The 72089-nt window shown below is 46.2% G+C and overlaps 1 protein-coding gene and 1 long non-coding RNA gene across 4 annotated transcripts in view; one reads left to right on the top strand and one right to left on the bottom strand.

The window, feature by feature from the left end:
• LOC109732057 (uncharacterized) overlaps window positions 1-17143 on the top strand; it is a 23805-nt gene extending 6662 nt beyond the window's left edge. For all 3 annotated transcript variants that reach the window (XR_012204613.1, XR_012204610.1, XR_012204611.1), the window contains exons 6-11: window positions 15228-15361; window positions 15474-15667; window positions 15768-15817; window positions 15982-16090; window positions 16475-16580; window positions 16664-17143. This is a non-coding gene — a long non-coding RNA (uncharacterized lncRNA). The remainder of the gene's footprint in view (window positions 1-15227; window positions 15362-15473; window positions 15668-15767; window positions 15818-15981; window positions 16091-16474; window positions 16581-16663) is intronic.
• Window positions 17144-42848: 25705 nt separating this feature from the next.
• Window positions 42849-44081, bottom strand: LOC109732039 (mediator of RNA polymerase II transcription subunit 32). Its single transcript, XM_073510228.1, has 2 exons — window positions 43508-44081; window positions 42849-43062 (listed from the first exon to the last, which is right to left on the bottom strand). Exon 1 carries the CDS (start codon window positions 44029-44031, stop codon window positions 43513-43515), a length of 519 nt encoding a protein of 172 aa, XP_073366329.1. The 5' UTR covers window positions 44032-44081; the 3' UTR covers window positions 42849-43062; window positions 43508-43512.
• Between the last annotated feature and the right edge of the window lie 28008 nt (window positions 44082-72089).

Genomic DNA, 72089 nt, shown 5'->3' with positions numbered 1-72089 from the left:
TCGCTATTTGTGCTTCATCGAGCTGATCATGTCGCCATGCTTCTCTTGTATGTTGACGATATTGTCATCACCGCCTCTCGCGCGGAACTACTTCGCGACATCATCGGTCGTCTTGGTTCTGAGTTTCGGCTGAAGGACTTGGGCGCATTGCACTTCTTCCTCGGCATTAATGTGCGACGTGATGCCTCCGGATTCTTTCTTCATCAAGGACAGTATGCTCTTGATCTCCTGGATCGTGCTGGTATGACCGACTGCAAGCCTGCTGCCACTCCTGCCGAGGCCAAACCGAAGCTTTCTGCTACTGCTGGGCAACCTGCCACTGATGCCGCTCTCTACCGCAGTATTGTTGGTGCTCTTCAGTACCTCACGCTCACCAGACCAGACATTCAGTTTGCGGTGCAGCAAGTTTGCTTGCATATGCACTCGCCCCGTGATGTTCACTGGTCTCTGGTCAAGCGCATTCTTCGGTATATTTGTGGCACACCGACCTTTGGACTTCGTCTTCGCGCCTCCGCCTCCGCCTCCACCGAGCTGCTTGCTTACACTGATGCGGATTGGGCCGGTTGTCCTGACACTCGACGCTCCACGTCGGGATATTCTGTCTTCTTCGGTGACTCTCTCATCTCTTGGTCCTCTAAGCAGCAGCCCACCGTCTCCCGCTCGAGTGCTGAGGCCGAGTACCGTGCCGTCGCCAATGTTGTTGCCGAGACATGTTGGCTCCGTCAGCTACTTGGTGAACTTCGGGTTCCAATCCCGAAAGCTACGGTGGTTTTTTGTGATAATGTTTCGGCCACCTACCTCGTGGCCAATCCAGTGCAGCACAAGCGCACCAAGCATATTGAACTTGATGTTCACTTCGTCCGCGAGAAGGTACAGTTGGGTCAGCTTCGTGTTCTTCATGTACCGACCACCCAGCAATTTGCCGACATTATGACCAAGGGGCTTCCAACCGCTGCATTCCAGAAGTTTCATTCCAGTCTTTGCATCACCTACACCGACGCTTCGACTGCGTGGGGGTGTTGAACGTGACATATCTTGTATTGCTATTCCAATCTTCTCTAGCCTTGTATAGCTGACTTCTAGAGATATGGTAGGATTAGTTTCCTTGTCACGCAAGACATCCTGTGCATATATTGTAACCTACTCCATGGAATACAATGAGTTGCATCCTACACCTTTCTACATTTAGTACTATTTTATTATTTTAAGAAAATAGGAGCAATGTGATATTTTCTCTAGAGACTGAAATTGAATATTGAATAGTTAGGTTCTTTGGGCACTGTCCTATTACCGAAAAAGGCTTTCGCCCCGCTTTATATATAAAGCAACGATCAACAACAACCCAATACAAACACACGTCACCACCACACACGCACACACCCATGACAGGATACATAGGCGCTAATCGCAGCAACACCACCCCTAGCACTACAAGAGTAATCGGGGGGCTCAACAAAGAAATGAAGCCGCATAAGACGAACCGTGGGCTTCAAGGCAGCGCCTTCAGAAAGGATACGGTATCGGAGCGCCGCCACCACCCAATCCAAGGATCAGAGTTTTCCCTAGAGCCGCACAGCGAGCAGTGAGAGCCGCGACGACGCCTTCAAGAAGGGAACGAGATTCGCCGCCGCCGGTCCGTCCGAAGATAGAGCAGGTTTTCACCCCGCCTAACACTCACCGCCACCGAACGCCACACCCCGGCTGCCACGCCGCCCACACGGCCACGACCACCGGGCAGCACCAAGCCATGTGCTCTGCCCATGAGCACCGCGCAACCACCACCAGGGCTGCCGCCCTGGCATCCAAGACCTTGACACCACCTCACCCGAGATCCGCCGCTACCCAAACCAAAGAGACGAGCGGGAAGGACTCGCCTTTCACGCCCCTGGGCAGCCCCCAACGCCGAGACCCAATAAGCCAGCCAAAACTGACCTCCATCAACCCATCCTGCAGCACCGGGCGCGAGACGAGCTAGGTCCTACGGCACAGTGTGTGAGACGAGGTCGGTCCTGCTGCACCGGGCGCGAGACGAGCTCGGTCTTGCTACACCGTGCGAAAGACGAGATCGGTCCTGCCGCACCGGGTGCGAGATGAGCGATGGACCATAGCTGAGAGAAGGCCAGCCCTTCGACAAAAGTAGCGCCAGGACGACGAGGAGACAAATCGAAGGCCGACACAGGTCACCTACGAGCGAGCTGACGCCGGAACAAGCCAGCCGCCGCCGCAACCAACCTGCCACCTCGCGAGCCGCTCAACGACAGGTCGACGCCGGAGAAGACCGGCGGCTGCCATGAAACGGCCCGGACCACCGCCATGAGCCACCACCACGCCGTGTCAGCCCACCTCCAGACCAGGACCCCGATGGACAGCCCCAAGCCGCCCGCCGGTGGCCATGGGTCAGATCCGAGCCGATCTGGCCGGCAACCCCCGCCACGAGCAGTCGCAGCTGGCGCGCCGCCGTGGTCCACGGCCATCGCCACGACCCCACCAGGTCGCAGCCCGCCCTCTCGCAACCTGACGTCCACACGCCCGCCAGACCGTATCGGATCTGGACGGGGCCGCCGCCGCCAAGTGCGCACCACCGCCCAGGTAACCAACCGCCAGCCGGCCAAACCAGCCGAGGCCTCACCGCTGCCACGGACGACCACCGCCGCACCACAACCAGGGCGCCGTCCGCCGCCCTTGCCGCCCGCAGCCCGCGTCGCCATGGGGCCAGATCTAGCGAAACTGCACTGCACCAGCCCCACCCGCCGCCCCCGTCCACCCAGCATGCTCCGCCACCACGACGCCCGTCGCGCAGCCAGCAAGCTGTCGTCGCTGCACAGCTCCGGCGCCCCGCCACGCTGCAGCGCCCGCCGCCAGCGCCGCACCCTAGCCCGGCCATCCCGTCCCGCCCAGGGCCCCGTGCGAGAGGACGAAGACTCCCCGCCGGCGCCGGCGCCAGCCGCGCTTCGCCCGGCTGCGCCCCTGGCTGCGTGTGACGCCCCCGATTTGACCGTACACTAATCATGCACGCAAATGTGTACGATCAAGATCAGGGACTCACGGGAAGATATCACAACACAACTCTAAAACATAAATAAGCCTTACAAGCATCATAATACAAGCCAGGGGCCTCGAGGGCTCGAATACAAGTGCTCGATCATAGACGAGTCAGCGGAAGCAACAATATCTGAGTACAGACATAAGTTAAACAAGTTTGCCTTAAGAAGGCTAGCACAAAAGTAGCCACGATCGAAAAGGCAAAGCCTCCTGCCTGGGACCTCCTAACTACTCCTCGAAGCCGAACTCCATGTAGAATCATCCTCGGGATCTCTAGCTCCTGGACTCCAGCATCTGGTTGCGACAATCAGGTATAGAAAGGGGAAAAGAGGGAGAAAAGCAACCGTGAGTACTCATCCAAAGTACTTGCAAGCAAGGAGCTACACTACATATGCATGTGTATATGTGTAAAGGGGCATATCAGTGGACTGAACTGCAGAATGCCAGAATAAGAGGGGGATAGCTAATCCTGTCGAAGACTACGCTTCTGGACATCTCCATCTTGCAGCATGTAGAAGAGAGTAGATTGAAGTCCTCCAAGTAGCATCGCATAGCATAATCCTACCCGGCGATCCCCTCCTCGTCGCCCTGTTAGAGAGCGATCACCGGGTTGTATCTGGCACTTGGAAGGGTGTATTTTATTCAGTATCCGGTTCTAGTTGTCATAAGGTCAAGGTACAACTCCGGGTCGTCCTTTTACCGAGGGACACGGCTATTCGAATAGATAAACTTCCCTGCAGGGGTGCACCACATAACCCAACACGCTCGATCCCATTCGGCCGGACACACTTTTCTGGGTCATGCCCGGCCACGTAAGATCAACGCGTCGCAGCCCCACCTAAGCACAACAGAGAGGTCAGCACGCCGGTCTAACCCTATGCGCGCAGGGGTCTGGGCCCATCGCCCTATGCACACCTGCACGTTGCGTACGCGGCCGGAAGCAGACCTAGCCTAGTGGCGTTCTAGTCCAATCCGGCGCGCGCCACTCAGTCGCTGATGTCAAGAAGGCTTCGGCTGATACCACGACGTCGGGATACCCATAACTACTCCCGCGTAGATGGTTAGTGCGTATAGACCAAATGGCCAGACTCAGATCAAATACCAAGAACTCGTTAAGCGTGTTATGTATCCGCGAACGCCGACCAGGGCCAGGCCCACCTCTCTCCTAGGTGGTCTCAACCAGCCCTGTCGCTCCGCCATAAAGTAACAGTCGGGGGCCGTCAGGAACCCAGGCCCACCTCTACCGGGGTGGAGCCACCTGTCCTTTCAGCCCCCCTCATCAGAATCACTTGCGGGTACTCAACGAGCCGACCCGACTTTAGTCACACATGTGTCATGTATAATGTATATAGTATATACCCATGATCACCTCCCAAGGTGATGACGGCCCAGTAGTATAGCATGGCAGACGGACAAGAGTGTAGGGCCACTGATGGAACACTAGCATCCTATACTAAGCAGTAGGATAGCAGGTAAGGGTAACAACTGTAGCAACAATGACAGGCTATGCATCAGGATAGGATTAACGGAAAGCTGTAACATGCTACACTACTCGAATGCAAGCAGTATAGAGAAGAATAGGCGATATCTGGTGATCAAGGAGGGGCTTGCCTGGTTGCTCTGGCAAGAAGGAGGGGTCATCTTCGGTGTAGTCGAACACACGGACATCGGCACCGGTCTTAGAGTCTACCGAAAAAAATAACGAAGGGGAACACAATAAATAACAGAGCAATCAAAGCATCACAAAGTGTAACATGGCATTACACGGTGCTAGAGGTGACCTAACGTAGTAGTAGGTGCTACTGACGAAGGGGGAAAACATCCGGGAAAGTATTCCCGGTGTTTGACGTTTTCGGACAGACGAACCGGAGGGGGATTGTTGCACGTTTGCTATGCTAGGGATATGTGGTGGATGAACGGGCTGCGTATCCGGCTTCGTCTCGTCGTTCTGAGCAACTTTCATGTAGAAAGTATTTTCATCTGAGCTACGGTTTAAAAGATATGATTTTCTAAAGATTTACTAATTTCTGGAATTTAATTAATCATTTAATTTAATTCGAAATTGTATTTACGACATCAGCATGATGTCATGCTGACATCAGCAGTCAGCAGGGGTTGACTAAGTCAAACTGACATGTGGGTCCAGTGGGACCCACTGTCATTCACTGTTTAGGTTAATTAGGGTTTAGCTAAATAATAATTATTTAATTAAATTAAACAGGATTAATTAACTTAATTAATTTAGTTAATTAATTAATTAATTAATTAATTAAAATTATTTTTATTTTTATTTTCTTTAATTATTTAATTATTAATTTTTATTAATTAATTTATTATTATTATTATTAATTTATTTTATTTCTATTACTTTTTATTTATTATTTTTATATTATTTTAAAAACCGTTCTGGGGCGCTGGGGCCCGTTTGTCATTGGGCCAGGGGGTCGGGCCCAGTGGTCAGTGGCTCAGGTGGGGCGAGGCCCACCTGGCAGTGGCCCAGAGGGGCGAGGCCCACTAGGCAGTGGCCCATAGGCCAAGGTGGTTCGGGCGCAACGGGCGCCGGGCGTCGGGCGTCCGCCCGAACGGGACGGGCGAGGGGGCGCGGCGGACGAAGGCCGTCGGGGCGCGGCGAGGCGAGGCTCGCCGGCCGGCCGCGGCAGGCGGAGGCGGGGGGGAGTGACGGCGTGCGGCGGCTTGGCCGGAGCAGAGCCGCAGCAGGGGACGGGCAGCGGCGGCCACGCGCGGCCACGGGCGTGTACGGGGGCGAGGGTGTGGGGCGAAGCCAGAGGCCAACGCTGGTGGGGGGGCGACGGCGGTGCGGTGCGCGCGCGCGGAGGAGAGACGAGGAGAGGGGGCGGGCGACGGAGGCCGGTGGCCTCACCGTGGGTTGCAGGGTCACGGCAGTGGGGTCGAGGGGGATGGCGAGGACGGCGGTGTAGGGGAGGCAGTCCGGCGGGGGAGAGCGCTCCGGCGAGGCGCGACGAGGCGGAGGAGCTCCGGTCGTGGAGGAGGACGAAGACGGGCGGCGAGGCGCCGTAGACGGAGTGCGCGCGGAGCTCGGGGAAGACGACGCAGTGAACGAGGGAGAGGAAGGAGGCCGGGAGGTGCGACGCCGGCGAGGTGGCGCCGCGGTGGAGGACCGAGGCGCGGTGGGGCGGCGATGCACGTCGAGGCGATGGGGGTCGGGGCGCCGTTTTCCTGATCCAGATCGGGGGAGGGAGAGGGGGATCGAGGGGGGAGCGAGAGAGAGAGGGGATCGGGGAGAGGTTAGGGTTTACTGGTGGGGGCCTAGTAGGCCAGGGGCGCGGGGGGGGGGGGGGGGGTTGGGCCGGTAAGCCGCTCGGCCACACGGCCAACTGGGCCAAGGCCCAGTCAGGGGGGGGGGGGGGGGGCAGTTGTTTTTCTTCCTTTTTTTTGTTTGTTTTAGTTTTAGTTCTTTTTCCTTTTCTGTTTTATTTTAGTTACACTTTATTCTTAGTTTAGTAAAATATGACAATAGCTCCAAATTAGTGTTCCAAAACAACCCACTACCCTAAAAAGTTTTACCTCAAGATAAAATAGTTTATGATTTTATAAAATATCAAAGGCATTTATTTAATAGTTTTACCTACTGTTTTAATCATTTAAGTGCATTTAAACTTTTTATAAAAATGTTGTTTCTTCCCCATAACTACCTACGCAATATTTGTCACGATCCGAAAATTTTAGTTTTAACATCTGAAAACTTTTGTTGTTTGCTTTTATTTAAATTTTGAATTTGAATTGGTTTTTTGAACTAACGAAAGGGATTAACTACAGTGTCAGAGGTGACGTGGCATCAATAGCAGGGAATTACTGTAGTCTAATTATCCGGGCGTCACAATTCTCCTCCACTACAAGAAATCTCGTCCCGAGATTTAAGAGGGAAGTAAAGGGGGAAGGTTCGGGTTATGAAATTCTAGGGAGCGTTCTTGGTCTTGGTTGTTCTTCTTGAAGAGGTTGATCCATTACATTGATGTCTTCATTCTGCCGTTTCAGGTCATCATGATAAAGTTGTCGTCCTCTCTTCGGGAACTCCACCGTACTTACGACAGAGTAAGGGGGGTATTCTGGAAGAACGGACTTCTGCAGGGTTTACTATCTGGTCAATATCATCGGGGAAGGTGGCGGAAAGTATCTCTCGAACTAAACCTTAAGAAAAGCCGAGAGCAAGTAAGAAAGTACCATGAGAAGTTTCAAACGGGTAGGCAATCGTTTGAAGCCTGAAACAAAGTGTGAAAGGGGTTCAAAGCACTCGGAATAAGTATTATGTCTGATGCCGGTATAGATCAGTAGGACGATGGTCCGTGAATTACATACGAGGCCACGCGCGATGAATAAATTTGGGAACAGGGGGTGCACAGGAGAGTCAGGTTTCGATCCTGTGGAACTGTGGGTTATGGGCCCACCATGTGGGTTAAAAGTAGGAAGGGCGGTGACATCTTGCACGATCATGATAGCAAGTCATGGCAGAGGGTAGCCTGTCAGTTATATGTCAGCAACATCGTCGGTACCAAGGGCGAGGGACGAAGAGAACCCTTTTCCTGCTCGTTGAAACGAGGCGGACCATTAGGCAAAGTTCTGGTCCATCGGTGGTTACCGAAATGTCACCAACAATAATAACAGGGTCTTACTGACAGAGTTGTACCCCGAGGTGTTTACATAAGCAGGAGAATATTACTGCTTAGATCATATAGTTCACCAGAAAGGTTAAACCACACAATGGAAAGGAAAATATGATTATCAGATTAAACAGAAGAATGGAAAGGAAAATGTGTTTAAACACATATTTCAAGGTTATATCCTTCCCAAGGACAAGCTGAGCATGATATTCATGACAGGATATAATGTAGAAAACTCTTTAGGTAAGGGAGAGAAATTTCATGACATTACCCATACAATGGTGTTTGGATAATTGAGCAGGAAACATTTAACATTGGGCTTCAAATGTTCCCGTTGAAAATCGGAGTACCATAGACATGCTTCGAGATATCATTGACATGGTCAACAGGTGAAGATCAGACTCTGGAAACAAAAAGGATCCATCAGGAACAACTTATAGAACAAGTCTTACGATTTCCTCCTGGAAGAATAGCTAACCTTGCTGAAGAGGAATCTATAACAATAGGGCCTCCGGCCAGGTGCGCTGGGTATCATCACCTTACCGGGTCATAAATAGGCCAATGTTATTACTCTTGGAAATATGTTCCAACCATTATATCTGACCGAGATTCAGGTCTGATTGGTGTCAGGATAACTCAGACTCAGGATGCCTGAGAAGAAAGGTGCAACACAAATTGTCGAAACGACATCGAAGATTCTCGGGAGATGAACTATGGAAGCGAGTTCCGAACAAGGGTTCATCATTACATCAAGGAGAGGTGAGGAGGTGACTGATTGACTCAGCGACAATCCATTGAGATTTCCAAAAGATGGATTTCCATCACTATGTGAACAAGGAGATAACATTAGCTAGATCGAATGACTTAATGATGTATGCTCGAGGAAAACATACACAGTTAAACATTGGTTGAAATGTGCACTCGAAATATGGGCTAGGTAGCACAATCAATGTCCGAATGATGATTCATTAAGCCATAGACGTAGAATGAAACTATAGACCAATAACTTCAAAGCAATAGGGTTGCTAGAAGTTTAGAATTTACACATCACAGACCATTGGTCGGTATTCCTTTTAGAAACAACACGGGGACCAAGAAAGAATGGTGATGGGGAGAAGTATTACTGTACCAAGATGTCATACGAGGTGGTGAAATTCTTACGACATACTTGGCATAAAAGATGGTAATACTCCAAGGTAGAACATATCATAAGCTAGATAGCAAGGAAATTAAGGTACAACACAAAACACGAACAAGTTTGTGTTGAATGGAAGGCGATAAAATGGTCGATGATAAAAGAAATCATCGAGGTCAAGGATGGTATTTCTCATCCAGAATTCGATAGATATCTTGGAAGAGCTCAGAATGTTGATGATGTTCACGACACATTTGTAGCGAGAATTTATGAAGAGGTAATCGATCGGTGATGACATCAAGTCAAAGGAATGATGAAGCGAAAAGTTATTGGAACCAGGGGTACGACACAAACTCGAAATCAAGCTTGTTGTCCAAGGCGAAATGATATGACGAGGAAAATCGACGTAAGCTTAGCTCAGCGTCGAAGGTGGTGCTCCGGGAATAAAGACCAGGTAGCACAGTTAAAATCAGCACGATAATAACATAGCCGAGCAGGCTAGGGATGACGTGATCGAGTACGAACTCGTAAACAAGGGAGATTATTAAGAGTTGTTTAACCATGATGCGGACTCGATTCAGTTATCGATGTCCTTGAGTGTTTAATAACTCCGAGCCCGTGAAAAATTGGAATCGATGAGAATGTAATACTTGATGGAGAACTCATAAGAAGTTATGCAGTTCCGTGATAATCTCGAGATACCAGGGGGTAATACTCGACGACAAACCAAAGTAGAGGTTGGACTGGTGTATTGCTCTTACAGAAGACAAGTGCTTAAACTTGTACGAGAAATGGTATTTAAAAGAGAACATGGTCGGAACCACGATTGCAAAAGGCCAGATCCCAGATATAAGATGAACTTATACCAAGGGAATAATTAATTTAAGAAAAGCTTTAATGATAAGATCTACATCGTGTCCATGGGCATGAACGCAAAGTTCAAGGTCGACTCCCACTCCTTCAATGCGTAACCTTTCATTCACTTCTCGCGTTTGATGAAGTTGCAGTGTTGAAAATTTGTATCTGGCAAAATACCAGAAGAGTATGACTCATGAAAACTTTCGAGTTCACACATATTATGAAAGGCATAGGTTCAACCCATCAAGGCATCTTAGGAACATATACCACAAACTTCGGACTAAATATTACAAGCTCGAAGGAAGAGCATTGTTCAAAACCAGATGATACAATTTACCAAAGGCATTATATACCCATGGAAAGGCTCACAAGGTTATTCAATAGGAAGGACACTGTCGGATAAAATCCAACAAAGGAACCGATGGTCTACAAGGGATCTGATGTGAGCATCGGTACTCAACCAGAGGAAGAAGAATGCCAGGAGATCTGATTATAGAAACAACTGACTAACTCAAAGTTCAAATGCAAAAGAATTATGATTTCCAACTCAGGGGGGGTCAGAAGCAACGCTTTGATCAAGGATGGATAAGTTGAGTAGGCTTAGGGGTACAATCGATGGCAATTTGATAGGTCGAGATCCAGCTCACGTTTAACATGACGTCTGAGCCGGAAGAATGAATTCTAGGATATGATTGAGGATTGCGAGCATTCGCAACAAATTGAATCAACGGACTCAAAATGATAATGACAAGAGATGCCAATAAGATTACGAGACTTATGGGATTAACCATAATGCAAGCAAACAAGAATTTCAAGAGCAATAGGCTCCTGAGGATTTTTGGAAGATCGAATAGTATTTTGAAGACTATTGTGGAATACTTGAATCAACTGGGGACGACCGGATACTCGGTAAGTGCGAGAATTATCCGTAGGGGTATTCAGGTGACAAAGAACAGCAAGGCAGTAAGCTCAAAGGATTCTCGGAACAACAGAGAGAATTTCGGGGTATCTTGTAATAACAAGATCAACTGGGAAACATTGTATGAGTTGCGAGTATACGTGGCTATCCATAGGAGTTCATCGATGAAAGGGAATTCTAAAAGCGATGAACACAAGTTCTCGGGTTATCATCGGAGAGTATCTTCAGGGTCTTCACGTGCAACAGACGATCATCAGTAATAAGGGCTCTTCGGGTGAAAGCGATAACGAGATCCTAATGTTAGATTTAGCAAAACTCACTTAACCCGAATAGAAGAGAGATCAGAGTCCCAGAGCATAGACAAGGAGTAAAAGATCCTAATACCACCCAATGGTGACGTGGGCCCGTAAGCCACACAGTCATGTTATTAAAAGTTTTTCAATGACTAGACTCGACTTCGGCCAAGGAGTTCGAAAGGGGGATTCCTACAGGCAGTCGGCTCTGATACCAACTTGTGACGCCCCCGATTTGACCGTACACTAATCATGCACGCAAATGTGTACGATCAAGATCAGGGACTCACGGGAAGATATCACAACACAACTCTAAAACATAAATAAGCCTTACAAGCATCATAATACAAGCCAGGGGCCTCGAGGGCTCGAATACAAGTGCTCGATCATAGACGAGTCAGCGGAAGCAACAATATCTGAGTACAGACATAAGTTAAACAAGTTTGCCTTAAGAAGGCTAGCACAAAAGTAGCCACGATCGAAAAGGCAAAGCCTCCTGCCTGGGACCTCCTAACTACTCCTCGAAGCCGAACTCCATGTAGAATCATCCTCGGGATCTCTAGCTCCTGGACTCCAGCATCTGGTTGCGACAATCAGGTATAGAAAGGGGAAAAGAGGGAGAAAAGCAACCGTGAGTACTCATCCAAAGTACTCGCAAGCAAGGAGCTACACTACATATGCATGTGTATATGTGTAAAGGGGCATATCAGTGGACTGAACTGCAGAATGCCAGAATAAGAGGGGGATAGCTAATCCTGTCGAAGACTACGCTTCTGGACATCTCCATCTTGCAGCATGTAGAAGAGAGTAGATTGAAGTCCTCTAAGTAGCATCGCATAGCATAATCCTACCCGGCGATCCCCTCCTCGTCGCCCTGTTAGAGAGCGATCACCGGGTTGTATCTGGCACTTGGAAGGGTGTATTTTATTCAGTATCCAGTTCTAGTTGTCATAAGGTCAAGGTACAACTCCGGGTCGTCCTTTTACCGAGGGACACGGCTATTCGAATAGATAAACTTCCCTGCAGGGGTGCACCACATAACCCAACACGCTCGATCCCATTCGGCCGGACACACTTTTCTGGGTCATGCCCGGCCTCGTAAGATCAACGCGTCGCAGCCCCACCTAAGCACAACAGAGAGGTCAGCACGCCGGTCTAACCCTATGCGCGCAGGGGTCTGGGCCCATCGCCCTATGCACACCTGCACGTTGCGTACGCGGCCGGAAGCAGACCTAGCCTAGTGGCGTTCCAGTCCAATCCGGCGCGCGCCACTCAGTCGCTGACGTCAAGAAGGCTTCGGCTGATACCACGACGCCGGGATACCCATAACTACTCCCGCGTAGATGGTTAGTGCGTATAGACCAAATGGCCAGACTCAGATCAAATACCAAGAACTCGTTAAGCGTGTTATGTATCCGCGAACGCCGACCAGGGCCAGGCCCACCTCTCTCCTAGGTGGTCTCAACCTGCCCTGTCGCTCCGCCATAAAGTAACAGTCGGGGGCCGTCAGGAACCCAGGCCCACCTCTACCGGGGTGGAGCCACCTGTCCTTTCAGCCCCCCCTCATCAGAATCACTTGCGGGTACTCAACGAGCCAACCCGACTTTAGTCACACATGTGTCATGTATAATGTATATAGTATACACCCGTGATCACCTCCCAAGGTGATGACGGCCCAGTAGTATAGCATGGCAGACGGACAAGAGTGTAGGGCCACTGATGGAACACTAGCATCCTATACTAAGCAGTAGGATAGCAGGTAAGGGTAACAACTGTAGCAACAATGACAGGCTATGCATCAGGATAGGATTAACGGAAAGCTGTAACATGCTACACTACTCGAATGCAAGCAGTATAGAGAAGAATAGGCGATATCTGGTGATCAAGGAGGGGCTTGCCTGGTTGCTCTGGCAAGAAGGAGGGGTCATCTTCGGTGTAGTCGAACACACGGACATCGGCACCGGTCTTAGAGTCTACCGAAAAAAATAACGAAGGGGAACACAATAAATAACAGAGCAATCAAAGCATCACAAAGTGTAACATGGCATTACACGGTGCTAGAGGTGACCTAACGTAGTAGTAGGTGCTACTGACGAAGGGGGAAAACATCCGGGAAAGTATTCCCGGTGTTTGACGTTTTCGGACAGACGAACCGGAGGGGGATTGTTGCACGTTTGCTATGCTAGGGATATGTGGTGGATGAACGGGCTGCGTATCCGGCTTCGTCTCGTCGTTCTGAGCAACTTTCATGTAGAAAGTATTTTCATCTGAGCTACGGTTTAAAAGATATGATTTTCTAAAGATTTACTAATTTCTGGAATTTAATTAATCATTTAATTTAATTCGAAATTGTATTTACGACATCAGCATGATTTCATGCTGACATCAGCAGTCAGCAGGGGTTGACTAAGTCAAACTGACATGTGGGTCCAGTGGGACCCACTGTCATTCACTGTTTAGGTTAATTAGGGTTTAGCTAAATAATTATTATTTAATTAAATTAAACAGGATTAATTAACTTAATTAATTTAGTTAATTAATTAATTAATTAATTAATTAAAATTATTTTTATTTTTATTTTCTTTAATTATTTATTTATTAATTTTTATTAATTAATTTATTATTATTATTATTATTAATTTATTTTATTTATATTACTTTTTATTTATTATTTTTATTTTATTTTAAAAACCGTTCTGGGGCACTGGGGCCCGTTTGTCATTGGGCCAGGGGGTCGGGCCCAGTGGTCAGTGGCTCAGGTGGGGCGAGGCCCACCTGGCAGTGGCCCATAGGCCAAGGTGGTTCGGGCGCAACGGGCGCCGGGCGTCGGGCGTCCGCCCGAACGGGACGGGCGAGGGGGCGCGGCGGACGAAGGCCGTCGGGGCGCGGCGAGGCGAGGCTCGCCGGCCGGCCGCGGCAGGCGGAGGCGGGGGGGAGCGACGGCGTGCGGCGGCTTGGCCGGAGCAGAGCCGCAGCAGGGGACGGGCAGCGGCGTCCACGTGCGGCCACGGGCGTGTACGGGGGCGAGGGTGTGGGGCGAAGCCAGAGGCCAACGCCGGTGGGGGGGCGACGGCGGTGCGGTGCGGTGCGCGCGCGCGGAGGAGAGAGGAGGAGAGGGGGCGGGCGACGGAGGCCGGTGGCCTCACCGTGGGTTGCAGGGTCACGACAGTGGGGTCGAGGGGGATGGCGAGGACGGCGGTGTAGGGGAGGCAGTCCGGCGGGGGAGAGCGCTCCGGCGAGGCGCGACGAGGCGGAGGAGCTCCGGTCGTGGAGGAGGACGAAGACGGGCGGCGAGGCGCCGTGGACGGAGTGCGCGCGGAGCTCGGGGAAGACGACGCGGTGAACGAGGGAGAGGAAGGAGGCCGGGAGGTGCGACGCCGGCGAGGTGGCGCCGCGGTGGAGGACCGAGGCGCGGTGGGGCGGCGATGCACGTCGAGGCGATGGGGGTCGGGGCGCCGTTTTCCCGATCCAGATCGGGGGAGGGAGAGGGGGATCGAGGGGGGAGCGAGAGAGAGAGAGGGGATCGGGGAGAGGTTAGGGTTTACTGGTGGGGCCCTAGTAGGCCAGGGGCGCGGGGGGGGGGGGGGGGTTGGGCCGGTAAGCCGCTCGGCCACACGGCCAACTGGGCCAAGGCCCAGTCGGGGGGGGGGGGGGGCAGTTGTTTTTCTTCCTTTTTTTTGTTTGTTTTAGTTTTAGTTCTTTTTCCTTTTCTGTTTTATTTTAGTTACACTTTATTCTTAGTTTAGTAAAATATGACAATAGCTCCAAATTAGTGTTCCAAAACAACCCACTACCCTAAAAAGTTTTACCTCAAGATAAAATAGTTTATGATTTTATAAAATACCAAAGGCATTTATTTAATAGTTTTACCTACTGTTTTAATCATTTAAGTGCATTTAAACTTTTTATAAAAATGTTGTTTCTTCCCCATAACTACCTACACAATATTTGTCACGATCCGAACATTTTAGTTTTAACATCTGAAAACTTTTGTTGTTTGCTTTTATTTAAATTTTGAATTTGAATTGGTTTTTTGAACTAACGAAAGGGATTAACTACAGTGTCAGAGGTGACGTGGCATCAATAGCAGGGAATTACTGTAGTCTAATTATCCGGGCGTCACACTGCGGCGAGGAAGGGACGAGAAGAGGAGGGGGAGCCCCGGCGGCGGCGGCGGCTAGGGTTCCCTCCTTATCATTTGTGGCTAACAGATGCATCCGTTCTGACTAGGCATTATCATGTATTGCACCGTAGTATCACTTTTGCATAGGATAAATACCTACTTTTGCTGAAGGTTACTTCATAAAATTTAATTCATGATGTCGTTTTGCCTGTTGTAGTACCTTCAACATAGAAGTAGTAGTGGTCTGCTCGCCCAAGATCTATAACTCGTGGATGTGCATAGGGAGCAGATGAAATGGGAATAAGAGGATCCCCGGCGCATGCACAAATTCTTGCTACCTGACTGCTGACGGTGAGGATGAGCACCGAGTTGCAAACGTGTGTCCCTTCCCCGCAAACTACATTTCCTTTCAGTTAACCAAATCAGCATCTTGTTTTTTTCCTACTTTTCTCTTATTTCTTAGATACCTCTGACCTATCTCGAGAAGGTCCGGGCCATAGGATGGCGTGTACAACGCACAACCAATTACTCCGACAACGTAGTTGTTGTACTGGTAACAGCGGCCACAACTTTCTACACAATCGTCACTAGCTGCGACCGTCGATGTACCTGATGCCGTGTATGCCTCTCCGTCGCTTTAGTATGCTTGGTTATTCGGTTAGTACAATATAATATCGTCTATTAATCCTTTTGGTTATTTATTACAATCTTCTGCAGTCACCTGATAGAATTTCATGATTGTTTTGTCATGAAATAGGTTCTGCCGGAGCCAAGGTTCAACGCATTTTAGTTTTGTGTGATAGACATGTTAGTTCAAATTCCTAAAGGGTTTGATGCTGAATTGTTCATATAATCTTGCATCTATTTTTGTAGTCAAATAATGGTTTTTCAATTGCATTAGTTAAGAACACTGATTTTTCTGGAAAGCTTTATCATGACATCGATCTTGGTTTCACCTTACTGCCATGTAGAGGTTGGATGGATCGTCGACGACTTCAGGCTTTTGGTGCCCATAGGTAGCAGGATAGCAGGATGAGTTAGATGTGTTCTTGAGAGACCAGGTGATGTCGTTGCTCAAAGGTACATGAAGTACACACTACACACTTCTAAACTTAGTCATTTATTTATCCTCATATCTGGTTTCCCTTAATACTTTATCTTAGAGACATAATCAAAGTGGTAGTATATTATGCATGCCCTATTGATCTGTTCATGTCATTGACAGAAGTATCTGATTCAACTGACCTAATGCAAGTCAACTTGACTACCATGGTATATAAACATTCACTTACAAATCCTACTCCAAATGGACAACAATAGTAGTACGCGGGCGGTGTAAAATGCATTTGTGTTTGTTGAGTGAAATTAGAGATCAGCCTGATGGTACTTCATTTTTTATTCCATAGCTTGATCTGATCTGCCTGATGGAAGGACACCTTTCGGTATTTGGGGTCTATGTTGCAGGAGGATGGGGATGAAGATGTGAACCATCGAATCAAAGCCGGATGCATGAAGTGGCGCCAAGCTTCTGGCATTCTCTGTAACAAGAGAGTGCCACAAAAGCTAAAAGGCAAGTTCTACAGGACGGCGGTTCGACCCGCAATGTTGTATGGCACGGAGTGTTGGCCGACTAAAAGGCAACATGTTCAACAGTTAGGTGTGGCGAAGATGCGTATGTTGAGATGGATGTGTGGCCACACGAGGAAGGATCGAGTCCGGAATGATGATATACGAGATAGAGTTGGGGTAGCACCAATTGAGGAGAAGCTTGTCCAACATCGTCTGAGATGGTTTCAACATATTCAACGCAGGCCTCCAGAAGCTCCAGTGCATAGCGGACGGCTAAAGCGTGCGGAGAATGTCAAGAAAGGGCGGGGTAGATCGAATTTGACATGGGAGGAGTCTGTTAAGAGAGACCTGAAGAATTGGAGTATCACCAAAGAGCTAGCTATGGACAGGGGTGCGTGGAAGCTTGCTATCTATGTGCCAGAGCCATGAGTTGGTTGCGAGATCTTATGGGTTTCACCTCTAGCCTACCCCAACTTGTTTGGGACTAAAGGCTTTGTTGTTGTTGTTGTTGTTAGCTTGATCTACAAAATGCCATTAAGGAAATGAAGTTTCTTTCTCGATCAAGTTATGAGTCCTTATTGTGTGTATACTTCCTAATCAACACCTGAATAATCTACACTGTAAATCTTCCAACACTTGCTTACAATGTCTTACTTTCGGTCATCAATCTGCCGTCATGAAAAATCCCAACAAAAGTGCTTCTGGGTGCAACATCTTAGCTACAATTTACTCAACACAAGGCAAGGCCTGTTGGTCTCGACTGTTCAATTCTATCCATCTCAGCACCAACTAAACAATGGACGTGCAAACTAATCAATATCCATCTATGTCTACGAAAAACTGGAATAGGCTGAAGATCGGCCGGCAAACGAAGAGTTGTGAGGTCACCAAGCTGTGCCATTGCTGCTTGTGCCATCACTGCCTTAAGAGCTGATCGTATATATAGTTTTTCGTACACATGAGTCATATAGACATGCTTCTATTTATATGACGCATGTGCCATCGATGGCCCTGATCTAAAGGGCAACATGTCTTAGTTACCATCACCTTGGTGACAAAAACAATATATATGATGTATCTCTGCTTATGTAGCTTTGTTTATCATGAACTGGTCTCAAGCCTGTTAGACTAAGTATATAGTAGATATACATGTTGTAACATAACCTGTATTTATATGGTTCTCTCTTAAAAATATATGACAGCCGTACCCACCAAGGGTATCGAGCATTGTTCCAAACCCTAATATGTCTAACATGGTATCGGGCGACGCGTTCGATCCGCGCCGCGCTTCCGCCTCCTCTGCTGCCGCCGCGTCGGTCTCCGCCGCCGCGCCGCCTCTCTCCACCCTGGCGATGGAGTCGCCGTTCCTGGCATCGCCGCCACTCGCCTGGGCCCGATCTTCTGCGTCAGGTTCGCGCCCTCCCGCGCAGTCTCAATCGCCCGCCATGCACCCGATCGCGCCTGGCACCCCGATCCCGGCGCATGGCGCGCCTCCACCGCTGCCGTCCTACGGCGGCCATCCTGCCCCGGCCCAGTACCCCGATGCGCCGCTGGTCTCGGGGCCCTATGGCCCTCACGTGCAGGCGCCCTATGGCGGCCCATACCCCGCACGTACATCGCGCCGTCGACGGCGACCTACGCGCCGTATGGTGCGCCCTACGCCGCCGCCCCTGCGTCCTACGCCGCGCCTCCTACACTCCCTTATGGTGTGCCCCCTTCGGCGCCCTACGGTCATCACCAACAATCCCGTGTGCCTCCGTCGCCCGATGCACTGGTTCCGTACAGTGTCGTCCCGCCGCATGATCCGCAGCTCTCAGCGTCGACGGCCGATCCAGGGTCGTTCCACTTTGCTCACCTTGTGACGGTGAAGCTCTCTACTGATAACTACCTCTCGTGGCGCGCTCAAGTGTTGCCGCTGATGCATAGCCACTACCTTGAGGGATATGTTGATGGCTCGCTGTCGTGCGCTCCGGCCGTGGTTCCGATGCCCTCGTCCCATGGTGGCTCCGTCATGGTCCCCAACCCTGCCCATTGCAGGTGGATCGCTCAGGATCAAGCCATCCTGGGGGCTATTCAGTCTTTGCTCACTCCGTCCATGGCCGGCCTGGTAGTCTTTGCCGCGACGTCGCGGGATGCATGGACCGCTCTCGACTCCAGCTTCTCCTCGCGGTCGCTGGCACGTTCGTCTGCCATTTGTAATCAGGTGGGTGAGGTCAAGAAGAATGATCTCTCTGTCACAGCCTTCTTCAACAAAGTCAAAAATTTGGCTGACACACTGTCCTGAATTGGGAAGCCTCTCCGTGATGAGGAGTTTACTTCATTCATCCTCAATGGCCTTGATGAGGACTATGACTCTCTTGTTGAAAACGTCAATGGACGTGACACGCCGATGCCGCCTCGTGACCTCTACGCACGCCTCCTCAACACGGAACAACGGCTCGCTGCTCGCCGCTCCGTCGGAGTTTACACGGAGGGCCCTTCTGCGAACGCTCCTCTCCGCGGGGGTGCCCGTGGTGCGAAGCAGAAACCGCCGCCGTCCACGGGCAACCAGCCCCGTCCCCCCGCTCCAGCTCCTCCAACGGCTGGCCGCAAGCGGCTCCACTGCGAGGCGTGTGGTGGTGGGGTTGAGTGTCAACTCTGCGGCATTGAGGGGCACTTGGCGTCTCGGTGCCATCGTCGTTTTAAACGTGATTTCATTGGCATTGGGAACAATGGGAAGGGTAACGAGAAGCAAGCTGCTCTCGCTACACAGGAGCCTGGGTTCACTCCTTCATATTCTGTGGATCCTGCCTGGTACATGGACACAGGTGCGACAGATCATTTGACGAGCCAGCTTGACAAGTTGCCACTCGCCAGCCCTACACCGGTCATGATCAGGTTCACACTGCCAATGGATCAGGTATGCCCATCTCACATGTTGGTCAGGCATCTCTTCTTTCGCGTACCACTAAAACTTTGCGTCTTCTTGATGTCCTTCGTGTTCCTTCAGTCACACGTAGTTTACTCTTGGTTCCTAAATTAACTCGTGACAACAATGTGTTTGTTGAGTTTCACCCTTTCCATTTTTTTGTTAAGGACCGGGACACGAGGGACGTTCTACTTAGTGGTCGAGCTTGCGACGGCTTATATGCGCTTGATGTGCCATGAGCGCATGATGTGCCACGAGTATCTCAAGTTTTCAGTGGTGTTCGGGTGTCGTCGTCGCAGTGGCATTCTCGCCTTGGCCACCCTGCCACTCCCATTGTGCGCCATGTGCTTCATGGCCATCATCTTCCTGTTGAGTCAAGTAATAAGGAGTTTCTAGTGTGTGATGCCTGTCAACAAGGCAAGAGTCATCAGTTGCCTTTTTCTGTATCAAGTCGTGTTGTCAAGGCTCCTCTCGAACTTGTGTTTTCCGATGTGTGGGGCTATGCCCAAACTTCTGTCGGTGGTCACAACTATTATGTCAATTTCATCGATGCTTTCAGTCGCTTTACTTGGATTTATCTTATTAAGCGCAAATCTGATGTGTTTCATGTCTTTATGCAATTTCAAGCACATGTTGAGCGGTTGCTTAAGCACAAAATTATCCATGTTCAGTCCGACTGGGGGGGGGGGTGAATATCGCAATCTTAACACCTTCTTTCGGAAGCTTGGCATCCACACCATGTGTCTTGTCCTCATACACATCAGCAGAACGGTGTAGCTGAGCGCAAGCACCGTCATATAGTTGAAACTAGTCTAACACTTCTTGCACATGCCTTTGTCCCGTTTCGGTTCTGGAGCGATGCCTTTGTTACTGCTTGTTTTTGATAAACAGGATTCCCACAAGACTTCTTCACATTAAGTCTCCTCTAGAAGTGTTGCTTCATGAAACTCCAGATTACTCCTTTCTCAAAGTGTTCGGTTGTGCGTGTTGGCCGCATCTTCGTCCGTACAATAAGCATAAACTTGAGTATCGATCAAATCCACAAAGGTTACAAGTGTCTCCACATTCCAACGAATCGTGTTTACATTTCCCGTGATGTTGTGTTTGATGAGACTGTCTTCCCTTTTTCCATGCTCACATCACCCACTGATACTCCCGTCACCGAGTTGCACTCTTTTCCGGTCTTGCCTGATTAATTTGTGGATGCTGCATATTCTCCTCTGTTGTTGCCTAACCATGGTGCAGGGACTGGACGAGGTGCCCGACTTGAGCTTCTTGATGATGATGACGAGGCCTCAACTGTGACAGCTGTCGCTACGCCGGCTGCCCCCGCTGCTACGCCGGCTGCCCCCGACGCTGATCGCACGTGCATGCCCATGCACGTGGATCCGATGGAGCGCCCGCGTCGCCTGGGCGGGCGGCCTCGCCGTTGCCTGGGCTGGCTGACCCCGTGGCGCCCATGTCGCCTGGGCTGGAGGCCTCGCGGTCGCTGGGTCGGCTGACCCCGCGGCTCCGTCACCTGGGCTGACGGCCTCATCTGTTGGTGCTTCGGGTCGGCCTTCATCGCCTGGCCCGTCGTCGCCGACCACGCCTGGCCTGTCTTCGCCGACCTTGACCGTGTCACCGGCTGCGATCATTGACTCGCCCACAGGCGCATCTTCCTCGCCGCTGATGGACAGTGGCTCTCCTGTGGTGGCAGCTTCACCGCCACCTCCGCCTGTCATCCTGCGTCCTCATACTCGCAGCAAGAGTGGCATCTTCCAACCGAAGAAGCGCACTGACGGCACTGTCGCGTGGCTTGCGGCCTGTGTGGCGCATGCTGAAGCCGATCCTACGACTGAACCACGGCATTTTCAGGCAGCACTTGGCATTCCACACTGCCGTGCTGCGATGGAGCAGGAGATCCATGCTCCTCAACGCAACAACACTTGGCGTCTTGTTCCACCTCCATCGGGTGTCGATGTCATTGACTCTAAATGGGTCTTTAAGGTGAAGAAACATGCTGATGGTGTTGGGAATCGTAGCATAATTTTAAAAATTTCCTACGCTCACCAAGATGCATCTATGGAGTATACTAGCAACGAGGGGAAAGGAGTGCATCTACATACCCTTGTAGATCGCGAGCGGAAGCGTTCCAATGAACGTGGATGACGGAGTCGTACTCGCCGTGATCCAAATCACCGATGACCGAGTGCCGAACGGATGGCACCTCCGCGTTCAACACACGTACGGTGCAGCGACGTCTCCTCCTTCTTGATCCAGCAAGGGGGAAGGAGAGGTTGATGGAGATCCAGCAGCACGACGGCGTGGTGGTGGATGTAGCGGGTCTCGGCAGGGCTTCGCCGAGCTTTTGCGAGAGGGAGAGGTGTAGCAGGGGAGGAGGGAGGCGCCCAAGGCTGTGATGTTGCTGCCCTCCCTCCCCCCCTTTATATAGGCCCCCTTGGGAGGGGGGGCGCCGGCCAAACCCATCTAGGGTGGGGGCGGCGGCCAAGGGGGGTGCCTTGCCCCCCAAGGCAAGTGGGAAGCCCCCCACCCTAGGGTTTGCAACCCTAGGCGCATGGGGGGAGGCCCATGGGGGGGCGCCCAGCCCACTAGGGGCTGGTTCCCTTCCCACTTCAGCCCACGGGGCCCTCCGGGATAGGTGGCCCCCACCCGGTGGACCCCCGGGACCCTTCCGGTGGTCCCGGTACAATACCGGTAACCCCCGAAACTTTCTCGGTGGCCGAAACTTGACTTCCTATATATAATTCTTCACCTCCGGACCATTCCGGAACCTCTCGTGACGTCCGGGATCTCATCCGGGACTCCGAACAACTTTCGGGTTTCCGCATACACATATCTCTACAACCCTAGCGTCACCGAACCTTAAGTGTGTAGACCCTACGGGTTCGGGAGACATGCAGACATGACCGAGACGCCTCTCCGGTCAATAACCAACAGCGGGATCTGGATACCCATGTTGGCTCCCACATGTTCCACGATGATCTCATCGGATGAACCACGGTGTCGAGGATTCAATCAATCCCGTATGCAATTCCCTTTGTCAATCGGTATGTCACTTGCCCGAGATTCAATCGTCGGTATCCCAATACCTTGTTCAATCTCGTTACTGGCAAGTCTCTTTACTCGTACCGCAATGCATGATCCCGTGACTAACGCCTTAGTCACATAGAGCTCATTATGATGATGCATTACCGAGTGGGCCCAGAGATACCTCTCCGTCACACGGAGTGACAAATCCCAGTCTCGATCCGTGCCAACCCAACAGACACTTTCGGAGATACCCGTAGTGCACCTTTATAGTCACCCAGTTACGTTGTGACGTTTGGCACACCCAAAGCACTCCTACGGTATCCGGGAGTTGCACGATCTCATGGTCTAAGGAAAAGATACTTGACATTGGAAAAGCTCTAGCAAACGAAACTACACGATCTTTTATGCTATGCTTAGGATTGGGTCTTGTCCATCACATCATTCTCCTAATGATGTGATCCCGTTATCAACGACATCCCATGTCCATAGTCAGGAAACCATGACTATCTGTTGATCAACGAGCTAGTCAACTAGAGGCTTACTAGGGACACGTTGTGGTCTATGTATTCACACATGTATTACGATTTCCGGACAATACAATTATAGCATGAATAATAGACAATTACCATGAACAAAGAAATATAATAACCATTTATTATTGCCTCTAGGGCATATTTCCAACAGTCTCCCACTTGCACTAGAGTCAATAATCTAGTTACATTGTGATGAATCGAACACCCATTGCGTTCTGGTGTTGATCATGTTTTGCTCTAGGGAGAGGTTTAGTCAACGGATCTGCTACATTCAGGTCCGTATGTACTTTACAAATATCTATGTCTCCATTTTGAACACTTTCACGAATGGAGTTGAAGCGACGCTTGATATGCCTGGTCTTCCTGTGAAACCTGGGCTCCTTCGCAAGGGCAATGGCTCCGGTGTTTTCATAGAAGAGAGTCATCGGGCCCGACGCATTGGGAATCACCCCTAGGTCGGTAATGAACTCCTTCATCCAGACTGCTTCCTGTGCTGCCTCCAAGGCTGCCATGTACTCCGCTTCACATGTAGATCCCGCCACGACGCTTTGCTTGCAACTGCACCAGCTTACTGCTCCTCCATTCAAAATATACACGTATCCGGTTTGTGACTTCGAGTCATCCAGATCTGTGTCGAAGCTAGCGTCGACGTAACCCTTTACGACGAGCTCTTTGTCACCTCCATAAACGAGAAACATATCCTTAGTCCTCTTCAGGTACTTCAGGATATTCTTGACCGCTGTCCAGTGTTCCATGCCGGGATTACTTTGGTACCTTCCTACCAAACTTACGGCAAGGTTTACATCAGGTCTGGTACACAGCATGGCATACATAATAGACCCTATGGCCGAGGCATAGGGGATGACACTCATCTTTTCTATATCTTCTGCCGTGGTCGGGCATTGAGCCGTGCTCAATTGCACACCTTGCAATACAGGCAAGAACCCCTTCTTGGACTGATCCATATTGAACTTCTTCAATATCTTGTCAAGGTATGTACTCTGTGAAAGACCAATGAGGCGTCTTGATCTATCTCTATAGATCTTGATGCCTAATATATAAGCAGCTTCTCCAAGGTCCTTCATTGAAAAACACTTATTCAAATAGGCCTTTATACTTTCCAAGAATTCTATATCATTTCCCATCAATAATATGTCATCCACATATAATATGAGAAATGCTACAGAGCTCCCACTCACTTTCTTGTAAACACAGGCTTCTCCATAAGTCTGTGTAAACCCAAACGCTTTGATCATCTCATCAAAGCGAATGTTCCAACTCCGAGATGCTTGCACCAGCCCATAGATTGAGCGCTGGAGCTTGCATACTTTGTTAGCATTCTTAGGATCGACAAAACCTTCCGGCTGCATCATATACAACTCTTCCTTAAGGAAGCCGTTAAGGAATGCCGTTTTGACGTCCATCTGCCATATCTCATAATCATAGTATGCGGCAATTGCTAACATGATTCGGACGGACTTCAGCTTCGCTACGGGTGAGAAAGTCTCATCGTAGTCAACCCCTTGAACTTGTCGATAACCCTTAGCGACAAGTCGAGCCTTATAGATGGTCACATTACCATCCGCGTCCGTCTTCTTCTTAAAGATCCATTTGTTTTCTATGGCTCGCCGATCATCGGGCAAGTCAGTCAAAGTCCATACTTCATTTTCATACATGGATTCTATCTCGGATTTCATGGCTTCTAGCCATTTGTCGGAATCCGGGCCCGCCATCGCTTCTTCATAGTTCGAAGGTTCACCGTTGTCTAACAACATGATTTCCAGGACAGGGTTGCCGTACCACTCTGGTGCGGAACGTGTCCTTGTGGACCTACGAAGTTCAGTAACTTGATCCGAAGCTTCATGATCATCATCATTAACTTCCTCCCCAGTCGGTGTAGGCACCACAGGAACATTTTCCCGCGCTGCCCTACTTTCCGGTACGGAAGGGGTGACTATCACCTCATCAAGTTCCACTTTCCTCCCACTCAATTCTTTCGAGAGAAACTCCTTTTCTAGAAAGGTCCCGTTCTTGGCAACGAAGATCTTGCCTTCGGATCTGAGGTAGAAGGTATACCCAATAGTTTCCATAGGGTATCCTATGAAGACGCATTTCTCCGACTTGGGTTCGAGCTTTTCAGGTTGAAGTTTCTTGACATAAGCATCGCATCCCCAAATTTTTAGAAACGACAGCTTAGGTTTCTTCCCAAACCATAATTCATACGGTGTCATTTCAACGGATTTAGACGGAGCCCTATTTAAAGTGAATGCGGTAGTCTCTAAAGCATAGCCCCAAAATGAAAGCGGTAAATCGGTAAGAGACATCATAGATCGCACCATATCCAATAGAGTGCGATTACGACGTTCGGACACACCATTTCTCTGAGGTGTTCCAGGCGGCGTGAGTTGTGAAACTATTCCACATTTCCTTAAGTGTGTACCAAATTCGTGACTTAAATATTCTCCACCACGATCTGATCGTAAGAATTTTATTTTCCTGTCACGTTGATTCTCAACTTCACTCTGAAATTCCTTGAACTTTTCAAAGGTTTCAGACTTGTGTTTCATTAGGTAGACATACCCATATCTACTTAAATCATCAGTGAGAGTGAGAACATAACGATATCCTCCGCGAGCCTCAACACTCATTGGGCCGCACACATCGGTATGTATGATTTCCAATAAGTTGGTTGCTCGCTCCATTGTTCCGGAGAACGGAGTCTTGGTCATCTTACCCATGAGGCATGGTTCGCACGTGTCAAATGATTCGTAATCAAGAGACTCCAAAAGTCCATCTGCATGGAGCTTCTTCATGCGCTTGACACCAATGTGACCAAGGCGGCAGTGCCACAAGTATGTGGGACTATCGTTATCAACTTTACATCTTTTGGTATTCATACTATGAACATGTGTAACATCACGTTCGAGATTCATCAAAAATAAACCATTGACCAGCGGGGCATGACCATAAAACATATCTCTCAAATAAATAGAACAACCATTATTCTCGGATTTAAATGAGTAGCCATCTCGAATTAAACGAGATCCAGATACAATGTTCATGCTCAAAGCTGGCACTAAATAACAATTATTGAGGTTCAAAACTAATCCCGTGGGTAGATGCAGAGGTAGCGTGCCGACGGCGATCACATCGACCTTGGAACCATTCCCGACGCGCATCGTCACCTCGTCCTTCGCCAGTCTCCGTTTATTCCGTAGTTCCTGTTTTGAGTTACAAATATGAGCAACCGCACCGGTATCAAATACCCAGGAGCTACTACGAGTACTGGTAAGGTACACATCAATTACATGTATATCACATATACCTTTGGTGTTGCTGGCCTTCTTGTCCGCTAAGTATTTGGGGCAATTCCGCTTCCAGTGACCACTTCCCTTGCAATAAAAGCACTCAGTCTCGGGCTTGGGTCCATTCTTCGACTTCTTCCCGGCAACTGGCTTACCGGGCGCGGCAACTCCCTTGCCGTCCTTCTTGAAGTTCTTTTACCCTTGCCCTTCTTGAACTTAGTGGTTTTATTCACCATCAACACTTGATGTTCTTTTCTGATTTCCACCTCCGCTGATTTCAGCATTGAATATATCTCAGGAATGGTCTTTTCCATCCCCTGCATATTGAAGTTCATCACAAAGCTCTCGTAGCTTGGTGGAAGCGACTGAAGGATTCTGTCAATGACCGCGTCATCCGGGAGATTAACTCCCAGCTGAGTCAAGCGGTTGTGCAACCCAGACATTCTGAGTATGTGCTCACTTACAGAACTATTTTCCTCCATTTTACAGCTGAAGAACTTGTCGGAGACTTCATATCTCTCGACCCGGGCATAAGCTTGGAAAACCAATTTCAGCTCCTCGAACATCTCATATGCTCCATGTTTCTCAAAACGCTTTTGGAGACCCGGTTCTAAGCTGTAAAGCATGCCGCACTGAACGAGGGAGTAATCATGAGCACGCTGCTGCCAAGCGTTCATAACGTCTTGGTTTTCTGGGATTGGTGCTTCACCTAGCGGTGCTTCTAAGACATAATCTTTCTTGGCTACTATGAGGATGATCCTCAGGTTCCGGACCCAGTCCGTATAGTTGCTGCCATCATCTTTCAGCTTGGTTTTCTCTAGGAACGCGTTGAAATTGAGGACAACGTTCGCCATTTGATCTACAAGACATAGTGTAAAGATTTTAGACTAAGTTCATGATAATTAAGTTCATCTAATCAAATTATTTAATGAACTCCCACTCAGATAGACATCCCTCTCGTCATCTAAGTGATACATGATCCGAATTTAACTAGGCCGTGTCCGATCATCACGTGAGACGGACTAGTCAAGATCGGTGAACATCTCCATGTTGATCGTATCTTCTATACGACTCATGCTCGACCTTTCGGTCCTCCGTGTTCCGAGGCCATGTCTGTACATGCTAGGCTCGTCAAGTCAACCTAAGTGTATTGCGTGTGTTCCGAGGCCATGTCTGTACATGCTAGGCTCGTCAACACCCGTTGTATTCGAACGTTAGAATCTATCACACCCGATCATCACGTGGTGCTTCGAAACAACGAACCTTCGCAACGGTGCACAGTTAGGGTGAACACTTTCTTGAAATTATTATAAGGGATCATCTTACTTACTACCGTCGTTCTAAGCAAATAAGATGCAAAAACATGATAAACATCACATGCAATCAAATAGTGACATGATATGGCCAATATCATTATGCTCCTTTGATCTCCATCTTCGGGGCACCATGATCATCTTCGTCACCGGCATGACACCATGATCTCCATCATTGTGTCTTCATGAAGTCGTCACGCCAATGATTACTTCTACTTCTATGGCTAACGCGTTTAGCAACAAAGTGACACGCAGGTCATGCAAAATAATAAAGACAACTCCTATGGCTCCTGCCGGTTGTCATACTCATCGACATGCAAGTCGTGATTCCTATTATAAGAATATGATCAATCTCATACATCACATATATCATTCATCACATCTTCTGGCCATATCGCATCACATAACACTGTTGGTGAACGTAGCAGAAATTCAAAATTTTCTACGCATCACCAAGATCAATCTATGGAGTTCACTAGCAACGAGAGGGAAGGAGTGCATCTACATACCCTTGTAGATCGCGAGCGGAAGCGTTCAAGAGAACGGGGTTGATGGAGTCGTACTCGTCGTGATCCAAATCACCGATGATCCTAGCGCCGAACGGACGGCACCTCCGCGTTCAACACACGTACGGAGCAGCGACGTCTCCTCCTTCTTGATCCAGCAAGGGGGAGGAGAGGTTGATGGAGATCCAGCAGCACGACGGCGTGGTGGTGGAAGTAGCGGGATCCCGGCAGGGCTTCGCCAAGCGCAAGCGGGGAGGAAGAGGTGTTACGGGAGGGAGAGGGAGGCGCCAGGGGCTAGGGTATTGCTGCCCTCCCTCCCCCCACTATATATAGGGCCAAGGGAGAGGGGGGGCGCAGCCTTGGCCCTTCCTCCAAGGAAGGGTGCGGACAGGGAGGAGTCCTTCCTCCCCAAGGCACCTCGGAGGTGCCTTCCCCCTTTAGGACCCTCCCTTTTTTCTTATCTCTTGGCGCATGGGCCTCTTGGGGCTGGTGGCCTTGGCCCATATAGGCCAAGGCGCACCCCCTACAGCCCATGTGGCCCCCCGGGGCTGGTGGACCCCCTTGGTGGACCCCCGGACCCCTTTCGGCACTCCCGGTACAATACCGATAAAGTGCGAAACTTTTCCGATGACCAAAATAAGACTTCCCATATATAAATCTTTACCTCCGGACCATTCCGGAACTCCTCGTGACGTCCGGGATCTCATCCGGGACTCCGAACAACTTTCGGGTTACCGCATACTAATATCTCTATAACCCTAGCGTCACCGAACCTTAAGTGTGTAGACCCTACGGGTTCGGGAGACACGCAGACATGACCGAGACGACTCTCCGGTCAGTAACCAACAGCGGGATCTGGATACCCATGTTGGCTCCCACATGCTCTTCGATGATCTCATCGGATGAACCACGATGTCGAGGATTCAATCAATCCCGTATACAATTCCCTTTGTCTACCGGTATGTTACTTGCCCGAGATTCGATCGTCGGTATCCCTATACCTTGTTCAATCTCGTTACCGGCAAGTCTCTTTACTCGTTCTGTAACTCACATCATCCCGTGATCAACTCCTTGGTCACATTGTGCACATTATGATGATGTCCTACCGAGTGGGCCCAGAGATACCTCTCCGTTTACACGGAGTGACAAATCCCAGTCTCGATTCGTGCCAACCCAACAGACACTTTCGGAGATACCTGTAGTGCACCTTTATAGCCACCCAGTTACGTTGTGACGTTTGGTACACCCAAAGCATTCCTACGTTATCCGGGAGTTGCACAATCTCATGGTCTAAGGAAATGATACTTGACATTAGAAAAGCTCTGAGCAAACGAACTACACGATCTTGTGCTAGGCTTAGGATTGGGTCTTGTCCATCACATCATTCTCCTAATGATGTGATCCCGTTATCAACGACATCCAATGTCCATGGTCAGGAAACCGTAACCATCTATTGATCAACGAGCTAGTCAACTAGAGGCTTACTAGGGACATGGTGTTGTCTATGTATCCACACATGTATCTGAGTTTCCTATCAATACAATTCTAGCATGGATAATAAACGATTATCATGAACAAGGAAATATAATAATAACCTATTTATTATTGCCTCTAGGGCATATTTCCAACAGTCTCCCACTTGCACTAGAGTCAATAATCTAGTTCACATCACCATGTGATTAACACTGACAGGTCACATCACCATGTGACCAACATCCAAAGAGTTTACTAGAGTCAACAATCTAGTTCACATCATTATGTGATTAACACTCAATGAGTTCTGGTTTGATCATGTTATGCTTGTGAGAGAGGTTATTAGTCAACGGGTCTGAACCTTTCAGATCCGTGTGTGCTTTACGAATATCTATGTCATCTTGTGGATGCTACCACACGCTACTTGGAGCCATTTCAAATAACTGCTCTACTATACGAATCCGGTTTACTACTCAGAGTCATCCGGATTAGTGTCAAAGTTCGCATCGACGTAACCCTTTACGACGAACTCCTTTTCACCTCCATAATCGAGAAAATTTCTTAGTCCACTAGATACTAAGGATAAGTTCGACCGCTGTCATGTGATCCTTTCCCGGATCGCTATTGTACCCCTTGACCAACTCATGGCAAGGCACACTTCATGTGCGGTACACAGCATAGCATACTGTAGAGCCTACGTCTGAAGCATAGGGGACGACCTTCGTCCTTTCTCTCTCTTCTGCTGTGGTCAGGTCTTGAGTCTTACTCAATACTCACACCTTGTAACACAGCCAAGAACTCCTTCTTTGCTGATCTATTTTGAACTCTTTCAAAATCATGTCAAGGTGTGCGTTCTTTGAAAGTATCATCAGGCGTCTTGATCTATCTCTATAGATCTTGACGCCCAATACGTAAGCAGCTTTATCCAGGTCTTCCTTTGAAAACTCCTTTCAAACAACCCTTTATGCATTCCAGAAATTTCACATCATTTCGGATCAACAATATGTCATTCACATATACTTATCAGAAATGTTGTAGCGCTCCCACTCACTTTATTGTAAATACAAGTTTCTAACAAACTTTGTATAAACCCAAAAACTTTGATCACTCCATCAAAGCGTATATTCTGACTCCGAGATGCTTGCTCTAGTCCATGGAAGGATCGCTGGAGCTAGCATACCTATTAGCATCCTTAGGATCGACAAAACCTTTCTGATTGTATCACATACAACCTTTCCTTACAAAAAACTGGTAAGGAAACTTGTTTTGACATCCATCTGCCAGATTTCATAAATGCAGCTAATGCTAACATGATTCCAACGGACTTAAGCATCGCTACGGATGAGAAAATCTCATCGTAGTCAACTCCTTGAACTTGTGGAAATACTCTTTGCCACAAGTCGAGCTTCATAGACGGTAACATTACCGTCCATGTCCGTCTTCTTCTTAAAGATCCATTTATCTCAATGGCTTGCCGATCATCGGGCAAGTTCACCAAAGTCCATGCTTTGTTCTGATACATGGATCCTATCTCGGATTTCATGGCTTCTAACCATTTGTCGGAATATGGGCCCACCATCGCTTCTCCATAGCTCGTAGGTTCAGTATTGTCCAACAACATGATATCTCAGACAGGATCACGTACCACTCTGAAGTAGCACGCATCCTCGTCGTCCTACGAGGTTTGGTAGTGACTTGATCCGAAGTTTCATGATCACTATCATAAGCTTCCACTTCAATTGGTGTAGGTGCCACAGGAACAACTTCCTGTTTCCTGCTACACACTAGTTGAAGTGATGGTTCAATAACCTTATCAAGTCTCCACCATCCTCCCACTCAATTCTTTCGAGAGAAACATTTCCTCGAGAAAGGACTCGTTTCTAGAAGCAATTACTTTTGCTTCCAGATCTGAAATAGGAGGTATACCCAACTGTTTTGGGTATTCTATGAAGATGCATTTATCCGCTTTGGGTTCGAGCTTATCAGCCTGAAACTTTTTCACATAAGCGTCGCAGCCCCAAACTTTTAAGAAACGACAACTTAGGTTTCTCTAAACGGTGTCGTCTCAACGGAATTGCGTGGTGCCCCTTTTAAAGTGAATGCGGTTATCTCTAATGCCTAACCCATAAACGATAGTGGTAATTCGATAACAGACATCATGGTATGCACCATATCCAATAGGGTGCAGTTATGATGTTCGGACACACCATCACACTATGGTGTTCCAGGCGGTATTAATTGTGAAACACTTTCCACAATGTCTTAATTGTGTGCTAAACTCGTAACTCAGATATCTCTATGATCATATCATAGACATTTTATCCTCTTGTCACGACGATCTTCAACTTCACTCTGAAATTACTTGAACCTTTCAATAATTCAGACTTGTGTTTCATCAAGTAAATATTCTCAGCATCTACTCAAATCATCTGTGAAGTAAGAACATAACGATATCCACTGCATGCCTCAGCATTCATTGGACTGCATACATCAAAATGTATTACTTCCAATAAATTGCTCTCTTGTTCCATCTTACTGAAAACGAGGCCTTTCAGTCATCTTGCCCATGTGGTATGATTTGCATGTCTCAAGTGATTCAAAATCAAGTGAGTCCAAACGATCCATCTGCATGGAGTTTCTTCATGCATATATACCAATAGACATGGTTCACATGTCTCAATCTTTTCAAAAACGACTGAGTCCAAAGATCCATCTACATGGAGCTTCTTCATGCGTTCTATACCAATATGACTCAAATGGCAGTGCCACAAGTATGTGGTACTATCATTACTATTTTATATCTTTTGGCACGAACATGTGTATCACTGCGATCGAGATTCATTTTAGGTGCAAGACCATTGAAGGTATTATTCAAATAAACAGAGTAACCATTATTCTCCTTAAATGAATAACCGTATTGCGATAAACATAATCCAATCATGTTTATGCTCAACGCAAACACCAATCTCGATGGTAGAGGGAGCATGCGATGCTTGATCACATCAACCTTGGAAACACTTCCAACACATATCGTCATCTCACCTTTAGCTAGTCTCCGTTTATTCCGCAGCTTTTATTTCGAGTTACTAACACTTAGCAACCGAACCGGTATCTAATACCCTGGTGCTACTAGGAGTACTAGTAAAGTACACATTCATATAATGTATATCCAATATACTTCTGTCGACCTTGCCTGCCTTCTCATCTACCAAGTATCTAGGGTAGTTCTGCTTCAGTGACCGTTCCCCTCATTACAGGAGCACTTAGTCTCGGGTTTGGGTTTAACCTTGGGATTCTTCACTAGAGCAGCAAATGATTTGCTGTTTCATGAAGTATCCCTTTTTGCCCTTGCCCTTCTTGAAACTAGTGGTTTTACTAACCATCAACAATTGATGCTCCTTCTTCATTTCTACTTTCCCGGTGTCAAACATCGCGAATGGCTCAAGGATCATCATATCTATCCCTGATATGTTATAGTTCATCACGAAGCTCTAATAGCTTGGTGGCAGTGACTATGGAGAACCATCACTATCTCATCTGGAAGATTAACTCCCACTCGATTCAAGCGATTGTGGCACTCAGACAATCTGAGCACATGCTCAACGATTGAGCTTTTCTCCCTTAGTCTGCAGGCTTAAGAAACTTGTCAGTGGTCTCATACCTCTTGACGTGGGCACTAGTCTGAAATCCCAATTTCAGTCTTCGGAACATCTCATATGTTCTGCGACGTTTCAAAACGTCTTTGTCGCCACAATTTTAAACCGTTAGCATTACGCACTGAACTATCACGTAGTCATCAAAACGTGTATGTCAGATGTTTTGCAACATTTACAGACGACGCTGAGGTTCAGCACACCGAGCGGTGCATTAAGGACATAAGCCTTCTGTGCAGCAATGAGGACAATCCTCAGTTCACGGACCCAGTCCGCATAATTGCTACTATCAACTTTCAACTAAATTTTCTCTAGGAACATATCTTAAACAGTAGAACTAAAGCGTAAGCTATGACATAATTTGCAAAGACCTTTTGACTATGTTCATGATAATTAAGTTCATCTGATTAATGAACTCCCACTCAGATAGACATCCGTCTAGCCATCTAAGTGATACATGATCCGAGTCAAACTAGGCCGTGTCCGATCATCACGTGAGACGGACTAGTCATCATCGGTGAACATCTCCATGTTAATCGCATCTACTATACGACTCATGTTCGACCTTTCGATCTCTTGTGTTCCGAGGCCATGTCTGTACATGCTAGGCTCGTCAAGTCAACCTAAGTGTTTCGCATGTGTTCCGAGGCCATGTCTGTACATGCTAGGCTCGTCAACACCCGTTGTATTCGAACGTTAGAATCTATCACACCCGATCATCACGTGGTGCTTCGAAACAACGAACCTTCGCAACGGTGCACAGTTAGGGGGAACACGTCTCTTGAAATTTTAGTGAGGGATCATCTTATTTATGCTACCGTCGTTCTAAGCAAATAAGATGTAAACATGACAAACATCACATGCAAATCATAAAGTGACGTGATATGGCCAATATCATCTTGCGCCTTTGATCTCCATCTTCGAGGCGCGGCATGATCACCTTCGTCACCGGCATGACACCATGATCTCCATCATCGTGTCTTCATGAAGTTGTCTCGCCAACTATTACTTCTACTACTATGGCTAACGTTTAGCAATAAAGTAAAGTAATTACATGGCGTTTTCATTGATACGCAGGTCATACAATAAATCAAGACAACTCCTATGGCTCCTGCCGGTTGTCATACTCATCGACATGCAAGTCGTGATTCCTATTACAAGAACATGATCAATCTCATACATCACATATATCATTCATCACATCCTTTTGGCCATATCACCTCACATAGCACACCCTGCAAAAACAAGTTAGACGTCCTCTAATTGTTGTTGCATGTTTTACGTGGCTGCTATGGGATTCTAGCAAGAACGTTTCTTACCTACGCAAAAGCCACAACGTGATATGCTAATTTCTATTTACCCTTCATAAGGACCCTTTTCATCGAATCCGATCCGACTAAAGTGGGAGAGACAGACACCCGCTAGCCACCTTATGCAACTAGTGCATGTCAATCGGTGGAACCTGTCTCACGTAAGAGTACGTGTAAGGTCGGTCCGGGCCGCTTCATCCCACGATGCCGCCGAATCAAGATAAGACTAGTAACGGCAAGTAAATTGACAAAATCGACACCCACAACTACTTTGTGTTCTACTCGTGCATAGAAACTACGCATAGACCTAGCTCATGATGCCACTGTTGGTGAACGTAGCAGAAATTCAAAATTTTCTACGCAACACCAAGATCAATCTATGGAGTTCACTAGCAACGAGAGGGAAGGAGTGCATCTACATACCCTTGTAGATCGCGAGCGGAAGCGTTCAAGAGAACGGGGTTGATGGAGTCGTACTCGTCGTGATCCAAATCACCGATGATCCTAGCGCCGAACGGACGGCACCTCCGCGTTCAACACACGTACGGAGCAGCGACGTCTCCTCCTTCTTGATCCAGCAAGGGGGAGGAGAGGTTGATGGAGATCCAGCAGCACGACGGCGTGGTGGTGGAAGTAGCGGGATCCCGACAGGGCTTCGCCAAGCGCAAGCGGGGAGGAAGAGGTGTTACGGGAGGGAGAGGGAGGCGCCAGGGGCTAGGGTATTGCTGCCCTCCCTTCCCCCACTATATCTAGGGCCAAGGGAGAGGGGGGGCGCAGCCTTGGCCCTTCCTCCAAGGAAGGGTGCGGCCAGGGAGGAGTCCTTCCTCCCCAAGGCACCTCGGAGGTGCCTTCCCCCTTTAGGACTCTCCCTTTTTTCTTATCTCTTGGCGCATGGGCCTCTTGGGGCTGGTGGCCTTGGCCCATATAGGCCAAGGCGCACCCCCTACAGCCCATGTGGCCCCCCGGGGCTGGTGGACCCCCGGACCCCTTTCGGCACTCCCGGTACAATACCGATAAAGTGCGAAACTTTTCCGACGACCAAAATAAGACTTCCCATATATAAATCTTTACCTCCGGACCATTCCGGAACTCCTCGTGACGTCCGGGATCTCATCCGGGACTCCGAACAACTTTCGGGTTACCGCATACTAATATCTCTATAACCCTAGCGTCACCGAACCTTAAGTGTGTAGACCCTACGGGTTCGGGAGACACGCAGACATGACCGAGACGACTCTCCGGTCAATAACCAACAGCGGGATCTGGATACCCATGTTGGCTCCCACATGCTCTTCGATGATCTCATCGGATGAACCACGATGTCGAGGATTCAATCAATCCCGTATACAATTCCCTTTGTCTACCGGTATGTTACTTGCCCGAGATTCGATCGTCGATATCCCTATACCTTGTTCAATCTCGTTACCGGCAAGTCTCTTTACTCGTTCTGTAACTCACATCATCCCGTGATCAACTCCTTGGTCACATTGTGCACATTATGATGATGTCCTACCGAGTGGGCCCAGAGATACCTCTCCGTTTACACGGAGTGACAATCCCAGTCTCGATTCGTGCCAACCCAACAGACACTTTCGGAGATACCTGTAGTGCACCTTTATAACCATCCAGTTACGTTGTGACGTTTGGTACACCCAAAGCATTCCTACGGTATCCGGGAGTTGCACAATCTCATGGTCTAAGGAAATGATACTTGACATTAGAAAAGCTCTGAGCAAACGAACTACACGATCTTGTGCTAGGCTTAGGATTGGGTCTTGTCCATCACATCATTCTCCTAATGATGTGATCCCGTTATCAACGACATCCAATGTCCATGTTCAGGAAACCGTAACCATCTATTGATCAACGAGCTAGTCAACTAGAGGCTTACTAGGGACATGGTGTTGTCTATGTATCCACACATGTATCTGAGTTTCCAATCAATACAATTCTAGCATGGATAATAAACGATTATCATGAACAAGGAAATATAATAATAACCTATTTATTATTGCCTCTAGGGCATATTTCCAACAAACACATGCTGCAAAAACAAGTTAGACGTCCTCTAATTGTTGTTGCAAGTTTTTACGTGGTTTGTAGGTTTCTAGCAAGAACGTTTCTTACCTACGTATGACCACAACGTGATTTGCCAATTTCTATTTACCCTTCATAAGGACCCTTTTCATCGAATCCGTTCCGACTAAAGTAGGAGAGACAGACACCCGCTAGCCACCTTATGCAACTAGTGCATGTCAATCGGTGGAGCCTGTCTCACGTAAGCGTACGTGTAAGGTCGGTACGGGCCGCTTCATCCTACAATGCCGCCGAAACAAGAAAAGACTAGTAGCGGCAAGAAGAATTGGCAAACTCAACGCCCACAACTGCTTTGTGTTCTACTCGTGCATAGTAACTACGCATAGGCCTGGCTCATGATGCCACTGTTGGGAATCGTAGCATAATTTTAAAATTTTCCTACGCTCACCAAGATGCATCTATGGAGTATACTAGCAACTAGGGGAAAGGAGTGTATCTACATACCCTTGTAGATCGCGAGCGGAAGCGTTCCAATGAACGTGGATGACGGAGTCGTACTCGCCGTGATCCAAATCACCGATGACCGAGTGCCGAACGGACGGCACCTCCGCGTTCAACACACGTACGGTGCAGCGACGTCTCCTCCTTCTTGATCCAGCAAGGGGGAAGGAGAGGTTGATGGAGATCCAGCAGCACGACGGCGTGGTGGTGGATGTAGCGGGTCTCGGCAGGGCTTCGCCGAGCTTCTGCGAGAGGGAGAGGTGTAGCAGGGGAGGAGGGAGGCGCCCAAGGCTGTGATGTTGTTGCCCTCCCTCCCCCCCCTTTATATAGGCCCCCTTGGGAGGGGGGGCGCCGGCCAAACCCATCTAGGGTGGGGGCGGCGGCCAAGGGGGGTGCCTTGCCCCCCAAGGCAAGTGGGAAGCCCCCCACCCTAGGGTTTGCAACCCTAGGCGCATGGGGGGAGGCCCATGGGGGGGCGCCCAGCCCACTAGGGGCTGGTTCCCTTCCCACTTCTGCCCACGGGGCCCTCCGGAATAGGTGGCCCCCACCCGGTGGACCCCCGGGACCCTTCCGGTGGTCCCGGTACAATACCGGTAACCCCCGAAACTTGACTTCCTATATATAATTCTTCACCTCCGGACCATTCCGGAACCTCTCGTGATGTCTGGGATCTCATCCGGGACTCCGAAAAACTTTCGGGTTTCCGCATACACATATCTCTACAACCCTAGCGTCACCGAACCTTAAGTGTGTAGACCCTACGGGTTCGGGAGACATGCAGACATGACCGAGACGCCTCTCCGGTCAATAACCAACAGCGGGATCTGGATACCCATGTTGGCTCCCACATGTTCCACGATGATCTCATCGGATGAACCACGGTGTCAAGGATTCAATCAATCCCGTATGCAATTCCCTTTGTCAGTCGGTATGTTACTTGCCCGAGATTCGATCGTCGCTATCCCAATACCTTGTTCAATCTCGTTACTGGCAAGTCTCTTTACTCGTACCGCAATGCATGATCCCGTGACTAACGCCTTAGTCACATAGAGCTCATTATGATGATGCATTACCGAGTGGGCCTAGAGATACCTCTCCGTCACACGGAGTGACAAATCCCAGTCTCGATCCGTGCCAACCCAACAGACACTTTCGGAGATACCCGTAGTGCACCTTTATAGTCACCCAGTTACGTTGTGACGTTTGGCACACCCAAAGCACTCCTACGGTATCCGGGAGTTGCACGATCTCATGGTCTAAGGAAAAGATACTTGACATTGGAAAAGCTCTAGCAAACGAAACTACACGATCTTTTATGCTATGCTTAGGATTGGGTCTTGTCCATCACATCATTCTCCTAATGATGTGATCCCGTTATCAACGACATCCCATGTCCATAGTCAGGAAACCATGACTATCTGTTGATCAACGAGCTAGTCAACTAGAGGCTTACTAGGGACACGTTGTGGTCTATGTATTCACACATGTATTACGATTTCCGGACAATACAATTATAGCATGAATAATAGACAATTACCATGAACAAAGAAATATAATAACCATTTATTATTGCCTCTAGGGCATATTTCCAACAGATGGTTCTATTGAAAGGTACAAGGCACGCCTGGTTGCCAAGGGATTCAAACAACGGTATGGCATTGATTATGAAGACACATTCAGTCCTGTTATTAAGCCAACTACGATTCGTGTTCTTGTTTCCTTGGTTGTTACTTGAGGATGGCCGCTTCGACAGCTTGACGTTCAAAATGCTTTTCTCCATGGAGTTCTGGAAGAAGAGGTTTGTATGCGTCAACCGCCAGGTTTTGTTGATCCTGCTCAGCCACATCATTTGTGTCGTCTTGTCAAGGCTCTCTATGGTCTAAAGCAGGCCCCTCGTGTGTGGCATGCACGTCTTGGCGCTGCTCTTCGTGCGCATGGGTTTGTGCCTTCTACAGCGGACACGTCTCTGTTTATTCTTCAGCGACCTGAGGTGACTATGTACATTCTGGTCTATGTTGATGACATCATCCTTGTCAGTTCGTCTGCTGCTGCTACGGATCGACTTGTGTCCTCTCTTGGTGTTGAGTTTGCTGTTAAGGATCTTGAGAGACTGCATTATTTTCTGGGTCTGGAGGTACTTCATTCTGATGGCGGCTTGACTCTTACTCAGAAGAAGTACTCCCAGGATCTCCTACGTCGTGCAGGTATGTTGCAGTGCAAGGTTGCTATGACTCCCATGTCTGCCACAGACAAACTGACAGCTCTTGCTGGTGACTTGCTCTCTCCTGCGGATGCCACTGAGTACCGCAGCATTGTTGGTGGGCTGCAGTACTTGCTCATTACTCGACCAGACATATCATTTGCAGTTAATCGTGTGTGCCAGTACCTTCATGCACCGCGTGATTCTCACTGGTCAGCAGTTAAGCGCATCTTGCGCTATGTTCGTCACACTGGTTCATATGGTCTTCATCTTCAGCCTACATCTTCTGGACTGATCTCAGCATTTTCTGATGCCGATTGGGCTGGTAGTCCTGATGATCGACGATCCAAGGGGGGACATGATGTGTCCTTTGGACATAACTTGATCGCCTGGCAGGCTCGCAAGCAAGCTACAGTGTCTCGGAGTAGTACTTAAGCTGAGTACAAAGCAGTTGCTAATGCCACAGCTGAGATCATGTGGGTGCAGCCGTTGCTTCGAGAGTTGAAGGTCTCTCTGACTCAGCCGCCTGTCCTTTGGTGTGATAACATCGGTGCCACATATCTTTCAGCCAATCCAGTATTTCATGCCCGAACGAAGCACATCGAAGTTGACTATCATTTTGTGAGGTAACGTGTTGCTCAGAAGCTCCTTCAGATCAAATTTGTTTCTTCTAAGGATCAGCTTGCTGATATTTTCAGCAAACCCTTGCCCTTGCCTTCTTTTGAAGGATGTCGACGCAATCTTAACCTTCCGAGTGTTTCAGGACATAGTTAAGATTGAGCGAGGGTGTTAGACTAAGTATATAGTAGATATACATGTTGTAACATAACCTGTATTTGTACGGTTCCCTCTTATAAATATATGACAGCCGTACCCACCAAGGGTATCGAGCATTGTTCCAAACCCTACTATGTCTAACAAAGCCTTTCTTTTGGCCTATGAAACTACCTCGAATATAATACTCCTTTGGTCCCAAAATAAGTGTCTCAACTTTGTATTAACTTTAGTACAAAGTTGTACTAAGCTTGAGACGCTTATTTTTGGACGAAGGGAGTATATAACACTATGTATGAACATCATACCTAAATATCTATTTTCTTATGCTTCAATTATTTAATAATCGGTCTCTAAATATCCTAATTCTGATGATCTAAAAACTTGGTTCACTCTTGCCCTTTGCGCCATTGGCACAATGGGTCATCTAGTTCTCTTAAACAATAAACAGGCTGCACCGTGGAGTTACTAAAGATCGATGTTGAACTTATTCATGTCGGCTTGTACTGATTAGCCAAGTGATTATTCGGTATATCTGAATATATCGTGCAATAAAATTCTACCTACTCTCATAGGATGTGATTTAGCGCTAAAACTCACAGTTAAGTTATCGCAATTTCCATGTTTGATATAATTATTTTTCTCCACAAAGCAGTAAAATACACTTAAATTATGATGACCATATGGCCAAAGGGACAGTAGTTACTTTCAGTATATTAGTACTTCATTCGTGCAAATTTGAGTGAATTTGTGGGCTGCTATTATGTTAGGTGTTTATAAATCTGATTGGAATGGGACTTAGACCAGATGGATTGGGATATATAAGCTTCTTCTTCCAATTGGATTGAGTGCTTTCAAATTGCTAGCCTATGGAGATGCACGGGTTGATAACTAGTTGCACTAACTGAGAAAGGGATGGTAACACCTAAGATGTAACGGCAGTGGCAAAAATGTAAGAAATTTAACAGTGTAGTGGCAAAAGCAATGGCACAATTATAATTGCAGGAGAAACTAGTTGCATCGACCTAAATTCCCATATAGTTGGGCAAGCGTGACTAACCATAAATCATGTCCAAAGAAGCCACGGAAGTACGGAACCTAGCTTAGAAGATACAGCTGTGTGCACAATATTCTAGATTCCAACCATCTGTGATACGGTCATATGGAAATTGTAAAACTGAAAGAAAAGAAGTCATTCATGTCATTTGATATCCAGCAAAGAAATAAGTCCGTAACTAAACACTACACAAGACAAAGCGCTAGAATGATTCAGAGACAAGAACAGACCATATCAGTCCAAGCAGAACAAAATCTAGCAACGAGGGAATAAACTGTACTCTCAAATATCTACATTGCAATACATCAGATACTATGCTTCAGACGATTATGGAGTCAATGTTGTCAATCCCGGAGGTTCATAAACAGACACTATTGGTGTACTAAAAACACCAAAACTGTACAACTACATTTGGGAAAAATATAAAATAGCCAATACACTTCGAAGGAATAAAAAAAATGTATATACAGTTGATTGGGTATTACGTATTTACTTTGGTCCTTGACTCTTACAAAATATTTGTTTTCCATGCAAAGTTTTTATAACCAAGCACAGTAAAGTAGTCAAGTGAGAAAAGGAAACATGTCTGAGACTATTTTAGATACTAAGTGGGTGGGACACATATTCAATACTTATGTACGAAGATATACTTGCATGCAGAATGTCTCTACTAACAAATTCTTACACATTTGCTATTTTTGTTAGGGTGTTAGGGCAAGGCCTTGAACACTAATTAATAACACTTACATGCACAAGAATTTTTAAAAATGTGAAGTTGAGATTGGCCTAGTGCATTTCCAGGAAATCTTACATTGGCGTATCAGAGTGTATTGGGCCAAATGGTAACTTTGTAGTTCATAGAGCTTTATAGCACCAATAAAAAAGGATACCACTATTACTTACTCCCTCTGTAAAGTATATGATCTAAAAAAGTCTTGTATTACTTTACAGAGGGAGTAGCATACAACTTATAAAAAATAGACCAATAACTTGCTAGCATGTCCTGTTTTTATAATAACAAAACCACATATAGAAGGTGTTGGTCATGCTGGGATAATGGCTACATTTCCTCCAGTAACATTAAAGGTATGCTGCTACATCAATTTAATATTTGTTGCATGCTATGCTCAATTGCACAGAGCTTTTTCTACCGTTCAACATAAATAATACTGTCAGTATGTAACATATATCCCATAGAAACTGGATCAATATTACGTCCAAATAGATAGACCGTAACCACTTTAGGTCTGAGTTGTGAACAATTAGGTGGCTGCCTAACTAACCACCATTTATAAAAATAAAACAAAAAACTAACCACTATTTATAGCTTGCTGCTAACGCGTAGGTGGCAGCGTAAGTGCTCAGAGACCTTGACTTACAACACTTAAATGGCTAGAACAGTGTCCACTGCGAATATGATCAACATAGGTTACATAAATTCAACTGGTTAGACAAAAAATGACACGCCATCCAGTAAAAGTTTTGCCTATATCCAAATAGATGAGTAACATAGAGAACATTACATGGAAATGGAACATCTAATGACCATCTAGTATATTTGGTGTTCAAATATCATAAGCCATGTCATATTATTTCTCAATGTTAACTATCGCGTATGTTGCTGCTTGTGGATATTATTATCTCTTAACGCAAGAAACACAGATGATTCACTAGAAAATTGGAAATCTTGGAAAGCACTCAGGACATATCATATGCAAGAGCAGTAAGAAATCCAGATGAGCCAAAACTAATATTCGGAGATATCATAGGTCGATAGCCCTATCTTAGTAGGGTTTAGATAAGCTGACAATCTTGTAGGCTGTGACATTGTGCATTATTTTCTGGGACATTTGATTAGCTACCTGGCCCGAACACTGTCCCTGACCCGCAAAAAGTGAGGAAGAGAGACTTAAACGTAAGGCAAGGCAGTGAGCTGATGATTAGCACAATTAAGTTACAAAAGACAGATAACTACTCCCTCTGTACCGGAATATATGTCGTTGAAGCAACTGTAGTTCAACTTCTCCAGCGACATATATTTAGGTACCGAGGGAGTACCTACAAAAATTGTACCAAACTATGTCGAGCATCGCGCACTAAGACACGGAAAAAATATCAGCCAGCCAAGGAAAAAAGCTAGCAATAATAATGCCAATCATTTGGTGGTTCTTTCCCCATATTTCGCACCTTTACGCATCAGGTACTATGCTGAGCACAACAAACCGTAATGTTTCCAATCTCAAAACTTAACAGTTAACACACATATCACATAAATTCCTTGTCTTATTTTTTGAAACATGATACTACTACTTAATAAGCAACAACAGTACCTACTGGGTGCCATCCTCGGGGAAGCGCGATTCGACCCCGCCGTGCACATGCTGCCCTCCGGCGCCGGCAGCCGGGGTTGAGACGCCACCGCCAGGTCCGGCAGCTGAGGGCCCTCCGGCGCCGTGCTGAAGCTCGATAACGAGCCAGCGGACGGCCTTGCTCATCTGCTCGAGGCGGACGGCGCTGATTGGCTTGATGCCGGGGGCAGCCAGCGCGACGCTTGCGGGCGCGGAGGCGGAAGAGGAAGATCCCGTGGCCTCGTCGACGAGACACTCGGAGCCGATGCGCTGGCGGATGGACTCAACGAGCTCCTCGGCGTGGTCGCAGGAGACGCGGAAGAGCTCCCATCGCTGCTTGAAGGCTTCAAGCGCCGCGTCTGTGGCTGCCGTCTTCTGGCCGCCCGACTGCTCGCGAGCTTCCATCACGGCCACCGCAGCCGCCACGAACTCCTTATACGCCGCGCTCAGCTCGTCGACCGTCGCGTCCATTCCGCCGCCCGAACGTTTCTTACGCATCATCCGACACGCTCCGCTGACGCTATAACCCGAAAATCCCCCAATTTGAGCACGGGGGACTCGCAGGTACCCAGGTACACATAGGCTTGAAGATCCAGGCCGTCCATTTTGTTTTACTGTCTAGGGTTCTCATAAATATGAGGAAAAAAATTATGAGCTGGTACATCTATACATCTGGGCAGACGGCCTAGTCAGTGAATGGTCACAAAATCTTGACTCGACCGCAGCCCTCATACCGGCCCTATACGGCCGGGCTGACAAACATCCTCAGCCCACATCTGAGACGGATATGGGGAGGCCCGGACGTGTCTGGGCGCATCCGCCACGTCGGATCTAGCCCACGCTGGCCCATCCCGATCCTGCATATATTCACCCTATCCGCATCTTAGACAAAACCCTAGCCACTCCACTTCATTCCGCCCCCAACCTCCATTTTGGTGATCTCAGGCCTTCTCCGGCATGACGGACATCGGATTCGACTCCGAAACCTTGGAGAGGAAGCGGGAGGATGTCTAATGGGGACAAAGGGTTGAAACAGTACACCACATCAAATGGAGACATGTACGTAGTCATATATCTTGCACATTGTAGGTGAATTCAGCGACAGGTAAGCGCTCCTCCGACTCCTTGATATTCTTCCTAATGAGCACGCGAAGAAGTGTCGATAGCGTATGGTTGACCACCTCGGTTTGGTCATCGGTTTGGCGATGATAGACCAGAGAGAACATGAGTTTGATTCCAAGTTTGGTGCATAGGGTCTTCCAAAAGTAGCTGAAGTACTTGATGTCATGGTAGGAGACAATTGTTTTTAGCACTCCATGAAGATGTAAGATGCCCTACAAAAGAGATTTGCAACATGTGAAGCATGGGCTACTTTGTTGCATGGAATGAAATGTGTCCTTTAAGAGAAGCGATGCACAACGGCAAATATTGAGTCTTTGCCATTTCTAGTCCTAGGCAAACTAAGTACAAAATCCATGGTTATATCCTCTCAAGGTGCATATGGTATAGCTAAAGGCATGTATAATCCATGGAATTGAGCTTTTGACTTAGCTTTACGGCATGTGCAACAACATTTGGTGAAGCACGTCACATCTCAAAACATCCTGGGCTAGTACACATTTGTGAGAGTGGGGAATGTCTTATCCCAGACAAAGTGTCCCATGAGGCCTCCATCGTGTGACTCTTGCAAAAGCAACAAATGCAAAGAGCTCTCGAGCACGTAAAGCTTGTTAGCATGCATAAGATATCCATATTTCAAATTGTAACGCTCCCAATAAGTGTTATCATGACATTTGGCAAAGTGAAGCACGAAGAATGTATCATGCTCATATAGGTCTTTGATACGCTCGAAACCAATGGCATTAAGCTCTAGTTGAGCATGCATTCGAGGGAAAGAGTGTCTGCCACGACATTCTCTTTACCCTTAATGTATTTGATGACATAAGGAAAAGGTTCAATGAATTCACTCCATTTAGCATGTCGTTTATTCAATGTATTTTGGCCTCTTAGATACTTGAGAGTTTCATGATCGAAATGAATAACAAATTCTCTAGGCCTAAGGTAATGCTCCCAAACATGCCTAACATTCACAAAGGCATACAATTCCTTATCATATATGAGGTAGTTCAATTGAGGTCTGGATAGTTTCTCATTAAAATAATCAATTGGTCACCGCTCTTCTATTACGACACCACCTATAACATTACTCCTAGCATCACAATGCACTTCAAAAGTTTTATCGAAGTTGGGTAAAGTAAGCAAGGGCGCATGAGTTAGCATATTCTTAAGCTCATTGAACGCTTTGTCTAGTGAAGGTCCCCATATGAAGGGTGCATTCTTATTACTCAAAGCATGTAAAGGTGAAGCAATCATGCTAAAGTCCTTAACGAAAAAAGGTAAAACCGGCTAGTACAGCGAATCTACGCACTTGAATCAAGTTTGTAGGTTGGGGCCAAGTTTTAATAGTGTCAATTTGATGAGTAGATTTTATGCATACATTTTAGAGTATATTATAGTGCCAAACATATCATATCAATCTAGCAATTATTCATGTCTCCAATGCATAGTTTTTGGAATTTATTTGTTTTACCAAGTTCATTGCACACTTTTTATTTTTATCTAGTTTTTATTAGTTTTCCTTTCCTTTGTGGTCTTTGTAGGTGTGTTGACGTGTTCATGGACTTGGAACATCAAAATAATCAAGCTAGGGGTCAAACCGGAGAAGTTGCGGCACTAGATCAAGGCCCTTTGGAGAGTTTGATGATTTAACATCTATCAAAGTGTCCAAAATGAAGATCCAAGGCCACAAAATGCACCGGGCTTTTCTCTAGCAATCCAACGAGCCCAAGAACATCAAAATTGAGTTTGCATGAAGAAATGGCGACCAAAATACGAAGCGGCTCCCGAAGTCCAGAGTGAAATATGGCCTTCCATGCGACCAGAGCCGCTCGATCGAGCTCTAGACAACCACGAAAATCGGCCAGAACTTTCCGAATTTTGCTCCGATTTCGTCCCCGTTTTTCCCTACGAGATCCTTGACGATCGAGGCTTGTTTGGGCATGTATTTGGCTCCCCTTGAGCCCTTGGATGAAAGGGAGGAGGCTAGATCAACGGATGACACCCGAGGAGCACTCCTATATGAAGACCTCCAACGCTAGCCGTTGGCTCATTCAATCTCCATCCTCCACAAGTCTCATCTACATCCACCACACATCCATTGCAGCAACTCCACCATAAAGAGAAGGGCCAAGCCAAGGAAGAAGGAAGGGAGGAGGCGCCTCCACACCGGTGCCGGCCGGAGGGCCGGAGCCCTCTTCATCATTGGCTTCATGCCTCTCCTCATGTCCATCTCCAACTTCGTGTTGGCAATTAACTCACCCTGAATCTCTACGTACTCCATCACCATGTTTGAGTAATTTACTAGTTCTTGGGGGAATAAGATGAAATCTAGTATGTGGTAGTACCGATTGACTTGCGTGATATGATATCCTATTTGCATGTTTATGTTAGTAGTCTTCTTGGCGTTGGGTGAAGTCGACCATCCAATGTATGCCAATTTAGGACGGAAGGTTATTACCATTGGCAAACTGTGTGGTTGCGGAGGTGGGTGACGTGACAAGCCCCATCTCCCTTCGTAGCGGATCGTTGCAGTAGGTGGTAAAATGGAGACCACTTTGGCTGCACCCACTGCTACTTGTGAGCTAGGTTGGGAGTTTACCCAAAGAGGAAGGGTGAAGCAATACAGTAGAGATAAGTATTTCCCTCGGTGAGAACCAAGGTTTATCAAACCAGAACAAGCACCAACCAAATCCTAGTGAACAACACCTACACACACAAAATCAAACACTTGCACCCAACGCGGGCAAGAGGGTTGTCAATCCCCTTGAACTCGTTATTTGCAAGGATCAAATCTTGTATATGTAGGTAGATAAATTCAAAAACAAAATAGAAGTAATTAAATTGCAACAAGGTATTTTTGGTTTTCATAATATGATTAAAATAGACCCGGGGGCCATAGTTTTCACTATAGGATTCTCTCTCAAACAATAACATACAGTGGGTAGACAAATTACTATTGGGTAGTTGATAGAAAAGTGCATAGTTATGATGTATTCATGGCAATGATCATGTATATAGGCATCACTTCCGTGACAGTAGACTGACTCCTGCCTGCATCTACTGTAATTACTCCACCAATCAACCGCTATCCAGCATGCATCTGTGGTATTAAGTTCATGACAAACAGAGTAACGTCTGAAGCAAGATGACATCATGTAGACAAAGTAAACTCAAGCGATATGATTAAACCCTGTTGTTTTAACATTAATAGCAACAGTACAGCATGTGCCTTGCTACCCATTCCGTCACCGGGTGAGGACACTGCAAGATTGAATCCATTACAAAGCACCACTACCACTGAAGATAAATCAATCTAGTTGGCCAAACCAAATGGATAGATGAGAGAGAAATACAAAGTTATAACAATCATGCATGGTAAAGTTCAGAATCACTTTCAATGAATAATCTGATCATAAACCCACAATAAATTGCATCCCAACAAACACACGGTAAAAGAAGATTACATCGGATGGAACTCCAAGAAGATCGAGGAGAACATTGTATTGAAGATCAAAGAAAGAGAAGAAGTCATATAGCTACTATCTATGGACTGATATGTTTGTGGTGAAATACTCACGCATCATCGGAAGGTAGCAAGGATGATATAGAATCCCTCCGTGATCGGTTCCCCCTTCGGCAGAGTACCGGAAAAGGCCTCCAGATGGGATCGCGGAAGAACAGAAGCTTGGAATGGCGAAAAAAGTGTTTCGGGTGGCTCTCCATTGGTTTCAGAATATTTGGGATTTTATATAGGTGGTATTAGGTAAAACGGTGCTGCATGGGGCCCATGAGCTCAGGGGCGTGCCTACCCTCTGGGGCGCGGCCTGTGAGCTCGTGGCTCTCCCATAGGTCTTCTGGCCTCCTCTTGTGCCTTCTAGGGTTCCTTCTGGTCCAGAAAAAATCACCATAAAGTTTCATCGTGTTTGGACTTTGCTTGGTATTGATTTTCTGAAAAGCAAAAACATGAACTAACACTGGGCACTGGGTTAATAGGTTAGTCCCAAAAAATGATATAAAATAGCATATAAAGCATCCAAGATTGATAATATAATAGCATGAAATAATCAAAAATTATAGATACGTTCGAGACATATCTGCATCCCCAAGCTTAATTCCTGCTCGTCCTCGAGTAGGTAAATAATAAAAATAGATTTTTTTTATGTTGAATGCTACCTAACATGTGTATCATGTAATCTTTTTATGGTATAATTATTGAGAAATGATGAAGTAACAATGTCAACAAAGTAATAACCATGAATATAAGAAGCACATTCATTACTTTTTCAAAATACATGATCCTTAACAAATGTTATCCCTACTCATTTAATCATGTTGGCATGGCATGACTCCACCTTCATTGCATTGATATAAATCATGAGCACCCCAGTGTCAAACCAAGCAATTGGATCGTACTTCTAACGCGCTTCAGCATTTTCAACCCCATGCAATGGATGAGCTTGAGACATGGATATAACACTATGGATGGAATAGAATGCGGTGATAGAGATCAATAAGGGAAGTCAAAAAAGGAAGAAGTCTCGCATCAACGTGGCTAATCAACGGGCAATGGAGAGGCCCATCAATCGATGTCAATGCGAGGAGTAGGGATTTCCATGCAACAGATGCACTAAGAGCTATAAGTGTATGAAAGATCAACGGAAACTAAGTGGGTGTGCATCCAACTTGCTTGCTCATGAAGACCTCGGGCGTTTGAGGAAGCCCATCATCGGAAAATACAAGCCAAGTTCTATAATAAAAATTCCCACTAGTATATGGAAGTGATAACTCAGGAGACTCTCTATATGAAGAACATGGTGCTACTCCAAAGCACAAGTGTGGACAAAGGATAATAACATTGCCCCTTCTCTATTTTCTCCCATTTCTAATGTTTTTTTATCTTTTTTTGTCTGGAGTCTCATTCCGACTTGTGGGGGAATCATAGTCTGCATCATCCTTTCCTCGCTAGGACAATGCTCTAATAATGATGATCATCACACTTTTATTTACTTACAACTCGATGACTGAAACAATATGACTCTATATGAATGCCTCTGGCAGTGTACCAGGATGTGCAATGATCTAGCGTAACATGTATTATAATGATGAACGGTGGATGTGCCACAAATATCAGGTCAACTCTATATGATCATTCAAAGCAATGTGACAATGAACACACAAGTCATGACACGGAAAAGTGGAAGTTGCATGGCAATATGTCTCGGAATGGCTATGGAAATGCCATAATAGGTAGGTATGGTGGTTGTTTTGAGGAAGATATAAGGAGGCTTATATGTGATAGAGTGTATCATACCACGGGGTTTGTATGCACTGGCGAAGTTTGCACCAACTCTCGAGGTGAGAAAGGGTAATGCACGGTACTGAAGAGGCTAGCAAATTGTGGAAAGGTAGGAGTGCATATAATCCATGGACTCGCATTAGATATAAAGAACTCGTATAGTTATTGTGAAATTTTATTAGCCTCAAAGCAAAGTACTACTCGCATGCTCCTAGGGAATTGGTTGGTAGGAGTTAACCATCACGCACATCCGATTATAACAACACTCAAGGATTTCAGACAGAAATACAAATGCTCAAACCTCCCCACCATGCCATGACCAACACTTAGATGAGAAGTTAAGAACAAGCTTTAATACCGATATTTCTGCTAGCCAATGAACACGAACCAATATCCTTTCATATTACGACATCAATATCATTAAACCATACATTTCATATTTAGTGATCTACATGAAAGTTTTTACTATATCCCCCTTAAATACCTATCCTTCTTGGACTAGTCTTATAACACATATTCATTACCACTTAATATTCATAGACTCTCGAAAAGATTTAAGTGAAGCATGAGAGTGCAATCATTTCTATAAAATATAACCACCGTCGTGCTCTAAAAGATATAAGTGAAGCAGTAGAGCAACTATCTAGCTCAAAGAGATATAAGTGAAGCACAAAGAGTATTCTAATAAATCATGATAAAAGTGTGTCCCTCTCAAAAGGTGTGTCCAGCAGACAATGATTGTGGAAAACTAAAAAGAAACAAAGCAAAACTATGCCACAAGACGCTCCATGCAAAACTCATATCATGTGATGAATAAAAATGTAGCTCCAAGTAACATACCGATAGATTGTAGACGAAAGAGGGGATGCTATTCGGGACACCCCCAAGCTTAGACACTTGGGTATTCCTTGAATATTACCTAGGGATGCTTTAGGTATCCCCAAGCTTAGGGTCATGCCGCTCCTTATTCCTTCCTCCATCGTGATCTCACCCAAAACTTCAAAACTTTAGCATACAAAACTCAATAGAAACCTCGTGAGATCCGTAGTATAATAGACAAATCATAAACTTTAGGTACTGTTATAAACTCATTCATAGTTTATTCTTGCAAAGTACCTAATGTATTCTAACTTCTCCATGACTTATACCCCCTCGATATAATCGCTAGCATCATTAAAACAAGTAAACTATGCAATAAAAATAGAATCGGTCTAAAACAGAACAATATGTAATGATCTGAACAAAAATCATACTTTTGTAACTCCCAAATATCTGAAAAATTAGGAAACGAGGGGAATTTGTATATAAATCATGTGTTAAAATGTCAGATTTTACCACGTTCCAGTGAATTATAGTAATTCCATCACTGGGCACAAAAAGTTTCTGCTTTTTCACATAATCAAGTCAACTTTGACCAAATCATCCCAGAGGCTCTACTTGGCACAAGCACTAACTGAAACATAAAAACACAATCACAGCAGTAGCAATAATTGTGTTAACACAGAAAAATAGGAAGTAAAAGCAAAAAAAATTAAGATAACTATTGGATTGCGTCCCAACAAGCGCTATTGTTTCATGCCCCAAGCTAGACATAAGGTAATGTTTCAAGTATTGTCATCCTTCACATCCAACTCCTCAATTATACAACCACGCTTCCTAGCATACATATTAATAATCACACTCCTAGGCATAAATTTAAGGAATTTGTTTTCAGAAATAGGTTCCTTGATCATATCAATGAAGTTGGGGTGCACACTAATCATTTTAAGATCCTCGTCTCCCTTACTAGATGTGGCACCTTTATTCTTAGGAACATACATAAACTTGGAATTCTTACTATGAGGAGTTCTGTTGTAGGATGGAACCCTAAGTGGATATCTTTTCACACTTGGAGGGGAAAAGGATGAACAACAAGAACACAAAGGGGTAATTCACTCAAACATAACCCAATCACACATCCACTAGGATAGCATAGTTGAGATCCACAAGAATACAAGAACAATCCAAGGAAACAAGCACAAAGGTAAGGTTCTTTCCACTCCTAAGGAGGTGAGGTCTTGATGATAGTCGTCTCCAAAAGGAGGTCTTGATATCCACTTGGGATCTTCTCCTATGAGGTCTTGATCTCCAAGAGGAGTGGTAGAAGGAGAAAAGCTCTAACAATGTCTCACATATACTTTGCTAACCCTAAATAATGTCATAGGCACGGAATATATAGCTAGAGGGAGGTAGGGGACGACTTGGGAGGCAAGACAGGAAACCCTCAGCCGAAACCTGGGAGGGCCATTCGGGGTAAGTGAGGCCCGTGTGCACGGGGGTCCCGTGGGCATGATACATGCCCGTGCTCATGGGGTGCTACAATGGTGAGGCCCGTGTGCACGGGCGTGCGCGTCTTCACTTCCAGTAGTTCTCTGGGTGGCCCGTGGGTACGGGTTCGGGGGTGGCCGTGCGCACGAGGTTGCCTAGGACTTGTTGTCTTTGACTTGATGGACTCCTCCTTCTTCCTTGTGGCCTTGGGGTCCTTCTCCTAGGCCTTTGGGATGTCCCTTAGCTTCTTGGTGGCGTTCATCCTCGTACCTAATGACACATAGCACACTTTGGTGAGGTCGCATCCAAGTTCCATCCATGTATCCATATCAATCTCGAAGAGGAGTGAGTTCACCTCGGTTTCGAGGGCACATGCGCGAGCTCTTGTCATAGGTCCACGTGGTGCCTAATGTGTTGGTGTAGAGTCCATGGGAATGATCGAAGGATGCTCCACATCAAGTTCTCTCAATAGTTTTAACAGAAAAAAACAGAACCCAAATTATTAATGATTTATTCCAATTTATCAATTCTAGTGAGGCTTTGTTCTACTCTTTCATTAATTATCGGTTCCTTCTCCTTTAGCAACTTTAATGTAGTCCTACCTTAGATCCAAATTGAGTAACTTGATTATGACGTTTTGTCTAGATTCTAAATATGTTCTATGGTAGGCATTTTATTTTCAATAACTTCTAACCTTCGCACAACATGTTCCAAAGTCAATGTCGTTTCATTAATAGTAATAGGTGGTGATCCTGCTTATTTTTTCATAGCATTGAAAGCATCGTTAAGGTGACTACTCAAGGAATTCCCTTCGGTAATAGTGTCAAGCACAAATCTATATCAACTAGTAACACCCACATAAAAATTGCGAAGAAGAACGGTAGTGGATTGTTTACGAGTTGATCTATTTTGAGCATCACAAATCCTATACTAAGCATATTTGAAACTTTCTCTTCCCCTTTGTTTCAAATTGAGCACTTCATTTTCAGGGGTACACGCAACAAGCGAAGAACTAGCCATAGTGGCAAAGCAAGCAAGCAAACAAACATAAATATTTATGTGTTTTTGTTTCTTATGAGAAGTGGAGGGAGATGAAAAAGAGAGGCAAATAAAAAGGAAAATAAAAAGTATAGCAAGTAGATGATAGTTTGAGTGAAGGTACTTGTAGTGATTTGATGATGTCTCCCTGGCAACAGAGCCAGAAATTCTTTTTGCTACTTGTGAGTTGTGTTGGGATTTTCTCCGAAGAGGAAGGGCGAAGCAATATAATAGCGGAGAAGTATTTCCCTCAATGAGAACCAAGGTTTATCGAACCATAAGGAGCACCAACCAAATCCTACTGAACAACGCCTGTACACACAAAAGCAAATACTTGCACCAAACACGGGCAAGAGGGTTGTCAATCCCCTTGAACTCGTTACTTGCAAGGATCAAATCTTGTATAGGTAGATAGATAAATTGCAAAACAAATAAAAGTAAATAAATTCCAGCAAGGTATTTTTGGTTTTTATAATATGATTAAAGTAGACACGGGGCCCATAGTTTTCACTAGAGGCTTCTCTCTCGAAACAATAACATACGATGCGTAGACAAATTACTATTGGGCAGTTGATAGAAAGCTCATAGTTATGATGTATTCACGACAATGATCATGTATATAGGCATCACGTCCGTGACAAGTAGGCGGACTCCTACCTGCATCTACTATTATTAATCCACCAATCGACCGCTATCCAGCATGCATCTATGGTATTAAGTTCATGACAAACAGAGTAACCCCTTAAGCAAGATGACATGATGTAGAAAAAGTAAACTCAAGCAATATGATTAAACCTCATCGTCTTACCCTTAATTGCAACAATACAATACATGTGTTGCTATCCCTTCTGTCGGTCGGTGAGGACACTGCAAGATTGAACCCATTACAAAGCACCTCTCCCGCTGAAGACAAATCAATCTAGTTGGCCAAACCAAACGTATAGACGAGAGAGAAATGCAAAGCTATAACAATCATGCATAATAAAGTTTAGAAAAGACTCAGTTACTTTCAATGAATAAATTGGTCATAAACCCATAATTCATCGGATCCCAACAAACACACCGCAAAAGAAGATTACATCAGGTAGAACTCCAAAAAGATCGAGGAGAACATTGTATTGAAGATCAAAGAGAGAGAGAAGAAGCCATCTAGGTACTAGCTATGGGGAACGTATCTGGTGCACCGGACCCCGTTGCACATTAAAAAATGTTCAATAAAATCTGAAAAAATTGTGTATCAATACAACATCAATGTATGTTGTCACAAAAATTCAAATCAAAATTCAAAACAATGCTCAAGATATAAAAATGACAAATTTGACGTCAATGTGCTAATGGGCCAAAACTGAAGCCCAACTGGTGTTATGTACTATTCAGTGTCAAATTTGTTATTTTTTATCTCGAGCAGTGTTTTGAATACTGATTTAAATTTTTGTGACAACATATATTCATGTTGTCTCAATGCAATGATTTTTTCAGGATTTTTTGAACACTTTTTAATGTGCAACGGACGACCGGTGCCCTGGTAGCACCAATTGCTTTGGTCCACCAGATACATCCCCACTAGCTACGGACCCATAGGTCTGTGGTGAACTACTCGCGCATCATCAGAAGGTAGCAGGGATGATGTAGAAGCCCTCCATGATCGAAACCCCCTCCGGTAGAGTACCGGAAAAGGCCTTCAGATGGGATCACGGAAGAACAGAAGCTTGCGGTGGTGGAATAAGTGTTTCGGGTGGCTCTCCGTTGGTTTCAAAAATATTTGGGAATTTATAGAGATGGAATTAGTCAAACATAGCTGTGTGGGGCCCACGAGCTCCGGGGCGCGCCCTATGAGCTCGTGGCTCTCCCATAGGTCTTTTGGCGTCCTCCTGAACCTTCTAGGGCCCCTTCTGGTGCAGAAAAAATCACCACAAAGTTTCATCATGTTTGGACTTCATTTGGTACTGATTTTCTGGAAAGCCAAAAACAAGCAAAAAATGGGAACTGGCACTGGGTACCATGATGAGGACATTAGTACTACAATTACACCCATGATCCCTGCAACTACATATACTGGACCAATTACTAGAGCTCGCGCATGCGAATTAAATTACCATGTACTTTTGTTTCTTGATAACGATTCTAATGTTCATGAGAATATGGTGTTGCCTAAATTGGATACATTTGTTTTGCTTACAAATGAAGGTCCTAGCTTGGACAAGAAGGATGAACATTGGAGCAAGATCAAGCATGGAGATGATGGCATGTACAAGGAGAATAAGAAAGGAGTTTCAAGTGACGATTTCAGGACTTTGAAGCCACCATAATGAGTACATGAAGGCTTGGACGGAATATACAAGATGCCACTTCATAAATTTCGTCCAGAGGTTATTATAGGTGCTGCGTCACCTTATTATTGGGCCAGGCCCTTGTAATTTTGAAATACTTCAGTATAGGCTATTTTTAGAGTCTGTATGTGTGGGGAAACAGAGTTAGGATTGGTTTCGGACCCCTCCTCCAAGGGGCATGAAATTTTCCCTATTCCTCCATATATATATAGCCCTTAGGGCGTTATTTAGACTTTGGGTTTTGTTTAGATTAAATTTTACCATAGCTGCAACTTCGCATACTTCGTTTATGTTCAACGACCAGACCAAGACGTCATAGAACCCCACCTTGATTAATAAAGCTTTCCTCTTATATTCGTAATATACAGATTGCAATATCAGTTTCTTGCTTGTTCTTCGTTTGCTTGCAGGAAATAGACCATCGTAGTCAGGTTGATCGTGCTCCGGCATGGTCAATAACCCCTCGGAAGTTGGTTTAGCGATTGCTAAGGCGCGACATCTTCACACGTTCGTAGTCGGATCGTCAAAGTCGACTCGCACTGAAAACGACAGCTATCTCATCGAAACATCAAGACACCTTTGCCTCTTTCAAGTGGTATCAGATTTCCAGGTTGCTCGGTGAGATTTTCCATTTTTTAGTAGTCTAGACCGCATCTGTTTTCGTACCTATAGTCCATGACAAAGCCACAAAAAAATTTAGGTTTAGTTCATCATATCCAAACCAATCTGAGCCATTGCATAATCTTTTCAATGTTTTGCATTGTTGAATTTGCGGTTGCATCATCATGTCAAGTTGCTGGTCTTAGCATCTAGTCCTTTAGAGTTTCAAGTTTTGCTCACAAGTTGTCACGCTGCTGCCGCACCACCTTCAACGCTGCCATATACCACCACCCAACCATATACATCGCCGCTACCATATACCACCACCAATCCGGGTCCACATATACCACCGTTGTATCCACCACCAATCCGAGTCCACATATACCACCGCCTATCCGCCACCAATACAAGTTCTTTTCATATTAGGTTTGCTTTCGAGATCCATCTATTTTTAGATTTGTGTTTCCTTGCTTGAGTAGGTTTAAAAAAATCAAGTGGGACAAGCCCTGTGCATTCCCCTTGAGCCCGGCCAAACTTCTGGTGTCACTGCACCTACTATTGATGCTTCTGTAGCTCTATTTGCTATCGAGGAGAACAATTTCGAGGGCGATTCCGAGAATGAGGTTGATCAAAATCAGAACTATGTGTAGCCACCAACACCACCACCACGAGGTTGTCCCCATGCCAATAATCATAATGGTAGGGCTGCAGCACCCCCTCAGGTACGAGATAATGACCATATCCAAAAACTAAAATTGAATATTGCTTTTGAGGGTAGATACGTTCCTGATATATATCTTACATGGGAGTTAGAAACTGAACAACATTTTACATGTTTACAATATCCCGTAGATGCGAATTGAACAGAGTTGGGGTTCCACTATGGATCTGACAGGGTGGTAGTCCTACACGTCTCGTAGATGCGAATTGTAGCGATGGCTAGACAAAACAGAAAAAAAAAACCCAGGTCTAAAACCTAATCTAGGGTAGCTATTTATTATAGGCAGATGTATGTAGAGGCAGACGTGCGGCTAGTCGGTTCGCTGTTTCCCATCCTGACACGGACTGCTATAGACGTACGTCCACGGGGCTGCGTGTAGAGGCTGGAGCATTGCAGGGCCGGATTGCAAGTCAATTCTGGGGTCCTGGCATAGCCAAATATTTTAGTGCACATGTCCTTGTCCTTGTACACGTAACATCAAGTGGTGGCTACGATGGATGGTTCCGTGGGTGCATGCATGCATGTGAGATGGTTGGATTCGGTGGGGATATGCATGCACTGTTTGCTTCATCTGATTTGAATGCACAATTGTTTTCATTTCTAATCTCTCCTTTATTCCTGAGTACAAGCAAATCAAAACATGAGTGTAGCATCATAGTTTTGTTTGTTAAATCATGTGTACGAAGGAGCGATGGTACGTGGCCATTTATTTGACGCGCACACGCTCTAGTCATAGGTCCAGGTGGCACAACTATAAGGAGCCATAGTAGGTGTAACGATGGAAGTGATGTCCTCATCAGTCATGGTCACTATGCGAAAAAATGCCCATCTCTGCGTGTGATGATCATTACTAAGCATCATGGGTATGAGTCCGCTAGTGATTATGATGAGGAGAATCTGGCTCTTGTTGCGAGTGAAGAGCAGGGTGGAGTTGATTCTGAACAAGAGACGCAATACATGGCTGCTAAAGACGCTGACCGGTATGAAAGTTTAGTTGCTCAACGTGTTTTGAGTGTGCAGGTCACACAAGCTGAGCAAAATCAGAGGCACAATTTTTTCCATACAAAGGGAGTTGTGAAGGAACATTCTGTTCATGTCATCATAGATGGAGGGAGTTGCAACCACTTGGCTAGCATGGAGATGGTGGAGAAGTTGTCTTTCACCACAAGACCACATCTGCATCTTTACTACATCCAATGGTTCAACAATAGCGGCAAGGTTAAGGCAACACGTACTGTTCGTGTGCATTTTAGTATAGCTACATATGCTAATTATGTTGATTGTGATCTGGTACCCTTGCAAGCATGTTCCTTATTACTTGGTAGACCATGGCAATTCGATAAAAAAATATGCACACCATGTTAGAAACAATCAGTACACTCTTGTTCATAAGGATAAACATATTACTTTTCTTCCTATGTCTCCTGATTCCATTTTGAAAGATGATATTCACAGAGCTAGTAAACCAAAACAGCAGCAAAATAAGAGTGCAAACTGGAATGTGGCCAAAGAATTTGAGCAACATATGAAGCCTAATATTAACCCATCTAGTGTTGCTTCTGAAATTAAATTGAAAAGTGGATGTTTAATTGCCACCAAATCTGATATTGATGATCTAGATTTCGGCAAATCTTTTTGCTATGCTTTTGTGTGCAAAGAGGTATTTTTTCATTCGAGGACGTGCCTTTCTCTTTGCCTCCTGCTGTCACTAACATTTTGCAGGAGTTTGCTGACGTCTTTCCACAAGACGTGCCACCAGGAATACCACCTATTTGAGGGATTGAGCATCAGATTGACTTAATTCTCGATGCTTCACTGCCAAAAAATGCGCCATACCGTACCAATCTAGAGGAGATGAAGGAGATTATGCGTCAAGTACAGGAGCTGCTCAACAAAGGTTATACACCTGAATCTCTTAGTCCCTGTGCTGTTCCTATTATACTAGTGCCAAAAAGGATGGTGCATCACGTATGTGTGTTGATTGTAGAGTCATTAATGATACTACTATTCATTATCGTCATCCTATTCCTAGGCTAGATGATATGCTTGATGAATTGAGTGGCTCTACAATTTTTTCCAAAGTTGATTTGCGTAGTGGATACCATCAAATTCGTATGAAACTGGGAGATGAATGGAAAACAACATTTAAAACTAAGTTTGGATTATATGAGTGGTTAGTCATGCCTTTTGGGTTAACTAATGCACCTAGTACTTTCATGAGATTAATGAACGAAGTTTTACGTGCTTTCATTGGACGATTTGTGGTAGTTTACTTTGATGATATACTGATTTATAGCAGATCTTTGGAGGAACACTTGGAATATTTACGTGTTGTTTTTATTGCTCTCCATGATGCACCTTTGTTTGGTAACCTTGGGAAGTGCACCTTTTTTCACCAAACGAGTATCTTTTCTTGGCTATGTTGTTACTCCACAGGGAATTGAAGTTGATAAAGCCAAGATTGAAGCTATTGAGAGTTGGCCGCAGCCCAAAACGGTTAGACAAGTGATGAGTTTTCTTGGCCTCGCTGGTTTCGATAGGCATTTTGTGAGAGATTTTAGCACCATTGCTGCGCCTCTCAATGAGCTTACAAAGAAGGACCTGCCTTTTGTTTGGGGTACCGCACAGGAAGAAGCCTTCACAGTATTGAAAGATAAGTTGACCCATGCTCCTTTACTACAACTTCCTGATTTTAATAAGAATTTTGAGCTTTAATGTGATGCTAGTGGAATGGATTAGTAGGTGTGTTATTACAAGATGGTAAACATGTTGCATACTTTAATGAAAAATTCAGTGGGCCTAGTCTGAATTATTCTACTTATGATAAGGAATTATATGCTCTTTCGGTCTTTGGAAACATGGCAACATTATTTATGGCCCAAAGAATTTGTTATACATTCTGATCATTAATCTTTGAAGCACATTGAAAGTCAATTTGTTGCACATTATTTATGGCCGTCAAGCCTTGTGTACTATCTGTTTGTTTTTTGCTACCTTAATTGAAATATAAAAATTGCAGTGGGGTTTTGCCCTACTGTGTACTGTCAAAAAAAGTCAAGCAAAATTGAATTGTAGACATGCTAAATGGGTTGAATTCATTGAGACTTTCCCTTATGTCATTAAACCAAGAAGGGCAAAGAAAATGTTATTGCTGATGCATTGTCGCATTGTTATACTATGCTTTCACAACTTGACTTTAAAATATTTGGTTTGGAGTCCATCAAAAATCAATATGTGCATGATGCTGAATTTAAAGATGTGTAGCAGATTTGTAAAGAAGGGAGAACATGGAAAAAGTTCGTCTTTTATTGTTGCAGGAGGCGCATGGAGGAGGATTAATGGGACACTTTGGCGTGAAGAAGAAAGAGGACATACTTGCTACACATTTCTTTTGTCCAAAGATGAGACCGGATGTTGAGCGTTTAGTTGCTCGCTGCACTACATGTCAAAAAGCTAAGTCACAACTCAATCCTCATGGTTTATATATGCCTTTGACTGTACCCTAATGTTCCTTGGGAGGATATATTTATGGACTTTGTTTTAGGTTTACCTCGAACAATGAAGCAATGAAGGGAAGGGATATCATATTTGTTATCGTGGATAGATTTTCAAAAATGGCACACTTTATACCATGTCATAAATGCGATGATGTTGTTAATGTTGCTGATTTCTTCTCTCGTGAAATTATTCGCTTGCATGGTGTGCCAAATACTATTGTTTCATATCGTGATAATAAATTTCTTAGCCACTTTTGGAGATGTTTATGGGCTAAGTTGGGGACTAAACTGCTTTCTAGTACTACATATCACCCCAACACTGTGCTGGCCCGTGCCAGTCATCTCCCTCCTCTCGCCAGAAGGATGGGAGGTGCGTGCCTGATGCACGCGACCATGCGCCGCGCCACCTCCTGCTTCCCGCTGCTACCCCGATGCGCCTACGAGCGGCACGCACACCCTGACCCCCTCTCACTCTCTCTCGAGCTCATCCGCCTCCTCTGCTCTCCCTCTCCCGCTCGCCACTGAACGTGCCGAGCGCCGCCATTGCCATAGCCGTGTCCACAATAATGTAAGAAATGCAAGGCGCCATATGCATGATATGACCAACATCAGCATGCCAGGTTAGAGCAAACACCTCAGGGGGTAAATAGGAGTGGACGGCTCCCTCTGAATCCCCCTCTGAACAGTTATCTTCCTCTAGAATACAATCTAGAATGGCGGGAGGGGGCACTTCGCCAACCATGGAGCGGCGTCTGCATGACATTATATTCCCACGCAACAGTCTTCTCTTTTTCTCTACATGTTCAGTATGACTGTGTACAATAACTTACATGCATGGTAAAAACATATTTAGATTATGTAAGGCCTAAGGGGTGCATGCAGAAATCAAGACTGTTGGTAGCAAATGAGTGGATAGATCCAGAACTAATGATAGCAGGTAGATTATAGCTTCAGTTTAAAAAGATAGACAATGGATCATCTACTGTTTGTTGCCCACCCAACATGAACCACATAGAAGACCCCAGATGAACCAGATAGTAGATAGATACTATTCATTGCTGCCTCGATATGTGCCCCACAGGCATTTTAAAACTCAAGTTTGAACATTAGTTTGGACCTGACTCGGAGTCTAAGAGGTGAATAGACGATAAAGTAGCAGGTAATAATAACCGATGTATAACGTAAGCAGACACGAAAGAGTGCGACCTCTCTTCGGGAACTGTGTAGTCCTCAGGTTCATCTGCTCAGTCGATGATGGTAATGCAGTTGGCGTGGCTGTCGGCAACGGGGAAGATGATCTGAGGCGGCGAAAGAAAGTCTGCAGGGGGAATCTCTGCTGCAGTGAACGCTTCCGTCGATGGTGCACCTCAGCTGGGGTGGATGACGACACGACAGGAGCAGGACATAACACACATAGTTTTCTTTGACGCCTATCTGAAAATGAAGTAAATATGTAAGGGCTCCTTAGAATTGGAGGATTCTATAAACGCAGGGAGAGGAAAAAACACAAGAATAGGATAGGAATGCACGTGCAAAACAGAGCATTTGCAAACATAGAATTTCTATTAACCTGGGTGTTTGGTTCACATGAATTAGAAGAACACAGGAATGGAGAAACATGGTCAAATTAAAGTCAACCCACATGAAAATGAAAAAAATAAGAATCTTATTATGCTAGTAATGCAATTAGTCCTGTTCTTCATGCATATTAATTTGAAATGGACGTCCAAGTGGATATTAAAATTCCTACATTTTTTCTTTGAATGAGACACCAAAGAAAAAATCCTCCAGTTTTGCTTTGCTCCATTCCTTCTAACCAAATGCATGAATAGTAGTACCATAGTAAAGTTTCCAATTCCTATGTTTTCCTTCACATTTTCTTTGAACCAATGGCGATTCTAGTAGGCAGTCTTCAACAGGCTGAAGCCTCCCCTCGAAATATTTTGTGAGCTTAGATTTGGTCCACATCAGTATCATATAATGGCTATCTTGCTAAACCGATTAAAATTGTGGTTCAAAAGAGCATTTAGTTTTCTCCCTATTAACTTTGTGACCATGATTCATTTATTTCTAGATTTGCAACTGCTTTGAACCAAAGGATCCCTGAGGGATCGAATGAATGCAGAGTAACAAAGTGATGTGACGAGCGTACAACCTCTTTGGCATAGCCTTGTCGACCTCAACATCATTGGGTTGGAAGTGGAGGATGGTGATGCTGGTGTGACTATCGGAGGCTGGGAAGAAGATCTGAGGCCTCTGGAAACGGCGCCGAGGGTACTACTCCACTGTGATGGACGGTTCCGTTGTTGGAGCAGCTCCGGTGAGGTGTACGGTGGCAAGGCTAAAGCAGGACAAGACAGACAACGTTAATCTGAAGTGGGACTCTAATATCATCTGCAATAGATGATGTAAAATACATCAGCAGAAAGTGCTAGATGTAAAATGCATCAGCCGCGCCACGGCCGCTCTGACAGATGCTGTAAATACTGTTCACTCTGAATTTAACTGAAGAAACTGAACTTTACAGCGGAAACTGAATTTTACTGCCGGAACTGATTGAACTAGTAGCAGAGCATTGCAATAGAAGTTTAGGGCATTCGAGCACTAGTAGAAGAGAAGCAGTGATCTAAATCAGCAGCCGCTCGAGCAGGGAACGCACTAGCAGAGAGCAACTCGTGCAGCAGCACCGCGAGCGAGTGATAAAGGAACAACTCCTGTAGCTGCAAAAGGTCGTGCAGCAGCAGCGCGAGCGAGAGCAAGAGCAGAGCAGCAGCACGAACGAGAGCAAGAGCAGAGCAGCAACGCGGCCGACAGCAATAGCAGAGCAGAGCAGCAGCACAAACGAAAGCAAGAGCAGTGCTGCAGCGCGGCCGACAGCAAGAATAGAGCCGCAGCACGAGCGAGAGCCGGAGCAGCACCAGCAGTAGCGCGCGCGAGAGCCGGAGCAGCAGCAGCTAGCGCTGGTGTGGAAGTCACGGCCGAGGAAGCAACAACATGGGGGAGAGACGCCGTGGGTGAAGTGGCTGGCGATGGCGCCGTCGATGGAGACCTGCCATGGCTGCTCGGTATCGAGCACCAGCAGCCCTGTGAGATCGAATAAAAGATAAAATGCAGCGGTGAGTGCAGAACCTCCTTGGTGGCGCCGAGTAAGCCTCGGCTTCATCGGAGGAATTGGTGAGGGTGCTGCGGTTCCGGTGGGGCAGGTCAAGACGATGCTGTGGGGATGGAGGTGGCGCGATAGACGAGGCGAACGTCGGGGCAGCTCCTTGGGGTGGAGGACGGGGAGGCTGACCGGCGGGATGATGAGATCGACGACGGATCCTCATCCGGTGCGGTAGATGAGGGACGGCGAGCTGTTGCAGTGGACGACATCGTCGGGGAAGAGTCTTCGGCTGGGCTGCGGTCGGGAGGCCGATGGAGGAGCGTGGGGTTTCGCGAGTTTGGCGGCCTCGGTGTACGAATATGGGGGACAAAGGGGAAGGTAGGGGAGCCATGGCTTAGGGACGCGCTTGTCCGAAATGTAGGGTAAGTTACGAACGTACCCCCACCGGTTTTGACCACGCGATGTCGAGGCGGGATTTCCGGCTGAGGGGTAGAAGGGGGATTTCGCATGTCTGGGCTGCAGGACCGTTTTGAGATGAGGAGGGAGTTTTCGCACGCGTTGAAATTTCGGGATAACAAGGCGCGGCGCGGGTTGAAGAGGCGGGAGTTTCACAGCAAAAGAGACAAAAGATACTCGATCTTGAAAATTTCGGTATAACAAGGCACGGATTCCATGTTCGGCAGAACAAACTTAACGTGTACAAAAAAATTCATACAAGACACAAGAGAGTCATGTCCCCTTTTACTATATTGCTATAAATGCCATTGAAAATATGACAAGAAAAATGTAAAAAAAAAACAGGAGAACAAGATTACCATGTACAGTACCAAATCAATTTGCACTTCCCTCAACAACAACAAAAAACAAATCAATTCCCACCACAAGAAAGAGTCATGTCCATTTTTATATGATTAAAAATGCCAGGATCTCGAATTTCAATTTTTGAATCCACGTTATGTTGAATTTGAATATATCGTTAGGTGACCTTGTGGTTTATAATGGATGTAGTCCTACATTTTGATCTTCCATCTTATATGAACATTTTACTCCACCCTATGGACATATATATTGTCATCTACCATATGGACTAAATTTGAATCAATTTTCCTTATTTGAATACGATTGTGGTCAAGCTATACCATCATTCAAATATTATCTTGATAACAGAAAACATGCATATAGCAATAATCATATTTCCCTATGAACGACATGTACCATACGATCTCCAATTCAAATATTTGTATCCTTTTTATGTTGAATTCAAATCATAGTACATTGGTCTAGGTAGCGAGATGTTCAGGATAATCTAAACCCTGTTTTCATATGTATAATTTTTGGCCGAATTGGGACAAGTTTTGGTATAAGCTTCTTGCAAACCGGAGATTCTCTCAACAAGCCTCGTGGTTCCGAGAGGGAACGTGTCACCTTTGTGTGTGAAATGATATACGCTGCCTCCCCCTGATTTTCTTTACAGAGGCAACATAGAACTATTTGAGTGCCTTGTTTAATTTTGGAATTATTCCAGGTTCATTTGGCTTTTTTTGTACACTAGCAAAACATGCTCGTGCGTTGCAATGGGAGGAAAAGAAAGCATCTTTCATACACACATCCAAAAACATCAGCAAACAATATTCTTAAAAAAATCTTTATTGACACAATTTCAAACAATATGAAAATCAACTTTAAGCCACTAGTTTACATAAAACTCGTATCAACAGTTTAATGTGCATCATTGTAGAGGGGTTGGTAGTGCACTGTGCAAAACAAAGAAGATGATTATGTACCTGTTTTAACCTTTAGGATATGGTAGTTGATAGGAATCAACATCCCCTATAGTGTCAATAATAGATTATGTGAGAGCATCAAACTGTCATATCTACTAAATTTGAATAGGGTAGAAAACATATATAATAGACATTTATTAAAAGCCACACATAGAGAAGATATTAATTAAGTTTACATTTTGTTAAATTTTGGAATTATTCCGAGTTCATTTGGCCTGTCTTATACATTAATTGAGTTTCTGGACATTTAATGTGCATCATTCAAATTTGAACCGCAAGCACATGCTCTGGTGCACCAAAGTTGGTTGAAAAATCACATGTGTGTCCTTGGGTGAATTTCTAGGTCCCATGCAAGAAATGAAAATGAAATTCAAACATCTGGTCGTCGTGACTCGACCGAGAACATTGAGAAACTTGGTTTTTAAATTCCTATATATCCAAAACTCGCCTGGAAATCATGAAACTTGGCATGGTATCATGTCATGGCACTAACATGCTGTGGTAAAAAATTTGGCCGAGTTGGAACAAGTTTTAGTATAAGCTTCTTGCAAACCGAAGCTTCTCTCAAGAAGGCTCGTGGTTCTGAGAGGGAACGTGTCACCTTTGTGTGCGAAATGATATACCCTGCCCCCCTTTATTTTGTTTACAGAGCCAACATAGAACTATATGAGTGTCGTGTTAAATTTTGGGATTAGTCCGGGTTTGTTTGGCCTTTTTTATACATTAATTGAGTTTCTAGTCATTTAATGTGCATAATTCAATTTTGAACTACAAGCACATGCTCCAGTGCACCAAAGTTGGTTGAAAAATAACATGTGTGTCCTCGGGTGAATTTCTAGGTCCCATCAAGAAATGGGAATGAAATTCAAACATCTTGGCGTCCTGACTCGGCCCAGAACATTGAGAAACTTGGTTTTAAAATTCCTGTAAATCCAAAACTCGCGTGGAAATCATGAAACTTGGCATGGTGTCATGTCATGGCACTAACATGTTGTGGTAAAATCTTGGCCGAATTGGAACAAGTTTTGGTATAAGCTTCTTGCAAACCGGAGCTTCTCTCAAGAAGGCTCGTGGTTCTGAGAGGGAACCTGTCACCTTTGTGTGCGAAAAGATATACGCTGCCCCCCTGATTTTCTTTACAGAGGCAACATAGAACTATATGAGTGTCCTGTTAAATTTTGGAATTATTCCGGGTTCGTTTGGCCTTTTTTATACATTAATTGAGTTTCTGGTTATTTAATGTGCATAATTCAAATTTGAACTACAAGCACATGCTCCAGTGCACCAAAGTTGGTTGAAAAATCACATGTGTGTCCTTGTGCAAATTTCTAGGTCCCATGCAAGAAATGAGAATGAAATTCAAACATCTGGGCGTCGTGGCTCGGCCGGAAACATTGAGAAACTTGGTTTTTAATTCCTGTAAATCCAAAACACGCATGAAAATCATGAAACTTGGCTTGGTATCATGACATGGCACCAATATGCTGTGGTAATTTTGCTATCTGATTTGCGAAGGCGCACACATTAACAATCAACAAAGTCATTTTGGAACAAGTGCTACCACGTTACAATGGGAAACACAAGTATTATTGAAACCGTGGGCGTTCTACTTACCATTTACGTGCCGCCACGCGTCCCCTTTTTTTATTAGCTACGAGGTGCTGTGCATGGTAGCTATTTGAGTATGGGAGGCGTGCGATCAGACCCCTGCGCGTGCTTATCGGGAGGAGAGCCCTTTGACCTCTATCTGTCGCCCACCTATCTCCCAAGGTCTCCATTAATGGCTCCCGAGCCCCTGTTTAATGGCGTGGCCATGTCTCACTCGACTAAGATTTAAGAGAGAAAAAAGAAAATCTGGAAAGAAAATTTTGCACGGATCTTGATGTAAGATCCGACGGACCTATATAGCATCTACTGCGACTTATAGCAAGACTGATGAATATATAAGGACGACGACAGTGGATAATAATTGTCTTACATATTTAGGAAGATAATTAAAAAAGCCACATGCGGCTACGCCCGAAACACAAGGGAAAATGAAGAAGGAAGACGCATGCAACGATCTGGCTCACTGATCTCTACTTTCTTGATGCGCTGCAGGTCATGGAGACTAGTTCTCACAGCGAGCGGCGATGATCTCTTTCATTAGTTTCATGTCCTTAATACACTGCTTGGCAGCATCCACGGATTCCACCACCAACCTTTTGTGCTTGATGTGGAGCATGGCATTCTCTTCCATAAGTTTCTTGATGATGACGCCCGTCCTCTTCAACAAGGCAGCAGTCTCCTCCATTCCGGCGATCTTCACCCTCAGTAGGTCGCACTCGGCCCAGAGCTTCGCATTTCCCTCCCCTAGTTGCTGGATGATGCCGGTAGCCTGTTCAAATGAGGTTTTCATGTCGTCCTGCAACCTCGCCCAGCCGGAGATCTGATCCATCTGGCTATGGACGATCGCATGCATGCGCCTGTAAGAGTCATCGCCTGCCCGCGAGACATTTTCCCAGGCCGCCGTGGCGCAGGAGGACATCTCTGCTGCATTCGCAGTGCGGTGGGACATCTCTGCTGCTTCCGCAGTGCGGCCGGACCAGTCTGCTGCATCGATGGCGCGGCGGGACCTCTGTGCTGCTTCGGCGACGCGGCGGGACCTCTGTGCTGCTACTTCCGCATGGCAGGACATGTTGGCTGCTTTCACGGTGAGGCAGGACATCTCTCGTGCTTCCACTTCCATGCTTGCCTCTCCCTGGTGGTAATCATTCGACCCAGAACTCACGCTGGCCATGGCAGACGCAAGGGAACGATGCTGAATGACTTGTTTGTTTTTGTGGATGAGGAGTAGAGGATGAATGTGCAGTCATCTTGGCATAGTAGTATTTATAACCGAGTATTAATACGCTCCTAAGTGGGAAACCGTTTAGGTTGTGATCAGTGTGAACATGTTTGCAATTAAATATAGTGTGGTAGTAATTTGGAATGTGACGAGACGCAAGCTCAAAATTTATTGACGGTTCTAGTTTCGAAGTGCGGCACTATTCCCGGATGGCGTAACGTGGGCACGTGTTCTCGGCCATGGTGTAGCAGTTTTGTAATATTCCATTGTACTTCTTTTCCTACTGCTGTGTACGTGCAATAACTGGCACCGTCGGATACATATCTTATGGTTATTGGGGCGTTCGACAGGAATAGCCTCTTGGCGAGCTATAGACTAGTCTTTTTTTCACACGCATTACATCGACACATATCATCTCTCTCCCTCTTTCCCACGCACACACTAGTCTCTCGGGACTCTCGCACGCACCATCACTAGCTCCCTAGGTCGATGCCACCCACATACACTTGTACTCTGAGTTTAGTGCGTTATACACAAAGGGAAGAGGTGCACGCACGCACTCGTCCTCTCTCACACACACATCTGTAGCTACGAATTGTAGTGTTCTTAGCCATCCGATTGGCTCTATCATAGGTTCCCTTTGCTCCTTGGCCTTGAGATTGAGAAGTTTAAAACACGGAGGCTAAGCTGGAGGCACGAGATTTTGGTTAATGTGCGGACCGCACACGGCACCAACATGACACGAGCTTCGTCTGCCTGGTGCGCAGTCGGGTGAGTACTACTAGTAGTAGTACTACTTTGATGTGCCGCGTCAACTCGCACAAGTATGCAACACTTCCTGAAACAAGCATATAAGCTGCTTATACTTCTTACCCGAAGTATATTTATATCCAACAGACACAAAATACCTGTTCGACTGTTGGAAATTATTTAACTACTGATCTGATGTCGAAGTAATTGCTGCATCGTCACCAAAACCCATCATCTCTTAAGCTAAAGTAGACCGAGCTAACCCCTATATTAGCATATTACTAAGATAAACAGAAGGCACTGTAGAATCATTTAGGAGGCGAGCTTGTCAATCTGAATGTGGAGGGACACCATCCTCGACAACCCAGCCCCCGCCAGCAGCTTTGGCGGAACTGTGAAGAAGGTCAGCTCCTGCACGGTGACGTCGCTGGGATCCTTGCTGCTTGTCACCTCGATTTCCACCTTGACGACGTCGGTCCTGCATTTGGGCTCCCCCGATGGGCCATTCGCCCACAGCTTGGCTGCGTAGTGCGGCAGTGGGGACACCCCTGCTCTGATGCAGACGACCGACACGGCGATAGGCGCGCCGATGTCGAGCACACCGCCGACCAAGAAAAACACGCGGCCGTCCTCCTCCGCGAAGAGCAAGAGCCGTGGCTCCGCATTGGCACTTGCAGCTGGAGCACCTTGCCGTACTGGATCCTGTGCACGGGCATGGGATGCACGGTGCTGATGTGGTGGGAGAGTGCTGGCGGCTGGCCTTCGTAGCCGCAGACGAGCACGGAGCATTTGCAGGATGCGAGCGAAAACATGCTCTGGTGATCGGCAAGCTTGTGGTAAGTGATGTAGAGCCCACAGCCTTCGTGCGGGCACTCCACCCTCACCGAGGAGAGGACAGCGTCCATCGCCGTGTTCCGCACGTCGAAGCCGCCGCTGCGCTCGCACATCTGGCACTGCCGCTAGTTCCTGGGGCGCTCGTCGTGGCAGTCCGCGGAGGCCAGGTGACCTCCCTTGCACTACACAAATCAATCAAACATCACATCAATCAAGAAACCTGCACCTTGCTTGATCAGCCGAACGGACAAGGTGTATTCGAACCTCATACACTGGAGGCTTCAAGGGGTGGAGGCACAAGAGGCAGTGGAGCAAGGTGAGGTCTATAGAGACCATAGAGAGCTCCATCGTCGGGTCCTGTTCCGTCGGAATGATCTTGCCCTCGACGTGCACAACCATCTCTCGCTTTAGGGCCGGGGCATGACAAAGTTTTACTGTCACATATTCATACTACTTCAAGGTGAATTAAATCAACACATGCAAGTATATTGAGTGCACTGCTTTGATGTGTTGCGTCAACTCGTACAACAAGGAGAAGTTTGATTACAACGCCCTCTCCCTCGCCCATGAGCGTGGTGGCTCGTAGGACTAGGAGAAGCTTTCGCTACACGCTCTCCCTCCTGCACGCGGTGGACATGCAGCAGTTCCTTCGGTGTCATATGGCCAAAAGCATACTAGTAGTACTCCACTGCAGTAGTACCATCATTGTCAAAAAGGCGAAGAACCAAGCGCAACCCAGACGCTCGTGTGGCAGTTTCATGTGTAGGGGAGGTAGTATAGTGACATAGTCTACGATAGCGTGTACCGTGCCTCTAAGCTTAAAACCGTTGGAGTCGGCTCCATGCTATGAGGCCGTCTCGAAGCATTTTTTGATTAAAATAATCTACTGGACCTACCCGTCATCCTGGTGATTGTAGTTTGCACGCTCATCTGGTCAAGACATGAATATATATTTTAATTTGTGGTGGGGTAAATGTTAGAGGTTGCAGCAAATATATTGTACACTACTGGTCTTTTAGCCAAGTTTTTAGAGGCAAGCATGTGGGGTCAGTGCTATGATGTGCCGCGTCAACTCGTACAACAAGGAGAAGCTTGATTTTACTACTACACGCCATCTCCCTCGCCCATGCGCGCGGTGGCTCGCAGACGAGGACAGGCTTTTGCTTACTACAACAAGCTATCCCTCCCGCATTGCCGTGGACGGACATGCAGCAATTGATTCGATACTGTAGAAGTAGTAACATCATTGTTCGTCTTCTCAAAGAGGCGAAGAGCCAAGCGCAACCCAAACGTGGCAGTTGCGAACGCTCGCGTGGCAGTCTTTGTGTAGGGGTGGGGCGTGGTGTGGAGGCTTGGAGCGCGCATATAGTCAGGCTCTTGCATGAGACAAAATTGCCATGTAAGAAGGCTATAAGCCACTATTGTACTTGCTCGCCCTGTAAACCGGAAAGGAGGGACTACTCCCTCTGTTTTTATTTAGTCCGCGTATTTGCTTTGGTAAAAGTCAAGCTTTATAAACTTTGACCAAGTTTATAAAAATATATATTAACATAAGCAATAACAAATCAATACAATTATATTTATTATTGAATGTACTTTCACATCATATATATTTGTTATGATAAATGTTTATATTATTTTTTATAAACTTGGTCAAACTTTATGAAAATTTGACTTCAATCAACTCTAATATGTAGAGTAAATAAAAACGGAGGGAGTATTTGCCTTTCTAGAGATTTCAACAAGTGACAACACCCTAAATGAGTACATACAGAGCAAAATGAGTAAATCTACACCGTAAATAAATACGTAGTTCTCTCGTTTTCCTCTCCGCCTTGGTCGCGGTGCACAATATTGAGTATACAACTACTGACTAGTCTCTTTTTAACACGCATTTACGTTGATACGACTTGAATGCCAACGAGGCAGAGGGTAGCGGTTCCCGAAATATTGAACGGTCAATGATGCCTCCGCATTCAATTAGCATGCAGAGGTAGGAGTAAGTAATTGGAGAAACAGAATGGAGCCAGCACGACGTGAATGCAACACGGTTTGGACTATCATAAATGCTCCCCACCACTCCAATCCATCTACTCCTAGTCTCTGCGCGACACTGCCCACTCCAATCTAAGACAAAGACCAAGTGACCAGAAGCCACAAGCACCCATGGCATCGATGGACGCGAGCAGCAGTTGGCTGTGCCGGATCGTCCAAGACGTCGGCCTGCGGCCCCGCACCGCGCGGCGTTTCCAGACGGTGCTGGCGACCGTCGGTGTCATAGCCCTCATCGACGCCGGCGTCGCCTCTCGCATGTGCCAGATGATGGTCAACTCCATCCGAAAGTTCACCACCA

The sequence above is a fragment of the Aegilops tauschii genome, chromosome 1 (assembly GCF_002575655.3).
Source record: "Aegilops tauschii subsp. strangulata cultivar AL8/78 chromosome 1, Aet v6.0, whole genome shotgun sequence".
NCBI lineage: Eukaryota > Viridiplantae > Streptophyta > Magnoliopsida > Poales > Poaceae > Aegilops > Aegilops tauschii.
This window is presented reverse-complemented; position numbering and strand designations above follow the sequence as displayed.

Excerpts from the sequence above, each read along its gene's own strand:
- LOC109732039 (XM_073510228.1), bottom strand. The coding sequence starts at position 44,031 with ATGATGCGTAAGAAACGTTCGGGCGGCGGAATGGACGCGACGGTCGAC.